At 44.7% G+C, this 72,089-nt stretch overlaps 1 long non-coding RNA gene across 1 annotated transcript; it reads right to left on the bottom strand.

The window, feature by feature from the left end:
• Nucleotides 1–20,537: 20,537 nt before the first annotated feature.
• Nucleotides 20,538–64,221, bottom strand: LOC115083237. The gene is made up of 3 exons (XR_003854331.1): nt 63,928–64,221; nt 28,521–28,611; nt 20,538–20,657 (listed from the first exon to the last, which is right to left on the bottom strand). It is a non-coding gene; the product is annotated as an uncharacterized LOC115083237 (long non-coding RNA).
• Between the last annotated feature and the right edge of the window lie 7,868 nt (nt 64,222–72,089).

The raw sequence follows: 72,089 nt of genomic DNA, 5'->3' as shown, positions 1-72,089 counted from the left end.
GGAACAATATCGTGACTTCATTACTAAGGATTTCAGAAGTATTAACCCCTGAAGCAGGACCTAAAGGGTCCGAAACGTGATCACGTCGGTACTGCATTTTTTTGAAGCTAAGTACTGCTATTATTCTTAATCAAAAGCCCTTGTGGCTTCCACATTTTCCCATGGCAATATTTTTTGAATACATGACAAAAGACTCTAAATAATTATTAAATAAAGTAATGTGACTCCTCCTATGTTGGGTCTGACTGATTAGCAGATCCAGTCGGTAGTAGTCCTACATATATTAACTTCCAATATTATATTATATATATCGGCATCTATTATTGATATTATTGACCTGGAAACCTTATTCGAGTTTGTATCGCTACTCCTGGTTTCTAGCAAATTGGGCTGTTTGTGTTGTGATTACATTTGTTAGTGGCAGGAAAGAAGATCCTAAGCAAGAAATTTCAGTCATACAGCATCAGACATTTAAACTAGAGGGTAGGGGTGGCAGAAAGTGGCCAACAAAATTGGAATGTCACCCCCCAAGCAATACAAGAAGATAGATAAAAAAATAACAGAATCAATCAACTCAATATTTCACACTTAAAGGATCAGAAAAGATAACTTGGAAGAGCAGCAAAGCAGGGGAGAAAACATGGAAAGTTATGACTACAAATGCTCGAAGTCTGGGCAATAAAATTCCAGACCTGCAGGCCCTAAGGTGGAGGTAGACTTGGACATTGTTGATATTACAGCGTCATGGTTCAATGAGTCTGATGTTTGCGATACGGCTATCCCAAGCTACAATTAGCTAAGGAAGAACAGGGAAGGCAAAAAAGGGTGAAGAGTAGCTCTTTATGTCAAGAACAATTTCAAGCAACTGAACTGCAAGGAACCAAGAGAGAGAGATCCAGGCTTTGAACTTAAAAATACAGACTTTCTCCAAATGGGGACTAGAGGATTAGGAGGAAAAGAGTGAGGTGGAACAATAGTGGGCCAAATTAAAAGAAGCTATTACAAAGGCAACAAATCTATATGTTTGAAAAATAAGCAACCTGGTTCTCAAAGAAGGTGGCTAAAAAAATAAAGGCAAAAAACCCTCATTTGAGAAGTACAAATGATCCCAAACAGAGGAACACAGGGAAGAATATCTGGTAAAGCTGAAGGAGACAAAGAAAGAAAGCAAGAAAGCAAAAGGTCAACTGGAAGAAAGGATTGCCAAAGAGGTAAAGCGAGGAGACAAAACATTTTTCAGATACATCAGAGAAAGGAGAAAGGTCCAAAGTGGTAAAGTGAAATTGAAAGGTGACAAGGAACAATGTGTGGAGAGAGACAAATAAATGGCAGAAATATTAAACAAATACTTTAGTTTGGTGTTCACTAAAGAAGATCCTGGAGAAGGACCGTTGCTAGTAGACAAGATTATAGATGGGGATGGGGTAGACAAAACTCTGTTTTAGTTAATTTGAAGTCTTCATGATTTTGTATATGCTTTTTTTTTTATGATTATGTATGTTATTTTGTTCATCGCCTGGACCTTTTTGTGTTGGGCAATTCACAAATCCTAATAAATGTATGGGAAAAGCAAGGCAAACAAAGAGGAGAAGGCCGTGGGGCCGGATGAGGTTCATCCCAGGATACTGAGGGAGCTCAGAGATGTGCTGGCGGGTCCGCTGAGTGACCTGTTCAATAGATCCCCGGAAATGGGAGTGGTGCTGTAGGATTGGAGAATAGTGGTGATGGTCACTTCACAAGAGTGGTAGCAGAGAAGGCTGGAAACTACAGGCGGGTTAGCCTCATGGTATGGTGGGAAAATTAATGAAGAAACTGCTGAAGGAAAGGATAATGAACTATCTACAATCTAGTGGGTTGCTAGACCCAAGGCAGCATGGATTCACCAAGGGACGTTCCTGTTAGTCAAATCTGAATTTTTTGATTGAGTGACTAGAGAATTGGATCGAGGAAGATCACTTGATGTGATATGCTTGGATGTCAGCAAAGTTTTTGATATACTGCCACATATCAGGCATGTGAATAAAAAGAGAAGCTTGGGAGCGACAAGGTAGTGGCATGGACTACAAATGAGTTGACCGATAGGAGACAGCATGTATTGGTAAATGGAACCTACTCTGAAGAGAGAGCTGCGTTAAGTGGAGTGCCGCAGGGATTGGTGTTGGGACTGGCTGTGCTCAATATCTTTGTGAGCGACATTGTGGAAAGGATAAAAGATTAAGTATGTCTATTTGCGGATGTTAATAAGATCTGCAACAGAGTGGACATGCCTGAAGGAGTAGAGAGAATGAAAAGTGATTTAAGAAAGATGGAAGAGTGGATGAAAATCTGGCAGCTGGGATTCAATGCTAAAAATTGCAGATTCATGAAACAGGAGAGTTAGGGCATCCTAACAGAGAGGTTCCAATAAAAGTAAACATAGTTCAAGTGCCTATATGTAAAAAATCACCTGAGCTAAAGATCTCCAAATTATCCCTAAGAACTGAAAAGCAGGTTTTTAATACAAACAAAAAAACACATTTTGAAATGTCTGCATGCCAATGCCAGAAGTCTAAGCAGTAAGATGGGAGAGTTAGAATGTATAGTAGTATATGATGAGATTGACATAATTGGCATCAGAAAGACCTGATGGAAGGAGGATAATCAATGGGACAGTGCTATATCATGGTACAAATTATACTGCAATGATAGGGAGGATCAACTTGGTGGGGGTGTGGCACTTTATGTCCGGGAGGGTATAAAGTCCAACAGGATAAAGATCATACAAGAGAGTAAATGCTCAGTAGAATCTATATGGGTAGAAATCCCATGTGTGTTGGATAAGAGTATAGTGATAGGAATATACTGCCATCCACCTGGACAAAATGGTCAGACAGATGATGAAGTATTAAGAGAAATCAGGAAAGCTAACCAATTTGGCAGTGCAATAGTAATGGGAGATTTCAATTACCCCAATATTGACTGGGTAAATATAACATCAGGACATGCTAGAGACAAAGTTCCTAGTTGTCATAAATGACTGCTTCATGGAGCAAATGGTTCAGGAACCAACAAGAGAGGGAGCTATTTTAGATTTCTTAGTGGAACGCAGAATTTGGTGAGAGTGGTAACGGTGGTGGGGCAACTTGGCAATAGTGATCATAACATGATCAAATTTAAACTAATAACTGGAAGGGGGACAATAAGTAAATCTGCAGCTCTAACACTAAATTTTCAAAAGGGAAACTTTGATAAAATGAGGAAAATAGTTAGAAAAAAACTGAGAAGTACAGCTGCAAAGGTTAAAAGTGTTCAACAGGCATGGATATTGTTTAAAAATACAATCCTAGACGTGCAGTCCAGAGGTATTTCACGCATTAAGAAAGGTGGAAGGAAGGCAAAACGATTATCATCATGGTTAAAAGGCGAGGTGAAAGAGTCTATTTTAGCCAAAACAAATCCTTCAAAAATTGGAAGAAGGATCCATCTGAAGAAAATAGGATAAAGCATAAGCACGGTCAAGTTAAGTGTAAAACATTGATAAGATAGGCAAAGAGAGAATTTGAAATTAAGTTGGCCATGGAGGCAAAAACTCATAAAAACTTTTAAAAATATATCCGAAGCAAGAAACCTGTGAGGGGGTCTGTTGGACCGCTAGATGACAAAGGGGTTAAAGGGGCTCTTAGGAAAGATAAAGCCATTGCAGAAAGACTAAATTAATTATTTGCTTCTGTGTTTACTAATGAGGATGTTGGGGAGGTATCAATTCCGGAGATGGTTTTCAGACGAACTGAACCAAATCATTGTGAACTTGAAATTTCTGATCTATTAGTTAAAATTTGTAACCTATCATTAAAATTATCCATTGTACCTGAAGACTGGAGGGTGGCCAATGTAACCCCAATATTTAAAAAGGGCTCCAGGGGCGATCTGGGAAACTATAGACTAGTGAGCCTGACTTCAGTGCCAGGAAAAATAATGAAAACTATTCTAAAGATCAAAATCGTAGAGCATATAGAAAGATATGGTTTAATGGAACACAATCAACATGGATTTACTCAAGAGAAGTCTTGTCTAAGAAATCTGCTTCATTTTTTGAAGGGGTTAATAAACATGTGGAAAAAGGTGAATCGGTAGATGTAGTGTATTTGGATTTTCAGAAGGCGCTTGACAAAGTCCTTCATCAGAGGCGTCTAAGAAAACGAAAAAGTCATGGGATAGGAGGCAATGTCCTTTCGTGATTACAAACTGGTTAAAAGATGGGAAACAGTAGAATTTTATTTATTTATTTATTTATTTATTTATTTAAAGTTTTTCTAGACTGAAAGTCATTGGGGACATCACATTAGTTTACAAATAACATGCAATACAGCATATAAGCTTAAATGGTTAATTTTCTCAGTGGAAAAGGGTAAACAGTTGGGTGGCTCAGGGATCTGTACTTGGACCGGTGCTCTTCAATATATTTATAAATGATCTGGATAGGAATATGACTAGTGTGGTTATCAAATTTGTGGATGATACAAAATTATTCAGAGCAGTTAAATCACAAGCAGATTGTGATACATTACAGGAGGACCTTGCGAGACTGGAAGTTGGGTATCTAAATGGCAGATGAAATTTAATGTGGACAAGTGCAAGGTGTTGCATATAGGGAAAAATAACCCTTGCTGTAGTTACACGATGTTAGGTTCCATATTAGGAGCTACCATCCAGGAAAAAGATCTAGGCATCATAGTGGATAATACTTTAAAATCGTCAGCTCAATGTGCTGCAGCAGTCAAAAAAGCAAACAGAATGTTAGGAATTATTAGGAAGGGAATGGTTAATAAAACAGAAAATGTCATAATGCCTCTGTATTGCTCCATGGTGAGACCGCATCTTGAATATTGTGTACAATTCTGGTCGCAGCATCTCAAAAAAGATATAATTGTGATGGAGAAGGTACAGAGAAGGGCTACCAAAATGATTAAGGGGATGGAACATCTCCCCTATGAGGAAAGGCTGAAGAGGTTAGGGCTGTTCAGCTTGGAGAAGAGACGGCTTAGGGGGGATATGATAGAGGTCTTTAAGATCATGAGAGGTCTTGAACAAGTAGATGTGAATCGGTTATTTACACTTTCAGATAATAGAAGGACTAGGGGGTCATTCCATGAAGTTAGCAAGTAACACATTTAAAACTAATTGGAGAAACTTCTTTTTCACTCAATGCACAATAAAGCTCTGGAATTTGTTGCCAGAGGATGTGGTTAGTACAGTTAGTGCAGCTGGGTTCAAAAAAGGATTGGATAAGTTCTTGGAGAAGAAGTCCATTAACTGCTATTAATCAAGTTTACTTAGGGAATAGCCACTGCTATTAATTGCATCAGTAGCATGGGATCTTCTTGGTGTTTGGGTACTTGCCAGGTTCTTATGGCCTGGATTGGCCACTGTTGGAAACAGGATGCTGGGCTTGATGGACCCTTGGTCTGACCCAGCTTGGCAATTTCTTATGTTCTTATGTTTTTAATGTGATGGGGGTGAAAAACTGATGTGTACGGACCAAGAGAGGGATCTTGGGGTAATAGTGTCTGGGGATCTGAAGATGGCGAAGCAATGTGACAAGGCGATAGCTATGTCAGAAGAATGCTGGGCTGTATAGAGAGAGGAATAACCAATAAGAAAAAGGAGGTGAGATTGCCCTTGTACAGGTCCTTGGTGAGACCTCACCTGGAGAATTGTTTTCAGTTCTGGAGCCCATATTTCAAAACGGATCGAGACCCTCCTTTAAGCCTACCCTACCATTCCCTCCACCTCTCCCTTTCACTGCCATCACTGGTCTGGTACCTACCAGCCCACCTATACATATTGTCTATTGTTAATTTTATTTTCTTCGAATGTTCCTATCAAATTTCTCTCTTTCCCTATCCTTCCTACTGCTGTCCTCTCTCCTCCTTCATTACTGCTCCCCCCTTCCCTTCCCTGTTTATTGTATTTCTCTCTCTTGTTATTTTGTTACAATGTAAACTGGCATGATGTTCCGACGAATGTCGCTATATAAAAATAGTAATACTTTACACGTTTTAAATCAAATCTGTACAACTGAGTGATGGAATCTTATAATACCAAATTTCTAAATACCATCAGCATAAACCGACAATGCTTGCCGTAGCCTGTATTTTTGTAAACAGTGAGACCTCATATATTGTGGTGGGCTAACAATGTGAATGCCCTCGAACGCCACTGTCAAAATTGTGCGGTGATAATTTTTCGAATACACCGTCAGGAAGTTCAAATCATCGGTCTCTCTGTTAAGGTTTGCACATTAAGGTAATGACAGCTTGTGTCAGTTTACTACAATTTAGAGGCAGTGAAAAACACTTATCGTAGCGGAGTATGCAGTAGGGATATAGAACGCTGGCGATGGCCCGACACGGCTCGTGTTTCTGTCAAAAGTTTCCTCAGGGGCCGCACTATGCCAATAGATTCCCAAACACTGCCACTTGACTCTGCTACTAGGCTGCAGCTTTTCTCGGGCAGCTGTCATTACCTTAATGTGCAAACCTTAACAGAGAGACCGATGATTTGAACTTCCTGACGGTGTATTCGAAAAATTATCACCGCACAATTTTGACAGTGGCGTTCGAGGGCATTCACATTGTTAGCCCGCCACAATATATGAGGTCTCACTGTTTACAAAAATACAGGCTACGGCAAGCATTGTCGGTTTATGCTGATGGTATTTAGAAATTTGGCTATATAAAAATAGACAAATAAATAAATAAATAAAATAAATAAACTCGTCCAACTTCCAACTGCTCCAACATAAAACAACCCTGGGCGTTCCTCCAAGCAAAAATGGATTACTGCGTCGTCAAACTTGCCTATGTTAAACATCATCAAGACATCTATGTGAGTCTTACTAAACATTAGCTCCATTGGTTTTTTTTTTTGTTTGTATTTATTTTTAATTTACCACTTGAACTTTACCAAGCTCTAATTCTTTTATTTTTGCTGGAGTGTGTGCGGTGTACTATCACCTGTAAAATTCCCAGCTTCTCCATAAACGCCTTCACCCCTGTACCCGATGTTGTTAAACTGGATTCCCCATTGTGGAAAATACGAAACCTCGCTGGAAACCGGAGTGACAACTTAATGCCCTTTTTATACAGCTGCGCACAGAAAAGAGTAAGTTACCATCAAGAAGCCTGGCGGAGTAATCTGGAAAAAGCCATATCTTCTTTTCCCCATATTTAAACTCTTTCCTTTGACGATACTCTTTTAGGATCCACATTTTATTAATATAATTCAGGTACTTGACAATGATTTGTCGAGACCTTTCAGGGTTTTGACCAGCCAATCCAATTTGGTGCGCTCTCTTAGCGATTACGGGTCATTCTGCCAAGCTAACCCCAAGCTCCTCCAGCAACCAGGATTCACAAAATTTTAACAGCTTATCTGCTGACAGCAGTTCAGGAATCCCGATTATACATGCATTGTTCCTTCTGCTTCTGTTTTCAAGCTCATCAAGCTTCTCTCCAACACTTTGTTTTTGGCCTGTATTCCCGCCATTGAAGAATTAACATTGCTTAGACGAGTTTCAAGTAATGCCACTTGCCCAACTCCATGAGTTTCGTGGCATAACTCTCAAATGTATCTTTCAACTTGTCCACAGAGGAATGCAGATTTTACAATTGATTGATTACAGCAGTGGTAATGGCCCTCATCAACTCTTATCGCGTCTGATAATCCCTCAGGAATTGGGCCTACCTCAGGCACCCTCTTGTCCTCAGCAGTGGCTACGCATTTATCCACTCCCATCCGCTTTGGGGAACTTGCCATATCTTTAGGTTTCTTTATAACAAAATTATCCATGAAATGTCTTTTCTGGGAAAGCTCTTATTAATTGGTGAGACACCTAGGCTTTGCAGATTTGTCACTTTTATCGCTGGCCCCTAGGGAGAGAATCATTAGGTCTTCCTCTCAGTGTGACGTCATCACCAGCATTTCCGTTAATGAAACCATTTTGTACCAGATAAATCATATTTATTTAATAATTACTTTTGTCACTTGTATAAAACCTTTAAATCACTGCTTTACTTTTACCACAGCTCAAGTAAAATCAAGCTGGCAATTTAGCATGTAAGGATTATTCAAAGAGCTGGTGCTACCAAGAATTTAGAGCTGGCCAAAGAGACTGTTGTGAAGTGGAGCCTATCCCAGGAACACACAACATAGCGCTGATACTTTTTCCAGATAAAATGGAAAATTACCTAATTAGCAAGAGCACTGACTGGAGAAAGGATTCATAAATGCCAAAGGAAAATACTAGTAGGAAGCAGTACAACTGCCTTCATGAGTTTATTCTGATAAAAGTCCTTTTGTAACCATGATCCCATTAAGAAAAGGCTTTTCTATGACTTCCAGTTCACAACTCCTCAATCTACCAAGAACATTACTTTTACTGCACATTCGGTTGCTGCACAGGAACAAGATTATTAGGTTTTAGGGCAAAGGCAGAAATCGACATCAGCAGATCATTACCAAGTGAGCGTTTCATGATATCTGAATGGATCTTCCCAAGTTTTGCTTTCCACAGCTGCTACTTCTGTCCCTGAAAGGAGAAACCTTAAAATGAAGGTGAGCCACAAGCAGAATGTACAACTTTTCACCACTGGAATGGAGCTGTGGGTTGGAAGGAATTGCAACGGAAAGACATTTCAGCAATCGTTTTGAAGAACAAGACCTTTTGCAGCAGGGTTTTTCCTGCTGGCTACCTCAGGGCTGAATTTGCACAGTGGGCACCTGTCACAGTAAAAGGCCCAGCTGCTGCCTTTGCAGGTGGCAGGTAAAAACCACCTTCTAGACGATGCAAAAAAAAAAAAAAAGTATAAAACCACCCACTGGCAAAGCAGGAAACCAATATGCTTCCTGTTTTCTAATCAACTTAAAAAAAAAGAGAGATTTTCTTTTTCTCTTTCATCTTTATACCTCTTTAGTTTTCTATCCTGTCATGTAAAATCATGTCCATGAATGCATAAAATTCGAAATTTGTAGGCAAACGTCTAGTGCATAACTCAAGTGACATGGCTTATATGAAGGGAGGGGAAAAAGTGCTTCATGCGTAGTAAAGTGAAGGGAAGGGGGCTGTGGGCTACTGTAACCCAGAGGGATTTCACCTAATCCATTCAGTGCTTACGAGGCTTCAAAGAAATTCCAGAGAGTCATCGGAGAGGAAAAAGGTGACACCACTTGCTGTACAGGTGCAGCACTTGCACACATTTGTAATTTCTAAACTTTTTAACTTCACGCCTCCATGGGGGGTTTTTTTTTGGTTTTTTTTCCAGAATTTAAAAAGAGTATAAATTGCCCTTGTGCTTCCAGAATAACTCCTTACTGCTGTGGTCACTATTCAGATAAGGCTCTCACATTAAATGAAGGCCACTGTGACCATGTGCCAGCACTTGCTCCGCTGCTGTCTGCTGGCGACCCTCGCACTTTCTTCACAAGGGCATCCCTTGCCTCGCTCATCACAGCAGGACTTGTTAAAAGCAGCACTGGACGATGTGCAAGAATTTCAGAAAGATGTTGCTGTAAGTTCAACTTTTTCGTTTTGCTGCTATTCCGTTTTCAATACTTACAATCCACTTTTTCCCTCCGAAAATGTAATCTTTATTTTAGATTTTTTTTTTTTTTTTTTTAAATATTCCAGGAAGTCTCTGAATCCTTGTATACACCAGAAAACATCACAGTAAGTAAAACTCTAAAAGTGAACTTTTCAAGTCTCTTATAGATTTTTCGTGTAAATTATTAAACTGGCTTTCTGCACAGCTAGGAGGTTTTCAGAGATCATGACTTTGGACTTTTTTTGGGTGGCATGATAAAATGCCACTGCTTTTCTCCTGTTTTGCCTTCCCGTCTCCCATTAGTCTCTGCTGCTGCTGCTGCTACAGCTACTAATCACTTCTCTGGTGCTTCTTAACCTGTGCAAAGCTGTACAAAAAGCACAAGAGTCAGCTCCTGCTCAGTAGGGCTCATCATCTAATCAAGATATTATTATAGGGCAACCGAGAGTTTGGGAATGTGATTTATTAATAAATAAATAATGACTACATCAATAAGGCTGTAAGCGGGATAATCAGGGGGCTCAGATTTAAAAGCAGTCAGATAGAGAGCGTTACACACCGACTCAGGTGACAGCACAGAGTCAGGAGCTGTCAGCCTCTCTTCTGCAGGTTGCAGTAAGTCCATGTTATCTGCTGCCGGGGGGTCCCTTTTGGTTTAGAGTGTTCAGATGATTTAAATAGTAAAGAATCCCAAGACCAGCCATGTTTAGGGCAACTAGCGGAATGCAGACTGCGAGCAGGACGGAGGACAGAAGGGTCCTTAATCACAGGCAGCTTATTTATAAAGAGAAAAAGCCAGAATGCCCTTGGAAAGGAAAAACAAAACAGGATGGTATTTAAAAGTGAAAACATTTTTCCCCCTTACAGTTTTAAGGCCAGTCAAATGTTAAGTTAATGAGACAGGGAATAACCTCTTAACCTGAGCTTTTCCTCTGCTAAAAGTCACCGTGCAGAAATGCTTTCCAGGTCATCCACTGCTGAGCTGTGAAACAGCCCGGGCTCCCTGCTTGGAGCAGACTGGTCACCCAATCAGCCCCTTTTCATAGGCAGTGAATGGGAGAGGAAAAGGAAATCCGATCTCCCCCACGCCCCTTCCCATTAGCTCATTCTCACAAAGTCACTTTTAGCACCCAAGGCATGCTTTAAATATCAATTTAAGCTGAATTTTAATGCACATAATAGAATAAAAACATACCCCAGGATAATCGTAACTTACTATTAGAAGGTACGACAGAAATGAAGAGCATCACACAATATAATTACATGAATTTAATCAACCTACATCTAAAATGATCAGAGCTCAAGTCATCTTACACGCACACACCTAGGAATAAACTGCGCTCTGCCGAGTCTGGAAATCGAATGGTGCCCAAGCACTGCACCTCACACCCTTCAGCCCCCAGAGGCTGAGCGCACATGACAAACCCCCTGCTGCCCTCCTTCCAAGTTACAGACAGGAAAGGATTTCAAACTCTCACACTTCCTGCTTCTTTCTAAGAATAAAATTGTCAGGTGACAGCATTCAGCCGAAAAAGACCCAGGCAGGAACTGCATTCTCTAGGCCAGGGGTGGCCAACTCAGGTCTTCGAAAGCCGCAAAGAGGCCAGGTTTTCAGGATATCCACAATGAAGATGCATGAGATAGATCTGCATGCACTGCCTCCATTGTATGCAAATCTCTCTCATGCATATTCAGCCTGTTTGTGGCTCTGGAGGACTGGAGTTGGCCACCCCTGCTCTAGTCCAAAGGCCTTATGTCTGCTGCTTCAAAAGTATAAGGGCTCATCTGGTACAGAAAGAGCAGTTTTTTACATTAAAGAGATGCCTAATTAGCTCTTTCCCTTTCAGCCTGCTTGCAGGAGAGAGGCCTTTAAGTGCTACACAAAGGAAATGTATAGCCTTGTAGAAATGCTGGAGGTCGAATATCCAAAAATCAATTCTACAAAGATGAAAATTCACCTCAAATTCTTTGAGATAAACATCAAAGCAGCTCTGGTAAGGACATTTCTTTTAATTGGTGAAAAGGAAAGCTATGAGAACATTACAAGCTGAAATGTTTTTTTTTAATTTCATGTGCGCAATGAATATTTGGCCGTCTGAGTGACTTAACAGATCTGGCCTGCTAGGTTGGATCATTAGTCTCCCTGACTGCTCACCTAGTATTCCCTAGTGCAGTGGTCCCCAACCCTGTCCTGGGGCCCACCAGCCAGTCGGGTTTTCAGGATATCCACAATGAATATGCATGAGAGAAAATTTGCACGCACTGCCTCCATAACATGCAAATTTTCTCTCATGCATATTCATTGTGGATATCCTGAAAACCCGACTGGCTGGTGGGCCCCCAGGACAGGGCTGGGGAATCCAATACATGTACCTAAACTGTGGAACACGATGCCCAATGAATTGCGAATGCAGAGAGATTTTAAAATCTTTAAAAAAAAAAAAGAACTGAAAACCTGGCTTTTTAGAGCAGCATTTGAGATTAAACTCTCTGAATAAGTCAGTCATGACTCTGCAAAAAATGTCCCTGAAGCAGAGATGCCTATGGAATTATATTGTATTCGCAATTATTTTATTTGAATGTTTTTATTATCTATGTTTTTGGGATATTTTGTCTTGCATTTTTATCTTGTAAACCACCATGACAGTATATAAATTGATAATTAATAATAATTAATGCAAGGCCCTGCTCAGCCAGGTACTCACAGGGAGCACATCATGAATGCTGATACAGAGACATGACCTCAACTTTCTATTTGGTCATAGCTGTATTTTAAATAAAGATGTGTGAGGGGCAGAGAGAATATTGTCTTTCCCAGCAGATAACATAGCTCTTTTCTGTTCAATAATTTCAGCATTATATCTCATGGCATGATTTGCAATAGCATAACTGGCAAATAGTATCCTATTTCTGCAATCTAAAAAGCTTCCTTAAGGAATCAATGCTAAGAATATTGCCTGCAAATGAAGCTGTGTAGCATGACATTTCATGCTGTACCCACTGCACAGAAGAGACATGGAGATCATGCCCAACACAACCTGACTTGAGAGTGAGGTTCATGCTCTTTGTGGTAACCACAAAGCAAACCCATTCGGAGACACTTCCGTGAGGAGAGTGTGCCCTGAAAGCAAGGTTTTATATAGACTATAACACTTTTTCCTCAACCAGCATGAACAGAGCACGCTCACCGATTCCACCAGTCACTTTACTAGCTCGCTGATTACCAAGGAGGCAACGCAGTAAACGATGGCAGATGAAGTCCTTGCTGGGCAGACCGAGATTCATCCCCTAAGTCCGGCCATTAGGTGTCACCGTGGAGCAAGGGCAGAGACTCCCTCCCTCACCACTGGGGCTGCAAACATTACCCGGGCAGCCTAGAGAGCAGAGTCTGGGGGCAGGAATCAAACCCAAGTTCTTCTGCAGGGCAGGCCTCAGAACTGCCACTGAGCCACTGTGTATCTTATCTTTTAATTTTTAATTTTTTTTTTTAAATAACTTGTGCCTGTATGGGTTCTATAAATATCAGTCCAATGATGCCTTTTAGTGGTGAGAATGACCAAGTAGCAGGTGCTTTTCAAGACTTTAACCACTAATATTGCCTTAAGAAATATAAAGCAGAACACAAAAGGGGAATATTAAATTTGCTGTTAACTGCCTGTTCAATTAGCTACAACAAAACTGCAAGGACTGCTGACTGAATTTGCCCTGAAAAGATAAATAAGGTTCAGTGATTAAATTAATTTGATATAGTGCCTCAGCACATAAAATTGAGGTGGTTCACAGTTAAAAATAATAGGACATTTAATCAAATGTCAATATACAATACAGAAACAACAAAGACAATAAAACGCAAAAGTAAAACTCCAGAACTAAGAAAGCAAATGTTGCTTACCTGATGTAACAGGTGTTCTCACAGGACAGCAGGATGTTAGTCCTCACAAATGGGTGACATCGAGGATGGAGCCCACCACGGAAAACTTCTGTCAAAGTTTAAACAGAACTTTGACTGGCCCCTACTGGGCATGCCCAGCAAGGCACTGACCCTGCAGCCAGCAGGGGTCTCCCTTCAGTCTGATTTTCAAAGCTACAGGCAGTGCCTAGAAAGTAAAAATAAAACGAACCCAACACCGCGGGGAGGCGGGCGGGTTTCGTGAGGACTAACATCCTGCTGTCCTGTGAGAACACCTGTTACATCAGGTAAGCAACATTTGCTTTCTCACAGGACAAGCAGGATGGTTGTCCTCACAAATGGGTGAGTACCGAGCTGAGGATGTCCCGACTTGCACCAAATGTACCCAACGGTGTGCAGCAAGCACAATAAGTGAGGAGAAATTTGGGAAAGGGCATCCGCACCCAACCGGGTAGGTGGAAGGGTGTTGGTACATCAGGTTGGAAAAAGGTTACGCAAGACAGACTGGCCGAAGATGGAGTCCTGTCTTCCAGCTTTGTCCAAACAATAATGGGCTGCAAAGGTATGGAGAGAACTCCAGGTTGCAGCTTTGCAGATGTCAGGAAGCGGCACCGATCGAAGGTGTGCCACTGACGTCGCCATGGCCCTCACAGAGTGTGCTTTAACACGGTCTTGAAAAGGAATGCCAGCTTGCTGATAGCAAAAAGAAATGCAGTCCGCCAACCAGGAAGAAAGAGCCTGCTTACCCACAGGTTGTCCCAGCTTATTAGGATGGAAAGAGACGAATAATTGAGTGCTCTTCCTATGGGAAACTGTACGGTCTAGGTAAAAAGCTAGAGCTCGTTTACAGTCTAGGGTATGCAGGGTCTGCTCTCCAGAGTTGGAGTGGGGCCTGGGAAAAAAAGATAGGTAGTATGATGGATTGATTGATATGAAACTCAGAAACTACCTTAGGTAAAAATTTAGGATGAGTGCGGAGTACCGCCCGGTCCTGCAGGAGCTTAGTGTAAGGCGGATAGGTAACTAGGGCCTGCAATTCACTAACCCTGCAAGCTGAAGTGATAGCCAAGAGGAATAACACTTTCCATGTGAGATACTTTAACTCACAGGAGTGCAGAGGTTCGAAAGGAGGTTTCATTAGACGACCAAGAACCAGGTTAAGGTCCCAAGATGGGGCCGGAGGACGTAAGGGTGGCTTCAGATGGAGCAAGCCTTTAAGAAAACGGGTTACTAGGGGTTGTACTGAAATAGGGACACCCTGTACACCTTTATGGAAGGCGGCTACCGCACTGACATGCATTCTGATAGAAGAGGTTTTAAGACCTGATTCAGAGAGATGCCATAAATAGTCCAAGAATTTGGAGATTGGACAGGAAAGGGGATCAAGGGACTGAGAAGTGCACCATGATGTGTACCTTTTCCATTTGTATGAGTAAGACTTTCTTGTGGAAGGCTTTCGTGAAGCTATCAGGACCCGAGAAACGGAATCTGAAAGGTTGAAAGGCTGAAGGACTAACCTTTCAACATCCATGCCGTCAGGGACAAGGCTTGGAGGTTGGGATGGAGGAGGCATCCGTCGTTTTGAGTGAGCAGATGCGGGTCCTTTCCCAGAGGAATGTGCCTGCGGATGGAGAGATCCTGGAGTATTGGAAACCATACTTGGCGTGGCCAGTAGGGTGCTATTAGGATCATGGTTCCCCCGTCGTGGCGTAGCTTCACGAGAGTCTTTGACACAAGAGGAAGTGGAGGGAATGCATAGAGCAGACCGGTTGTCCACTTGAGGGAGAATGCATCCCTCGGCCGAGAGTGCTGGCTCCGAATGAGAGAGCAGTAATCGTCCACTTTGTGGTTCTGAGGGGACGCAAAGAGGTCTATGCGGGGAGAACCCCACTTGTGAAACAGAGAGGTCGTTACCAGAGGATCGAGTGACCACTCGTGTGGTTGGAAGACACGGCTCAGTTGGTCTGCCAATACATTGTCTACTCCCGGCAGGTAAGTGGCCCTGAGGTACATGGAGTGGGAGAGGGCTTCCGCCCAGATCTGCGCAGCTTCCTGACACAGAAGGAAGGAGCCTGTGCCTCCCTGCTTGTTTATGTACCACATGGCCACTTGGTTGTCCGTCTGGATTAAGATTATCTGATGAAAGAGATGATCTTTGAAAGTGCGGAGCGCATAGCGGATTGCTCGAAGTTCCAGGAAATTGATCTGGTGTTCGGCTTCCTCTTTGGACCATAACCCTTGGGTTTGAAAGTCGTCCACATGGGCTCCCCAACCGATGTGAGAAGCGTCGGTGGTTAGGATTACTTGCGGTTCCGGTGGAAGAAAGGGTAAGCCCTGAAGGAGGTTGACCTGAGTCGTCCACCAGGTTAAGGATAGGCGCAGCGCTTGTGTGACTGTGACTATGGAGGACAGAGGCTGAAAAGCTTGAATCCATTGGTGTCGTAGAGTCCATTGTGTTACTCTCATGGCTAGTCGGGTCATGGGAGTGACTTGAACCGAGGATGCCATGTGCCCTAGGAGAATGAGGAACTGGCGAGCCGTGGCAGTGTTCTGAGACTGGAGCTGGCGAGCCAGGGACATTAGGGTGTGGACCCTCTGAAGAGGAAGGTAAGCCTTTGCCTGTAAGGTGTCCAAGTCTGCCCCAATGAAGGATAAGGTTTGAGACGGGACTAAGCAAGATTTCTCGTAATTGACGAGAAACCCTAAGGAAAGGAGTGTTTGAATTGTCAATTTTAGGGAGGATTGAGCTATCTGCTGGGTGGAGGCCCTGATTAGCCAATCGTCCAGGTATGGGTAGACGTGGACACCTTCCTTCCTTAGGAATGCTGCTACCACTACGAGACATTTGGTAAAGACTCGTGGGGCAGAAGCTAGACCGAAAGGTAGGACACGGTATTGATAATGGTCGTGGCCTACTAGAAACCGCAGATATTTGCGATGGGATTGTGTGATCGCAATGTGGGTATAAGCGTCCTTGAGGTCGAGAGAGCACAGCCAATCCCCTCTTTGTAGCAGAGGGAGCAGCGCGCCTAGGGTTACCATTTTGAATTTCTCTTTTTGAAGGTATTTGTTGAGGGCTCGAAGGTCCAAAATGGGACGTAGTCCCCCTGATTTCTTTGGTATTAGGAAGTATCTGGAATAGAATCCCGTGCCTCGTTGAGAGGGAGGAACGGGTTCTATAGCATTTGATTGCAGAAGAAGGGATACTTCCTGTTGTAATTGAGCCAAATGGGTGGATAGACTCCACGCTTGAAGAGGCGGGGAGTCTGCCGGAAGAGATATGAAGTTGAGGTGGTAACCCTGTGCGATAATTGTTAGCACCCACTGATCTGAGGTGATCTGCAACCAAGGTTGTAAAAAATGGTACAGTCGACCTCCTACAGGGATGTCCGGAAGAGGGGTTTGGCATGTGTTCCCTACAGGGGAGTCAAAGTCCAGCCGCAGGCCCAGGAGGAGGGGCTACAGTAGGCCTTTGTTTCCTAGGCTGACGCGGCTGAGGCCTAGTAGAGGATCGAGCTGGACGAGGCCTGGCCGATGGAGGATAATAACGGCGTGGTCGAAAGAATGACTTCTTAGAGTCTTTCTTTTGCGGTTGCTTGGAGGTCAGCTCAGGTGGGACAGATGAGAGTTGTTTCAACGTCTCATGGTGGTCTTTCAACTCCGCCACAATCTGCTGAATTTGCTCTCCAAACAAATTATCGCCTAAGCAGGGTAAATCAGCAAGACGATCCTGAACCTCTGGGCGAAGGTTGGATGATTTTAACCAAGCCCAACGTCTGGCTGAGATGGCTGTGGCTGAAACTTTTGTGGAAGCATCGAATATGTCGTAGGCAGTCCTAATCTCGTGCTTCCCTGCCTCAAATCCCTTGTGAAGAAGGGCTTGAAGCTGCGGTTGGTATTGGTCTGGTAACGTGTCAGCATAGTCTTGCATCTGCTTAAGGATGGCTCTGTTGTACTGAGTCATATAAAGTTGATATGAAGCTATGCGTGAAATCAACATAGCTCCATGATAGACTTTCCGTCCAACACTATCTAGGAACTTGTTGTCCCTGGTAGGCGGGGTAGTAGAGTGTGGCTTAAGACGCTTGGCCTTCTTCTGCGCGGACTCAACCACAACAGAGCGATGATCCAGTTGAGGTTTTTGGAAACCTGGTGCTGACTGGACAAGGTAGGTGGAGTCAGCTTTTTTGTTAACTGGGGACACTGATGAAGGAGATTCCCAGTTTTTCTTGAGCAGATCCAAAAACACCTGGTGTATAGGGATGGAAGCGATGATTTTTGGAGCATCCAGAAATTGAAGGAGTTCCATCATCTGGTGTCTGTCATCAGCTTCAGATTGTAGTTGAAAAGGTACAACTTCTGACATCTCTTTCACAAAATTAATGAAAGAGAGATCCTCAGGAGGAGATCTTTTTCTACTCTCTGTAGGAGATGGAGGCGAAGGCAAATCCGTGTCAGAAGATGTATCATCATCATCACCCCAGGTATCGTAGGGATCAAGTGGGGTTTGTAACCCTGATGGACCTGGCTGAGGCTCTAAAGGCATCGATGGAAACCGAGGTGGAATCGGTGCCGTAGGTGGAACCAGAAATGGCATCGATGGCTTCGGTGCTGTCGATGGAATCGGTGCCTGGCGTGGAATGGATGGAACCAAAGGATATATCGGTGGAGATATACCAGAAGGCACCGATGGAACCACCCCGGAAGGAGGAATCCGGAACGGTGTTTCTCCTGCCGATGAAAATCCAGTCGGAGACGGTGGTGTTGTCGAAGGCACTGGAATCACCGATGGAAGGGCCGTCATGAGCGCCTCCATGCGGCTCAGTAGCGGTGCTAGCGCTTGTATCAACGGCTCGGTGGTCGGTTCCCTCCTCGGTGGCGAAGCCGGTGCCGGTGTCGGTGCCGGGGGCGGCACTGGAACCGGTGCCGGAGACGGTGCCGATGGAGGTTGCAATTTCTTCATCGCTTTCTCGATGGCCTCCTGGACCAGCCGGTCCAGTTCTGCCCGGAGACCAGGGGTAACCATACCCGGCTCGACGGGAGAGGGAGGCTGAGGCAGGGCCGGAGGGACCACCGTAACCGGTGGGATCACGGCCCCCGCACCCCGGGAGGGTGAGGGTTTCCTCGATGCCTGCGAACGAGACGTGGAGGGTGTCCGGTCTGTTCGCGGCTTCTTTGTCGGTGGCTCGGCTTGAGCAGAGGTCGATGGCTGTGGATCCTCGACAGGCCGAGATTTGTGCCGTCGATAGCGGTGCTTTTCCTTCCGATCCCCTCGCCCATCCGGGGAAGGGACGGGAGTCGACGGCCGAGAAGCGATCGATGGCGGACGGTCACCGGAGGGTTGACGATGATGGTACAACTTCGACGGTGCCGGTTCCGATGACGTCGATGCTATCGATGGCGTTGGGGTGGGTGCATGGAAGAGGAGCCCCATCTTCTCCATCCTGGCTTTGCGACCCTTGGGTGTCATTAAGGCACATGTGGTGCAAGTCAGGACATCATGCTCACTACCCAAACACATCACACAAACCCTGTGGGGGTCTGTGATGGACATAGTCCGGGTACAATCCGGACAACGGCGGAACCCCGTTGCCATGGCCTGAAGCCAAAATTTAGGCTGGGGATCGGTAAGTGCCAACAGGCCTCAAGGGCCAAATTCGACGGTAGTCGATGGAAAAAGGCAAAAAACTTACCGGGTTCCGTAAGATGACTAAAAATTTGTCGAAGGGAGACCCCTGAGGGGCAAATTTTCTTAGGAAATTAATTTCCAAATTCCTGTCAGGAACGTGGTTAAGAGAGCTCCTTTCACCGCGTGGCAACTGCTGCGCGGAAAAAAGAAGACTGAAGGGAGACCCCTGCTGGCTGCAGGGTCAGTGCCTTGCTGGGCATGCCCAGTAGGGGCCAGTCAAAGTTCTGTTTAAACTTTGACAGAAGTTTTCCGTGGTGGGCTCCATCCTCGATGTCACCCATTTGTGAGGACAACCATCCTGCTTGTCCTGTGAGAATATGTCCAACAGAAGTCCCGATATTCTGATTTGCATCAGTCCTTACAGTATAAAATTCAGTCACTAAAAACTTGTAAAAAAAACTCCCCAAAAAACCAATTCTTAACCCCCGATCCTGAACTGAAGATGATTCATTTGAAGGCATAACTTAAGGGCCAGGTGTTGCACAATACAGGAGCCTGGTTATCTCTTGCACGATTTCTACATGATAAGGCACGCTCAACAACTCTTGCTAGGAAGAAATAAGAACTCTCCCGACTTACAAGCCCACCAAGTACTGAGCTTGGCTTAGATTGTGTTTTACAAGTGAGGCACAGCTTTTTGAATAAAATAGCAATGTTGATTAAACTTAAGAGCTACAGTTCCAAATTATTTCTTGGCCCAGCAGTTTCCTTCTGCTGGTTTGGTCTTATAGCTCAATTGGAAGCAGCCTCTGTTGGGCGTCAGTGTCCTGTGCTTTCATGCATATTACTAGGGGGGTTCTTCCTACATTACAGCTCCTTCTCACCTCCCCTTAAACTCAGCCACTGCAGCCAGGATCCTCAGCTAGAGATCACACAGCTGGGTTCCCTCTAGGATTCTGCAATCGAGGGCTCTAAGCCTGGCCACTAGGCTCCACTCCCTTCGAGGGCAGTGACCGCTGTCTCTGCTGCATCCCCAGCTGGCCCAAACCTAGTCTCCTCCACATGGCAGCACTGCCACAGAGCCACTGGGCTGGTCTTTGGTATAACCATTTGCACTATTTGACAAAGTTCACTCAATGTGTTTGGCCTGGACTGGGCAAAAACAACCCTTTTGCTTTATAGTGCTCCAGACCTGAGCTCTCTGCAGCAGCACAAGGCACAACCCAAGAGCCAGGAGCAGCAGTAGCAGAAGGGCCCAACTAGAGGGGAGAACATCCTGTGTTTAGTTGGGAATCTGGAAATGAAGCAGGACTTATTACAGCAGATCTAGGGAACTCTCAGACCAGCCAAAGAGGAGGAAAAAAAAGGAAGCAATTAAGTTCAAATGCCCAGTTTATTTTTTATCGAACTCTTGAGTAGACAAAGCAGCCTGAACCACAGCTTTGTGTTTACCTAGCCAAGTCTAAAGATAAAATAGGGCAGCCACCTCGACTCTTTTCCCTCACATTTTTCTGTTTCTAAATGAAGGCCTCACCTTCTGGAAAAAAAAAAAAAGAAGAAATCAGTATATTTTATTTTCTTTCTCCAGCTTGACGATGCTTATTACTAGGTAGCTGAAGGAAAGCAGTGACTAATTTTCTTTCTCCTCCATTTAAAATGAGCCCTGACATTTATTCAGAAAATGATAGTTGAAAACGAGTGTAAAAGTTGGCCATGGACAGCTGTCAATAGACTTCTCTCCACCCATGGAGTTTTCTTTCCAACTGCTGAATTCACATTAACAGATATTTTGTTAGCGTGACTTCGTTTTCTAGGATTTCATAATAAAAATAATAAAACCTGTGCGTCATCCAAAAAGATTGCAACAACACGGGATTAATGCAACAGAAGGCATGGGGGTAACTTGCACGGAGCGGCAGTTACAACCCTAAACACCTTGCTGGGCAGACTACATGGATCATTCTGGTCTTTATCAGTCGTCATCTACTGTACAGCTCCCTCCATGGTGGAATGTATGACCACCACTTTCACTGCCGGTGTTGTTCGACATAATTCTAAATGACAGTAGGAATATCATCATTCTTCAGTTTTAGTTGAATAAATTAAAACAAAGCGACAACATGACTTGCTCATGGTCACACTGAGCCACGAATGGAAGTGAGACAGGAAAAGGAACAACCTTTCCAGTGTGTCCTAGCACTTCCAAATCATGGGGACATAAATTGTCAACAAACCAAGTAAAGTATATATGTTCATTTGCTTCTCCATGAAGTCAGCAAGTAGCACATTTAAAACTAATCAGAGAAAATTCTTTTTCACTCAACACACAGTTGAGCTCTAGAATTCATTGCCAGAGGATGTGGTTAGGGAAGTTAGTACAGCAGGGTTTAAAAAAGGTTTGGATAAGTTCTTGGAGGAGAAGTCCATTAATGGCTATTAATCAAGTTTACTTAGGGAATAGCCACTGCTATTAATTGCATCAGTAGCATGGGATCTTCTTAGTGTTTGGGTACTTGCCAGGTTCTTGTGGCCTGGTTTTGGCCTCTGTTGGAAACAGGATGCTGGGCTTGATGGTCCCTTGGTCTGACCCAGTATGGCAATTTCTTATGTTTCTTATGTTCCCTATTTTCATTGCAGGGAAATGACACTTCTCAGGTGGCCCAATGTCGGCAATGTGAAAGACAACCACGAAAAACGACAAAAGGGTTTATCAGTGGAGTAATTCAGCTTCTTCAGTCAGTCATTGCCTCTTAAATAGTTCTTTCGCTATCAAATAACTACTGCTGTAATTGTGAGATTATTTATTTTATTAATATTTAAATGTTATATTAATATTTATTTATTTGAGGTTGTTTTTGCTCTTGTGGCTTAATTTTGTTACAATTTTTAACTGATCATACCATGCTCTTTGTGCACTAAGCAAAGATCCTATCTGTATAAGCCCTGAGGGCTGGAAATGTTTAACAGCTGCTGAAGTTAATGCCGACCTGTGCAGGGGTGGATTTATCAATAGGCAGAGTTTGGCAAATGCCTCTGGGCGGCGGCCCTGCTGGGCGAGCCACACCATCTTGTGTGTGTGTGCGCGTTTGTGGAGTAGGGAGGAGCAGCCGGCTGTCCACGTGTCTGAGGGCACCTGGGGCTACAAGTCCACTCCTTCTCATTTCTGGGTCCATTTTCTCTTACAATAAAGGAAGAAGACGGGCACCGGGTTCTGGACGGCAGCTGTTGTCAGAATCGACGTGGCGGAAGGCCCAGCGTGCACGTTACAGAATTGTTCCTCTGGGATAATTTTCTGTAGGACTTAAGTGAGAATTTGTTCCAAATGTTATGGGGCCTACTCTGTTGTGTGTCATGGCTACTTTTTTTTTTTTTTTTACAGTTTCTGAACAATCCTGCAAAGGCAAAATTGGATAACACTCAGGGCACTGTACCCCACCACCAAAAGTGTGTCCTTAATTTCTTCCCCAGATCTCAGGCCTCCTCCCCTCCCCCACCCTTCTCTTTTTTAAAGGCGGAAGAGCTTTCACTAATGAGGAGGAAAACAGTTTAATATTGTGATAACTAATATTTATTATGTAACCTTTTCTAAAAATATAGAGCCATGCTCATGGAATATAATGATGACAATAAGTTATTTAATAAACTTTTGTGATAAACAGAATATTGACTATCTGTACACTTTCTCTGTGCAATAAAAAAACTCAATCAAAAAACTAAGCTTTCCAAATCTTTCTGTGCTGTTGCACTTTGTGCAGTACCTACGAGACCCAAGAAATAAGGGGCACTCAATAGAGTGCACGGTGCTACCCGCAGTTATGTGCACATATTTTTTGGGTGCCAGTGTTACTCCCGACGCAGCAAGGAGTTTTGTGCACAAAACATGTGCGTGTAAGGCTGCGCGCCCGGCTTAGCGCCTTCGCGTGGAAATCCCAGGCAAATGAAGGCATTAGCTGTTTCTCCTCAATGAAGAGGGGTGCGTTGGCTTAATTCAGGTTTTCCTAACACTGGAAATGTTACTCCAGGACAGAGGTGCACTAAAGTTTCCAGCTCTTGTGTCAGTCTATGGGCAGAAGCTGAAGTTCGGACACCGGGACCTGTAATCAGGATTTACAAAACAGTTTTGTGCACATAAATCACATCTAAGAGACTCCCAAGTTTAAAATGTGCATTTCAGCCTGTGCTGAGGGTGCATTTTAACTGGGGTGTCTGCGCACACTGTTTTATCTGCTGAACCTGACTCCTCCCTCCAGGTAAGAGAGGTCCATGACTTTCGGAGTCGTCAAGGAAAATGGAAATACCTCTTAGCCTGGGAGGGTTATGGGGCCGAGGAGAATTCATGGGAACCTTCCCATAATATCCTTGATAAAGAGCTCCTGAAAGCCTTTCAAAGGGCTCATCTATACCCCAGAGAGGTTACATAAGATGGCACTTCTTGAATCCGATCGCTGTTGGAGAGGTTGCGGTGTGACGGGTTCCTTTTTGCATATGTGGTGGTCTGGGGCTTGTATTATGACGTTGTGGACTGATTTACAAAACTTGATTTCCAGAATTCTGGATGATGAAGTGGACATTTCAATGGACTATGCCTTACTGCATAACGTGGAGGGAGCAACTGGGGCATCGGCACACCCTTTCTGTCTTCAAGCTTGTATTGCTACTAGAATAGAGATTGCTCACGCATGGAAGTCGACTAAGAGACCGCAAATCATGGATGTGGTGCACAGGTTGGACTCTGTATGTACCACGTATAAGATTACAGTGGCCAAAAGACAAAACCTACAGGCTTTCCATAACACATGGGATGCTTTTCTACGTTGGCGAGAGTCACACGATGGGACATTCTAATAAAGGGAAAGGAACTTTAGGAGAGACATGCACTCAGTGGAATCCCAGAGGAGAGATATATATCATACAGTATTCTTTCCTTGCATAAATATTTCTGGTTGACTCCGGGGAGGGGGTGGGTGGGTTACTTTTTGGAACGATAATTGTACCTTTTTGGTATTGTATTATGTTAGACTGGTTGTTTAGATTATGCTGTTGTGTTTAATACCAATAAAAATATAAATTAAAAAAAAAAAACTTTAATGAACTACCTATACAAAGCGCTAAGATAGCTTGCAGTAATTCTAAAATCATCATTGCCACGCCTCTTTTTGTTATCGCAAGCGCCATCCATGTCAAAATTATAGCATTTTGATGAATCTAGGAGCAAGTTAGATCTGAGCTCAGTTGAGGCAGTGGTAAATGATAGAGTTGTTATCAATGTTCTTGATCAGGCATCTCCAGTTAAAATGAATGTAGTGAAGAGGACAAAGAGGTCTAACTGGTATAGTTCTGATTTGATACTTTTATGCCTGTCCTTGCATCAATTGGAAAGGTAGTGGCAACATTCACAAAGTCAGACATATTTAAAGTGATATAGAGAACATCTTGAATTATATTACACTGCATATGATGATTCAAAAAGATCTATCTTACTCGGGAACTGCAGAAAGCCAATCATAAACCATGGGAGTTATTACAAATAATGAAGAACTTAGTGATCCTTCCCAACCAAAAATTATGATCTTTTGTTTTACAATGTAAACCATTTATGAGTCATTTTCTGAAGAAAGGTTTTGATGTAAGTGCTACTCTTCCACCATTTTCTGATTCCATTGTTAAATTCTCAGACTCAGGTCAGATGAAGTGGACTAATTTTCAACCTATGGCATCTACTGAAAATTTGCAAATTATTAGTACCATGAACCCTGCTGTTTATCCACTTAATCCCTTCTGTGTTGAAGAGTCTGAAAGATATAATTGTATCAACAATGACTAAGATTGTCAATCTTTCTTTATCTGAAGGAAAATTACCATCCCAGCTGAAATGTGCTTCTATTTGTCCATTGCTAAAGAAAGTTGATTTGGATTCAAATGACATGATGACCTACACACCTAGTTTATTAATGCCTTTCATTTCTAAAACCATTGAATCTTCAGTACTGCATTAACTTGATATCTTCAGAAAAAAACAAAAACTAGATCTATTCCAGTTTAGATTTAGGAAGTCTCAATACTAAAATTAAGAACATAGAACATAAGAACTTGCCATGCTGGGTCAGACCAAGAGTCCATCAAGCCCAGCATCCTGTTTCCAACAGAGGCCAAACCAGGCCACAAGAACCTGGCAATTACCCAAACACTAAGAAGATCCCTAAGTAAATTTGATTAATAGCTGTTAATAGACTTCTCCTCCAAGAACTTATCCAAACCTTTTTTTAACCCAGCTACACTAAGGGGCGGATTTTAAAAGGCCTGCGCGCGTAAATCCTTCCGGATTTATGCGCGCAGGGCCCTCGTGCACCGGCGCGCCTATTTTGCATAGGCCGCAGGCGCGCGTAAAGCCCCGGGACGTGCGTAAGTCCTGGGGCTTTCGAAAAGGGGCGGGAGAGGGCGTGTCCGGGGGCATTCCTGAAACGACGCGGCGTTTCAGGGGCGTGCCATGGCGTTTCAGGGGCGGGCCCGAGGGCGTGGTGCCGGCCTGGGGGTGTGGTCGAGGCCTCCGGACCAGCCCCCGGGACCGGAGGACGGAGCGGGGCTGGTCCTTTGCCGACAAAGGTGTGGGGGGGTTTAGATAGGGCCGGGGGGGGGGGTGGGTTATGTAGGGGAAGGGAGGGCGAAGGAAAGTTCTCTCCGAGGCCGCTCCGAAATCGGAGCGGCCTCGGAGGGAACATCAGCGCCGCTGGGCTCGGCGCGCGCAGGTTGCACAATATTGCACGTATCTTATAAAATCCAGCGTACTTTTGTTCGCGCCTGGTGCGCGAACAAAAGTACGCAATCGCGTATTTTTTTAAGATCTACCCCTAACTGCACTAACCACATCCTCTGGCAACAAGTTCCAGAGCTTTATTGTGCATTGATTGAAAAAGAATTTTCTCCGATTAGTCTTAAATGTGTTACTTGCTAACTTCATGGAATGCCCCTAGTCCTTCTATTATTTGAAAGTGTAAATAACCGGTTCACATCTACTCATTCAAGACCTCTCATGATCTTAAAGACCTCTATCATATCGCTCCTCAGCCGTCTCTTCTCCAAGCTGAACAGCCCTAACCTCTTCAGCCTTTCCTCATAGAGGAGTTGTTCCATCCCCTTTATCATTTTGGTTGCCCTTCTCTGTACCTTCTCCATCGCAACTATATCTTTTTTGAGATGTGGCGACCAGAATTGTACACAGTATTCAAGGTGCGGTCTCACCATGGAGCGATACAGAGGCATTATGACATTTTCCGTTCTATTAACCATTCCCTTCCTAATAATTCCTAACATTCTGTTTGCATTTTTGACTGCTGTAGCACACAGGGCTGACGATTTAAAAGTATTATCCACTATGATGCCTAGATCTTTTTCCTGGATGGAAGCTCCTAATATGGAACCTAACATCGTGTAACTACAGCAAGGGTTATTTTTTCTATTGCTTTCTTATATAGATGTAATCTGACATGGCTTTGACAATGGCCAAAGCTTTGTATTAGTGTTTTTGGATGTTTCAGCAGCATCTGACACCGTTAATCATACCATCTAGTTAGATCAGTTAAAGTACTATGGTATTAATAGCGTGGTCCTTGACTGGTTTTCTTCCTATTTAATAGACAAGACTCAGTCTGTTTAATATCTGAGCACTCTTCTTGGCAAATGCTGAAGTCTGGTGTCCCTCAGGGATCTGCATTATCTGCCACTCTGTTTAATAAATACTGTATCTGGCCCACTTGTGCAGGCTTCTTGCCGGGTTCTGTGTGGGATATCATTACCTTCGCAGATGATATTCAATTTTTCATCCCTGTTTCCGTAACTTGGTCTGAAATTTTCGAAATGATATCTATTTGCTTATCTGTGGTGAAGTACTTTTGACATTTAACATGCTAGCATTTACTTTGAAGAAAGCTGAGGTGATGGTTTTACAAAGATCTGATAAGTTAACTGTTCCATGCTCTTTTTCATTTCAAGATCAAATTATTCTGATTGTTAACAATATGGAGTTTAGGGGTCATGCTAGACTAATTTGAACATGCTAACTCAAATTAGAAATATTGTTAAATCAGGTTATTATAAAGTGTGACTGTTAAAACCATTGCATTCTCTTCTTGGACTATTGTAACAATCTGATCATAGGTTTTCCTAAATACACTTTATCGGTCGGATTTTAAATGCCCTGTGCGCCGGCGGCCTATTTTGCATAGGCCGCCGGCACGCACAGAGCCCCAGGTCGCGCATAAGTCCCGAGGCTTTCTAAAAGGGGCATGTCGGGGGCGCGTCTAAAATGACGCGGTGTTTCGGGGGCATGACGCGGCATTGCGGGGGCGGGGCGTGGTCGAGGCCTCCGGACCAGTCCCCGGGTCGGGTAGATTTACGTCTGCTTTTAGCAGGCGTAAATTGGGGAACAAAGGTAAGGGGAGGGTGGGTTAGGTAGGGGAAGGGAGGGGAAGGTGGGGGGAGGGCGAAGGAAAGTTCCCTCCGAGGCCGCTCCGAAATCGGAGCGGCCTCGGAGGGAACAGGCAGTGCGTGCTGGGCTCGGCGCGCGCAGGTTGCACAAATGTGCACCCCCTTGCACGCGCCGACCCCGGATTTTATAAGATACGCGCGGATCTTATAAAATCCAGCGTACATTTCTTTGCGCCTGCTGCGCGAACAAAAGTACGCGATCGCGCAAATTTAGAAAATCTACTCCTATGTGTCCTACAAATTCTCCAGAACTCAGCTGCAAGATTTTTCCAGTCTTACAAGACTTGCACTGTCTACCAGTTTCAGAGCGGATTCAATTTAAAATTGTATTGCTCATCCACAAAATGTTGAAAATTGACTCTCTGCCCTAGCTAAATCAACAATTACACATTTCCAATCCTACTAGTGTCCTACGATCAGCATAAAGAGGCCTCTTGAATGTACTTTCTATCTGGCAGATCCGACTAGAAGAATTAAGAGAAACAATTTTTTTTCGCCAGTCCCATATTATATGCTTCACTACCTTTGCCTTTGCAGATGATTGAAGGTACACAATCTTTTACAAAGTTGTTGAAGAAACATTAATTTTGTCAGGCAGATATGAATATTTCTGTTTTATTTTGTTCAAGTTTTATGGTTTTAATCTTGCATATGTGAATGATGTAAACCATCTAGGGCTATGAATTCGTGAAATATACACCTCGAAATAAATAAATAAAAACACAGGAAGCCTCCACCACTATATTCTTCCCCATTACACATGGAAGCCTAAGGACAAAAACAAAAAGCTACCTACTTTTAATTTCTAAAGGTAAGATGACACAGGAATTACCAATTTATCCCCAAAAATCTCTTCTCTCCCAAGCTTTAACCCACAATTACTCAGCAAAGCAATACTCACAGAACCTGTACTCACCAGCATAGGTGGCTCTCAGTACTCCCTCCAGATTCGTTGTCAATACCACTTGATGTTGTGGTTGTTGATGAGGGAGAGCCCTTGTTATGTTCTTAAATATAAAGAGAAAGATCTAAAAAAACCCTGCAATATTATCAAGCATAGCACTCCATCACCAAACAAACAGAAATAGGGCACACCCCAAATTGAACTCATCCTTTGTCAGTCTACTACTGGTAAAGTTTGGAGAAAGGGCACCCAGACACCATGAAAGGACTGTTTTTGTTTAGAGGAAGTAATGATAGCAATGAGAAATTCCATGCCTAGCATTTCATAAGAACATTAGAATATAAGAAGTTGCCATACTGGATCAGACTGAGGGTCCATCAAGCCCAGCTTCACGTTTCCAACCGTGGCGAATCCAGGTTACAAGTACCTGGCAAGTACCCAAACACTAAGAAGATCCCATGCTACTGATGCAATTAATAGCAGTGACTATTCCCTAAGTCAACTTGATTAATAGCAGGTAATGGCCTTTTCCTCCAGAAACGTATCCAAACCTTTTTTGAACCCAGTGCTAACTGCACTAACCACATCCTCTGGCAACAAATTCCACTGCTTAATTGAGCATGAAGTGACAAATAATTTTCTCTGATTAGTTTTGAATGTGCTATTTGCTAACTTCATGGAATGCCCCCTAGTCCTTCATTATCAGAAGGAGTAAATAACCAATTCACATTTACCTGTTCTAGACCTCTCATGATCTTAAAGACCTCTATCATATCCCCCCTCAGCCATCTATTCTCCAAGCTGAACAGCCCTAACCTCTTCAACCTTTCCTCATAAGGGTTCCATCCCCTTTATCATTTTGGTTACCCTTCTCTGTACCTTCTCCAGTGCAAATATATCTTTTTTGAGATACAGCAACTACAAATGCACACAGTACGCAAGGTGTAGTCTCACCATAGAGCGATACAGAGGCATTATGACAGTTTTTGTTTTATTCACCATTTCCTTCCTAATAATTCCTAACATTCTGTTTGCTTTTTAGATTGCCGCAGCATACTGAGCATTCGATTTCAATGTATTATCCACTATGACACCTAGATCTTTTTCCTGGGTAGTAGTGTCTAATATGGACCCTAACATTGTGTAACTACAGCATCAATTTGCACTTATCCTCATTAAATTTAATCTGCCATTTGGATGCCCAGTCTTCCAGTCTCACAAGAGACTCTTGCAATTTATCATAATCCACATGTGATTTAACTACACTGAATAATTTTGTGTTATCTGCAAATTTGATCACCTCACTCATCATATCCCTTTCCAGATCATTTATAAATATATTGAAAAGCATCGGTCCAATTACAGATCCCTAAGGCACTCCACTGTTAACCCTTTTCCACTGAGAAAATTGACCATTTAACCCTACTCTCTGTTTCCTGTCTTTGAACCAGCTTGCAATCCACAAAAGGCAATCACCTCCTATCCCATGACTTTTTAGTTCTCTCAGAAGCCTCTCCTGCCAGACTTTGTCAAACCCCTTCTGAAAATCCAAAACACCACATCTACTGGTTCACCTTTGTCCACATGTTTATTTACCTCTTCAAAAAAATGTAGGAGATTTGTGAGGCAAGACTTCCCTTGGGTAACTCCATGTTGACTGTGTCCCATTAAATCATGTCTATCTAAATGTTTTCTGATTTTATTCTTTATAACAGTTTCCATGATTTTTCCTGGCACTGAAGTCAGGCTCACCGGTCTATAGTTTCCCCTGGATTCCTTTTTAAATATAGGGGTTATATTGGCCATCTTCCAATCTTCAGGTACATCGGAAGATTTTAATGATAGGTTACAAATTAATTGAAATAGGTCTGAAATTTCATATTTTAGTTCTCTCAGAACCCTGGGGTGTATACCATCTGGTCCAGGTAATTTACTACTCATCAATTTGTCAATCAGGCCTACCACATCTTCCAGGTTTACCGTGATTTGGTTAAGTTGATCTGAATCATCACCTTTGAAAACCTTCTCTGAAACAGGTATCTCTCCAACATCCTCTTCAGTAAACACCAAAGTAAAGAAATCATTTAATCTTTTCACGATGGCCTTATCTTCTTTAAGTGCCCCTTTAACCCCTTGATCATCCAACTGTCCAACCGACTTCCTTGCCAAATATCCACATCTGTTGTACAGTTTTAACCTTTGCAGTTGCACCTTTTACTTTTTTTCTAGTTATTTTCCTTATTTTATCAAAGTTTCCCTTTTGAAAATTTAGTGTCCCCCCTTCCAGTCATTAATACAAATTTGATTATGTTATGATCATTATTGCCAAGTGGCCCCACCACCGTTACCTCTCATATCAAATCCTGTGTTCCACCAAGAATTAGATCTAATATAGTTCCCCTCTCTCATTGGTTCTAGGACCAAACTGCTCCATGAAGCAGTCATTTATTTCATCCAGGAACTTTATGTCTCTAACATTGTAGGGAGATATCTCATGTTTTACCACTGATTCACCAATTATGAATTATAATAGCCATGTACAGGCCACATTCTGACAGGCCCCAAAAGGCACTGTCACAGCAAGAAAGAAGAAGTAACTTTGCCCATGTGAACTTTAAAACCTGGTCTCTGTGGAAAATGAAGAGGTCTTGTCCTGATACACTGAAGGATACCTTGTCAGATATGCCTGTTTTTAGGGGCCTGTTTAAATAAAGAAACCAGACAGAAGGATAATAAGACTAAAGCATAAGCAGGAGTCATGGTTCAGCCAAAGCAGAGTGCAGAGGTCATAAAGTCCCCCACCCTTGGAAAGAAGAGGGGGGGGCAGCCTGAGATGGAGAAAAATACTCTGACACACACATTGGCATACAGACGTGGCAGTCCTCCCCCCCCGCCCCCCGAAGGAATGGGAGGTGGGAAAAGACCTGCAAAGCGGCAAAAGTCCCTCTACACACCATGTGGCTATGCATGAGCATATGCATATTTATCAGCTGGAAAGTATAAGACGGGGGGAAAGAAAGAGAAAAGGAAAGCACAAACCCTGACTGCAAAGCTCGGGAGAAAACCCTGACAGTGACCTTGAAACCTGTGCCGAAGCGTCCCTGAAAGTGAAAGGGGGGCCAGAAGCAGAGCAGCCCTCCCTGCTATCGAGAAGGGAGAAGACTAGGTGTGGCCAAGTGATCAGAGAAAGGAAACCCCGGCTCAGGTGTGGAGAGTGACAGATTCATAGAAGGTGAAGGGTAAGAACAAGGCCAGATACCTGGCAAGCACCAGAGCCAGAAGCTAGTCTCCCTCCTGGACAGCCTGCCTGCTCTGCCAGTACCAAGCCTCTCCCCTGCCCACATTCTCCAGCTCAAGGCGGAGCCTGCTTCAGAGGTGAACAGCGATATCGCTTGAAGTCGGGACCCAGGATGAGTAAGCAGGCTAAGGTTTATAGCATGTTTTGTTACCACCCATGATACAGAACTTTCTTTAGGAAAAACTGGTGCTTAGTAGCCAGGATATTAGAGATAGGAATTGATATTTTCTAAATACTATGTCCTGCCTAATCTGATAAATAAAAGTCTATTTCTAAGGACAATACACATTGTCTTTTCCCTGACTTAGGATTGCAAGTAAGGTGGGAGGGCAGCTGGCAGTGTCCTATAGCAAACAGATCCCTGCACCCCTAAACCTGCTTACAGCAAGTCCTGATATTATATTTATCCAGGCAATATTGGAGTAATTGAAATCTCCCATTATTACTGCACTGCTAAATTGATTTCTCTTAGCATTTCATCATCTGTCTGACCATTTTGTCCAGGTGGATGGTAGTATACTCCTATCACTATACTCTTACCCAACACACATGGGATTTCTACCCATATAGATTCTACTGAGCATTTACTCTCTTGTATGATCTTTATCCTGTTGTACTCTATACCCTCCCGGACATAAAGTGCCACACACCCACCAAGTTGATCCTCCCTATCATAGCGATATAATTTGTACCCTGATATAGCACTGTCCTATTAGTTATCCTCCTTCCACCAGGTCTCTGAGATACCAATTATGTCATCATTCACTGCTATACACTAACTCTCCCAATCTTACTTCTTAGACTTCTGGTACTGGCATACAGACATTTCAAAGTGTGTTTTTTGTTTGTATTAACCTGCTTTTCAGTTGATAGAGATAATTTGGAAATCTGTAGCTCAGGTGGTTTTACACATATAGGCACATGGACTACATTTGTTTTTATTGGAACCTCTCTGTTGAGATGCCCTAACTGTTGCATTCAGAAGTGGACCCTTGTCCTGGGGCAGTGGAGACACACCTCCTGATAGGGAACAGAAGGCAACTGCCCCCAGGGGGTGGAGCACTGGAGGAGACAGAGGCTCGGATGAGCTTCACCACTGGAAGCCCGAGGTCCCCCCAAGAAGAGCCCGTAGGGACCCTGGCCGCTTGGAGTTAGGTGGGCCTGGGGAAATGTACAGACGAACACAGGAACAAGACGAGCAGGAACTAGGATGCAGGAACAAGGCAGGAACAGGAATGGAACAGAAGGATCCTGGAACGAAACTTGGAACAAGACAAGAGCAGGAACAAACGCAGAGGCAATCTAGCATACAAGCCGACCCAATTGCCAAGGCAAGAAAGCACAGACAGGAACTTCCTTATATTGGGGGATCAATCAGGGCGCACCGCGGAGCTAAGGTCCGCCCTTGGCCCTACAAGAGGCCGGGCGGACCGCGCGCACGCAAGTATAGGGGCATGGCCGACATCGCTGAGGACGCCAAGCCTCGGCGTGAGGCCTGGCGCACAGTGGAAGGCCTGGCGATCGCCGCTGCGGGAAGCCGGGGCCTAGAGGAGCTGACAACTACCGCTAGGGAGGCCGACCCGGGACCTGCCATGGGACCGTGAAGGTGAGCAGGCCTGTGCGTGGGACGGCCATGGACGGGGCGCGTAACACTAACTCTCCTGTTTTATTAGTATCCTTCAAGGATACATTCCTCTGAACCATGCACTGCTGAGTGACTGTCGGTTTTCCTCCTTGTTCTAGTTTAAAAGTTGCTTAATCTCCTTTTTACAAGTTAGTACTAGCAGCCTGGATCCACAATTTGGTCCTCCAGAAAGATAAATCAGGAGGAAGAGTATCAAATCATTTAACCAGAATGCATCTCTTAGATACTTACTCCTAAGAACATTAGCTGATAAATGACCCAGTATAAAAAAAACTCCAGTCATGCCAGCACTGTTCAATGTGAGGACATTCCCACAAACAATGCAATAATGTGGCATTGGCTTGATGACATTTCAAGAAAGTATACAAATTCATACAACCTGCCTTGTTTATTTATTTATTTTTTAAAATATTATCTGTTGAGGCCTAGGCTTCCTGGATTAGCAGAATATAAATTGCAAAACATATGTAACCCCATCCCCAGGTGCAGACTGCAACCCTCTGGGGCCATAAAAGATTTCTCTCTCGTCAGGGCTGGAATCTCACCAGGCCAGCTTGAACACTGTCTCTTCTTTCCAGGGCATGGATTCTTGGTTGGATGGGGGGGGAGTTTTCTCTTTCAGGACCCGGAGTGTGTGGCTTTACTTCTAAATCTTTTTCGCCTGGAAGCGGGGTGCATTCTCTTTTCTGTATGTGCTATATCTGCCAATAACCACAATGGAGTTACTGGGTTAGTGTCCAAAATTAATAGTCTTTACTGTTGCAAAAGTCAAATGAGAACAGCACAATTAAACTTAGTCCTCAACATCACAGAATTTCTCAGTTTTACATTCTCTTGTTTCCTCTATCTGGGCAGGAATCTATTACATCAGGGCAGGAGAAACGTCTACCCTCCAGGGCTTGGAAAAAAAAGTAGAGTTTCCAAGTGGGCAGATAGTCCTTTGGATGGGCAGGACCACCCCTTTCCCCAAATTTGTAAAAAGAAAGTCACAGCCTCAGCACAGAGAATCCAAACCTCTCTCTTCCCAGGGTGAAGACTCCAGAGGGTGTCCTCAATGATCTTAATAGTTTCTTACTCACAGTTAGTAGATCTTCCTTTAATCTCTTTTCTCTCTTACACAAATCTCAGATAGGTGTGATCCAAACAGGAACAAACAGCTTCAGATGTTTCTTCCAAGGGAAGGAAGAGGAGCAGCTAAACACTTCCTCCAGTTATTTTTACAAAAATCTTCTTCCCAAAAATGAGATAAACACTGGAAGCTCCTAGCATCGGGTAACCACCTTCCTCCGTACTCACTGAGGATGTAAAGGAGCAGGTCTTCCCTGACCTGAGCAGCCCCGGAAACAGGGTTTCCCATTCCCTAAGTCTAGGTGGTGCACAGAGTTTCGCCAGGCTTCCTACAAATCAAAGTCTCTTTAAGCCCAAAATGAACCCAGCTTACATACCCTACTCACCAGGGAATGGATAAGCAGGGCAGATCCCTGACCTAACTTACAGATGCCCAGCAGAGTTTGCTGGCGTCCTACAGAGCAGGCCCAAAAATCCAACTCAGGCATAACTCCTCCAAACACCTCCTCTTACTTCAAAACAACTCACACTGCCCCCTCAGGAAAGAGCTGCTTAAAAAAAACTCTGTGGGTTAATAAAAGGTTTGGGGAGGTGGAGGAGCAAGGAAGCGCCTGACATTGGACTGCCATTTCTTGCTGTTGGGGAGAAAGGGGTGAGGAGGGCTCTCCCGGCCCCCAATGGACCTACAGCGATCAGTTTTCCTAACACTGATGTCATCAAGGGGCGACTGGCTAGTTCTTTAAAAGCTGTGAGTAATCAATTTATTTATTTATTTATTTATAATTTTTATATACCGACATTCTTACATTAAAATGCAAATCATACCGGCTTACTTTATTTCTTAGCCCCCTCCTTCCAAACCTCCACCCAGGAAGGAAGTAGAGTGTATTAAGAGATTGTTGTGAAGAGAAAGTCTTGAATCTGAGGGGTTTTTTTTTTCTTAATAGATAACGATGCCTCATACCAAAAGGAAGGCCAAAATCAGGGAGGTGATTACATCATCTCCCTTAACAGAGCCTTCCCAGTTGCAGATTTCTGCCGCCTTTACACCCACACATGGTAACAAACCGGAGGAAAGGGCCATTGAAGAATTAGGCATAGAGCGGATGCCTGCTCTCCCGGCCGAAACATCTTTAAGCCCCAGTGCCCCGAGTACTCCTCCCCCACCCCAGTTAATGCCTCTAGATTTTCCAAAATTACCAGTGGTTCAAGAGGGAAAGAGAGGAGGAGACCTGGCTAAAGAGGGGATTTGGGAACCGAGAGTGGAAAGTAATAAGGACATAAGAAATTGCCATGCTGGGTCAGACCAAGGGTCCATCAAGCCCAGCATCCTGTTTCCAACAGTGGCCAATCCAGGCCATAAGAACCTGGCAATTACCCAAACACTAAGAAGATCCCATGCTACTGATGCAATTAATAGCAGTGGCTATTCCCTAAGTATTCCCTTGTACAGGTCCTTGGTGAGGCCTCACCTGGAGTACTGTGTTCAGTTCTGGAGACCGTATCTACAAAAAGACAAAGACAAGATGGAAGCGGTACAGAGAAGGGCGACCAGGAAGGTGGAGGATCTTCATCGGATGACGTACGAGGAGAGATTGAAGAATCTAAATATGTACACCCTGGAGGAAAGGAGGAGCAGAGGCGATATGATACAGACTTTCAGATATTTGAAAGGTTTTAATGATCCAAAGACAACGACAAACCTTTTCCATAGGAAAAAAATCAGCAGAACCAGGGGTCACGATTTGAAGCTCCAGGGAGGAAGATTCAGAACCAATGTTAGGAAGTATTTCTTCACGGAGAGGGTGGTGGATGCCTGGAATGCCCTTCCGGAGGATGTGGTGAAGACCAGAACTGTGAAGGACTTCAAAGGGGCGTGGGATAAACACTGTGGATCCATAAAGTCAAGAGGCCGCCAATGAAGAGTGGGTGACTCACCAGAATGATGGCTACTGCCTGGAGACAATACCCTTATTCAATAAATGTACACATGCTTACTGTGACTCCAACATCGTTCTAGCTTCAACAGCAAGAGGAAATGTGGAATAAAGGATCTGCACTCACAAAGGGGGGAGTAGCTGGCTTGTTACGGCGGTTACTACCCCAAACCAAATGTGCCTGATACTTCACTTTCGATGCATATCCAGCATGGCTCTCTGCTTCAACAGCATGGGAGAAGAATAAACTGATACTTCAAGCATATCCAGCATAGCTCCCTGCTTCAATGGCAGGGGAGAAGAAATACAACCAATAAGGGCTGTATAACATAGTCTGAGTAAAACAAGCATGGGTGTAGCTTGCTTATTGCAGGGGTTACTACCCCTACTACCCCTAACTAATCAAGCTAGATATTTCACTTGGATGCAGCTCCATCACTGCTTTCTACATTAATGGTGGGGGTGGAAGGGAAATAGAACCAAGAGCTAAGAGAAACAGATAAGTATGAGAGAAAAAAGTGTGTGAAGCTTGCTGGGCAGACTGGATGGGCCGTTTGGTCTTCTTCTGCCGTCATTTCTATGTTTCTATGTAAACTTGATTAATAGCAGGTAATGGACTTCTCCTCCAAGAACTTATCCAATCCTTTTTTAAACCCAGTTACACTAACTGCACTAACCACATCCTCTGGCAACAAATTCCAGAGCTTTATTGTGCGCTGAGTGAAAAAGAATTTTCTCCGATTAGTCTTAAATGTGCTACATGCTAACTTCATGGAATGCCCCCTAGTCCTTCTATTATTCGAAAGAGTAAATAACCAATTCACATTTACCTGTTCTAGACCTCTCATGATCTTAAACACCTCTATCTTATCCCCCCTCAGTCGTCTCTTCTCCAAGCTGAACAGCCCTAACCTCTTTAGTCTTTCCTCATAGGGGAGCTGTTCCATCCCCTTTATCATTTTGGTTGCCCTTCTCTGTATCTTCTCCATCGCAATTATATCTTTTTTGAGATGCGGCGACCAGAATTGTACACAGTATCAAGGTGCGGTCTCACCATGGAGCAATATAGAGGCATTATGACATTTTCCGTTTTATTCACCATTCCCTTCCTAATAATTCCTAATATACTGTTTGCTTTTTTGACTGCCGCAGCACACTGAGCCGACGATTTCAATGTGTTATCTACTATGGCGCCTAGATCTCTTTCTTGGGTGGTAGCTCCTAATATGGAACCTAACATCGTGTAACTACAGCAAGGGTTATTTTTCCCTATATGCAACACCTTGCACTTGTCCACATTAAATTCCTTGCACTTTGTCCACATTAAATTCCTCGTTATTGGAAAAATTGACACAGATTACGCTAGAATCCCTCTGGTCTGCTGTTAAATCTTTAGAGACTGCGATGTTAATCTAACAAAGATAACAACGGATTCAAATCAGCATTTCACTGATATTGAAACCTCTATCTTAAAGTCTGACAAAGAAAGAGAGCAGATGGAAACGAGAATGATTAACTTGGAAAGCTGCCAAAGACTTACAAAATCTGAGATATTATACGATAAGAGGTTGAAGCAATCGAAAATTCATTGAAATATTTAAACCTTAGAGTATTGAACTTTCCTAGACATACCTTAATAACACCTCAAGATATGTTCAAGGAATATCTAAGTCAAATCCTAAAAATGCCACAGCAAGCCATGCCAGCTATCTCTAAGATTTACTATACTGCAGCTAAAGGCTCTATACTATCAGACAGCAAACCAGGAGAAATTTCATTAAATGTAACAGCTGTTATTGAAGCTACTGTAGAAACAACTATTACTTCTAGATCTACCTTGCATGCCTCTTTCGTTTTCGCTTCTGAAATAGATGCAGTGTTTCACCTTTACATGCGAAATAGAGCGGAACTTTTCCATGGGGGAAAAATTTGGATTTACCCCGACTTTTCCAGATTTACGCAAGTGAGGAGGAGGAAATTTCTCGCAGTAAAACAAGAGGTGGAATGTAAGGGGGGTAAGGTACGAAATACCATATCAAAATCAGAAATATATATTTTATGAAATATCACAATTACAATCCTCTCTCGACTCTCATACCTGAGAGACTTTAGCTATAGGATCTGAGGCAAAGTAAATATATACCACGTCTATCTCTTTTTTTCAATTGCTTAAGGGGATTTTTCCCTAGTTTACCTTTAACTGCTTATTAATGCATTTTTTCTTTCTGGGGATTACCTCTTAATATAAAGATTTGAAACATGATTTCCATTTGATATTATAACGGTTTTTTCTTTTGAGTACAAACATATCTGTATTCCTTAAACTTATCTTATTGTATTTTTGAAAGGCATAAATAAAAAATTAAAAAAAAAAAAAGGTTTGGATAAGTTCCTGTTTATCCAGTTATTCCTGTTCACAATGCAAGGTTGTATCTCAGCTGCTAACATAAAATATGGCCACTGTAAGATCTCGCCTTACCTAAGAGAGCTTTTGTCATCTTTGTTGCGGAGCGCTCGGAGAGCGATCCCACTCCTGGGAGAGGTGTGTGCCCTTGGGCCACGGCTCGACGCCAGAGAGGTCTGAAGAGGTGCCGCGGGAGGCGTGACATGCCCGAGCATGGGCTGGATGGAAGCAAGCTGGAGTGAAGACTGGAAGACAGGCCCTCCTCCGGGCCTGCATGCTTCGGAAGACCCAACAACGCTATGTTGGTCTTGTGAACAGTCCTCCGACCGTTCCCAGCCCTTTCGGACCTGCCGCAGGGTACGGCATGAAGCGGCAGGCCGGATGGAGGCCAGGGCAGCGAGGACTGGAACATGGAAGCAGACGAGACTCAGAGACAAGGTACTGGACGTGCTGACGTAGACTCAGAAGCAAGGTACTGGAAGTGCAGATGTGGACTCAGAGACAAGGTACTGGACGAAGAGACGTGGAGTCAGGAACGAGGTATGATGCATACAGGAGACTCAAGGGCGAGGTACGAGACTGGCAACATAGAGCGCCCTACACAGCCCACTCGTGGGGCTGGTCACGGACCATGATAGGGGTTGCCGCAGGATACCAGGCTTTCAGAGAGTTCAGGAACAAGGTAAGGCTTTCTCAGTGAGTCAGGAACGAGGTGCATGGCTTGCATCACGAAGCGCCCTACTCAGCCCACCCATGGGGCTGGTCACGGACCACGACATGGCTTGCCGCGAGACACCAGGACATCTTGAAGAACAGGAACGAGGTGCTAGCTTTCAGGAAATTCAGGAACAGGGTAGAAGCAGGTTGCTGCACACCGGCAGCCTGAAGCAGGGTTTGCTGCACACCGGCAGCCTGAAGCAGGGATTGCTGCACACCGGCAGCCTGAAGCAGGGATTGCTGCACACCGGCAGCCTGAAGCAAGGCAAGGCATCAACTGGACTGGAACATGGGATCGGATTGGAAGACAGGCCAAGGGCAGGAACATGGACAGGCAAACATCCGGGCTGGAACATCAAGCAGACATCAGGACTGGAACAGCAGGTAAACATCAGACAGGACGAGGAGCTCCGACAGAAAACAAGTAACACTGGACCTTGCAGAAGGCTGGAACACAAGGCAGCTCCTGGAATGAGGATCTCAGGAGTGACCAACTCCTTGCGAAGGCGACGTTAGACTGGAAGCTGAGCCCTTGAAGAGGAGTAGAGGGGCGCGCGCCCATGCCCTAAGAAGCTGAAGAGACAAGCTGGAAGCTGACGGCGTCCTCCCGACCACGTGGAGAATCCAAGGGAGTCAGGCAGGCCGCGGAGCAGGGCTGCTCTGAAGGTGGAAAGGTGGCAGGCTGCTAGCGGCTCCCAGCCGCGAAGACTGAAGCAGGAAGGCAGAAAGGTAAGCTGGCTGCAGGGAGCTGAAGAGACTGCAGGCACCGGCAGGGACGGCCTCCCTGCCAAGGACCCGGGCTGAGGCAGGCACCGGCAGGGATGCCCTCCCTGCCGGCTGAGGACCCCGGGAAGCCTGCAGCGTGTCGGGGAACACCGGAGCGGTGGCAGCTGGTCCAGCCGCCCGAAGGAGCTCCCGGTGGCCCGACCCTGCCGCGCAGGGCTGGAGGCAGCCAGGAAGGGACCCGGCGGCGGCGGCAGGTCTGCCGCGAAGAAAACAGCGTCAGCGGCCTGACTGGCCGCGTGGGGTAAGAGCCTGCCCCGCACTCCTCGCGGGCAGGATCGCAACAATCTTCCCCATTTGTATTCCATCTTGGGTAGATGATCATACAAGATCCAACACTTAGTTCACATCCAGCATCCCTCTCCTCCCTTGTCTAGCCACAAAGAATCTGTGAGAATATAAATAACTATGAATATCAGTGAGGCCATTGACTGATCCAGCCTCCTGAGTTCCCTGCATAGCTGCAGATAACCTAGCTATGTAAACACCTGCAATTTTCATAAGGACGTACCTGGAGGAAGAACTAGACGAGTAGGAGAATATGAGAGAGGTGGAACAACAATGGGCCAAAATAAAAGGAGCAATTACAAAGGCAACAAATCTATATGTTAGAAGAGTAAACAAAAGTAAAAGAAATAAGAAACCAATCTGGTTCTTAAAGGATGTGGCTGCTAAAATAAAGGCAAAAAAAGCCATGTTCAAGAAATATAAAGGATCCCAAAAAGAAGAATATCTGATGAAACTGAGGGAGACGAAGAAAGAAATCAAGAAAGCAAAAAGTCAGGTGGAAGAAAGGATTGCCAAAGAGGTAAAGCGAGGTGACAAAACATTTTTCAGATACATCAGAGAAAGGAAAAAGGTCCAAAGGGATATAGTGAAACTGAAAGGTGACAAAGATGTGTGGAGGGAGACAAGGCAATGACTGAAATACTAAGCAAATACTTCAGTTCGGTGTTCACTAAAGAAGAGCCTGGAGAAGGACCGTCACTAGTTGACAAGACTGTGGATGGGGGTGGAGTAGGCGATACTCAGTTTACAAAAGAGAATGTATGTGAAGAGCTAGGAAAGCTCAGAGATGTGCTGGCAGGTCCGCTAAAGGACTTGTTTAATAGATCCTTGGTGACGGGAGTGGTGCCCCAAGAGTGAAGAAGAGCGGTGGTGGTCCCGCTTCACAAGAGTGGGAGCAGAGAGGAGGCTGGAAACTACAGGTCAGTTAGCCTCATCTCAGTGATGGGAAAGCCAATGGAGACTCTGCTGAAGGAAAGGATAGTGAACTATCTACAATCTGGTGGGTTGCTCGACCTGAGGCAGCATGAATTCACCAGGGGAAGGTCCTGTCAGACAAATATGATTGATTTTTTTGATTAGGTGACTAGAGAATTGGATCAGGGAGAAGCACTTGATGTGATTTACTTGGATTTTAGTAAAGCTTTTGATACAGTCCCACATAGGAGACTCGTGAACAAAATGAGAAGCTTGGGAGTAGGTGCCAAGGTGGTGGCCTGGATAGCAAACTGGTTGACTGAAAGGAGACAGTGTGTAATGGTAAATGAAACCTACTCTGAGGAAAGAACGGTGTTAAGTGGAGTGCCACAGGGATTGGTTTTGGGACCGGTTCTGTTCAATATCTTTGTGAGCAACCTGGCAGAAGGGATAGAAGGTAAAGTTTGTCTATTTGCAGTTGATACTAAAATCTGCAACAGAGTGGACACACTTGAAGGAGTAGAGAGAATGAAAAGTGATTTAAGAAAGCTTGAAGAGTAGTCGAAGATTTGGCAGCTGGGATTCAATGCCAAGAAATACAGAGTTATGCATCTGGGGTGCGGTAATCCAAAAATGCTTTATGTGATGGGCGGTAAAAGACTAATCAGAACAGACTGGGAGAGGGACCTTGGGGTGATAGTGTCTGATGATCAGAAGATGGCGAAGCAATGTGGCAAGGCGACAGCTAAAGCCAGAAGAATGCCGAGCTGCATAGAGAGGAATAACCAGTAAGAAAAAAGAGGTGATAATGCCCTTGTACAGGTCCTTGGTGAGACCTCACCTGGAGTACTGTCTTCAAAAACAATAAAGACAGGATAGAGGCGGTCCAAAGAAAAGCGACCAAATTGGTGAGTGGGTCAGAATTGTAAGACTTATGAGTAGAGGCTGAAGGATATGAATATGTATACCGTGGAGGAGAGGAGGTGCAAGGGAGCTATGATACAGACTTTTCAGAAAGGTTTTAATGATGCGCAATTGTCAAACCTTTCCCGTTGGAAAGAAATTAATAGAACTAGACATCATGAAATGAAACTCCAGGGAGGACGGCTCAGAACCAATGTCAGGAAATATTTCTTCATGGAGAAGGTGGTGGATGCCTGGAATGCTCTTCTGGAGGAGGTGGTGAAGACTAAAACAATGAAGGAATTCAAAGGGGCATGGGATAAACACTGTGGATATCTAAAGGCTAGAGAATGAAATTAAAGAAAAGAGTGCATGGGGGTAACTGGGGGTAACTTGCTGGTGTGGCAGTTGCTACTCTTAACAGATAACAGTATCAAGGCTTAATGCAACTTCATCATTGCTCTCTGCTTTAACGGCAGTGGGAAAAGAGGAATTGGATTCAGACAGCAACCAACAAGGGCCCCAACTTATACGGTTTTCGGGAACAAATAAACAGGGGGGTAACTTGCTGATGAGGGTTTTACTTCCCTTAATCATTAAGCCTGATACTTTTGTTGTGGCTTCATCATTGCTCCCTGCTTCAAGGGCAGGGGTTAGGGAAAATTGGATTCGGCAAGCATCTGAGGGTCCTGACTTTTATGATCTGGGAAACTGATACGCATGAGGGTAACCTGCACAGTGCAGCAGATATTGGCATAAGCTTGCTGGGCAGACTGAGTAAGAACATAAGAAATTGCCATGCTGGATCAGACCAAGGGTCCATCAAGCCCAGCATCCTGTTTCCAACAGAGGCCAAAACCAGGCCATAAGAACCTGGCAATTACCCAAACACTAAGAAGATCCCATGCTACTGATGCAATTAATAGCAGTGGCTATTCCCTAAGTAAACTTGATTAATAGCAGTTAATGGACTTCTCCTCCAAGAACTTATCCAAACCTTTTTTGAACCCAGCTACACCAACTGCACTAACCACATCCTCTGGCAACAAATTCCAGAGCTTTATTGTGCGTTGAGTGAAAAAGAAGTTTCTCAGATTAGTCTTAAATGTGCTACTTGCTAACTTCATGGAATGCCCCCTAGTCCAAAAGTAGATCATTTGGTCCTTTTCTGCCATCATTTCTATGACATCTAGTTATTCTAGCTGCAAATTTAATTCTATTAATCATCACAACCTAATCTAAACAGCTACCAGTATTGTTACTAGCATCTTGTCTCATAGGTCCCTTGTTAAGGCTGCCAGAATTATACAACTATAGGTAGGGGCTTACTACGTCTACGCTAATTTGCTCAAACAGTGTATTCACTGGTGGTAATAGGACCAAGGAAGTTGGTGTCTGACTTTTCTGACTAATGAACTTTCGCTCAGGACAGGGAATACAAAATCTTGCAATGACTGCATGGATTCTGGGTCAATAAAATCATGCGAGAACACAATTTCTGATTTGATCCCTCCCCAGGTGACCAGCCCTAGAAAGGGAATGAGCTAGCTGAAGTATCTTGACCTTAAACACTGTGTATCAGTGATCACTATTTTTCAGGGAAGGGCTATTTTGGGAAAAAAAAAAACCTTCAATGTGAGAACCACATTAATTATTAAATTGCTTATTTCTCCCTAATAAAATAATTTTACAACTGAAATAAGTCTGCTTAAATACTACAAAGATATTCCTTTTATTAAAAAGTAACTAGGAAAATACATGGAATTAAAGCATCACCCTATGCAAATAAATTTGTTAAGAGCAAACTAATGTAAAACTTGCTTTAAAAACTAGATAAGTGAAAGTGTGCCTTTTGCTACTTGACTCTGTATACTATGTATCCTCTGGAGGAGAGGAAGTGCAGAGGAGATATAATACAGATCTTCAGATACCTGACAGGTATTAATGATGCAAAACTTCAAACCTTTGCTGTTGTAAAGGAAACTGTAGAACATGAGGTCACGAAATGAAACTCCAGGGGGGACGACTCAGAACCATCGTCAGGAAATATCTCTTCACAGAGAGGGTGATGGATGCCTGGAATGCACTTCCAGAAGAGGTGGTGAAGACAAAAACGGTGAAAGATTTCAAAGGGGCATGGAGCAATTGGTTCAGGAACCAACAAGAGAGGGAGCTATTTTAGATTTAATTCTTAGGGGACCGCAGGATTTGGTGAGAGGGGTAACAGTGGTGGGGCCACTTGGCAACAGTGATCATAACATGATCAAATTTAAACTAATAACTGGAAGGGGGACAATAAGTAAATCTGCAGCTCTAACACTAAATTTTAAAAAGGGAAACTTTGATAAAATGAGGAAAATAGTTAGAAAAAAACTGAAAGGTGCAGCTGCAAAGGTTAAAAGTGTTCAACAGGACCAGTTGAAATCTGCATATTAGGAGGGACAAGATGGCATCCTGACTGGGTTTAAGGACAGAGCTGCTCTTTTCCCCTTCAGAAATTTCTTAAAAAATTGCTACTATTCTGCCAAAACGGAAGGGAAAGGCGAGGGTCTTCCCCTCTATACCTACTTACCTTTCAGAGTAGGCTCTAATAACCAACTTCCTAGTCCAGGGAGCTGTAAATATCGGGGAGGTTAATCCCGTTGCGGACATACCTGGAGGAGAGGTAATTTCACCAGGGACCGAGGTTTCCCTCAGCCCCCCTCCCCGACGTGCGACCGCTGGCAGCTGGAGGAACATCTACTCCAGATGCCCAGCAGATGGCGCAGACTGATGAGGTCAGAGGCGCGGGTGAGCTGGGAGAAGAGTCGACAAGTCAGGCAATACCAGGAAGCTGTGAGGTTTCAGCAGAGGAAGAAAATTTGACCTGCGCTGACTCAACGGGACCGTCTACCTCCGAAACGACCCCCCAACATCGGGTGTTCGACCTGAGATATTGGTAAGACCTGCAGTCATCACACTTGAAAACTTGTGGGAATTATCTGCAGGACTAACATTGGCTGTTCGGGACTGTAATACAAAATTGCACTCTTTTGCGTTGCAAATGAATCAAAAGATTTTGGATCAAGAAAACACACTGACTCAAGTTCAATCCACTGTTGCAAGGATAGAGGTGGATATAAAGCAATTAAAGAACTTTAATATTGCAACAATAAAGGATAGAGCAGCCTTATCTCACCGTTTGGAATTGCTGGAGAATTGGAATAGGCGTCTCAACTAGAATAATGGGGGAATTACCTTTAACTACTTTTTTTTTTTTTTTTTTTTGAAACCATGTTTTATTGGGTTTTCGTGAAATAAAAATACAATAACAGTGAGAACACGGAAGGTAAACAATGTACAATTCCGATGGTACAAGATCCAGGATAACGGATGACAACACAACAAGATACAGACATAGGATGAGATCATCAATACTGTCCCGTTATAGTAAACAGCTATGGTAGGGTTACCATCATAAAACAGAATAAATCATATCAAACAAGTCCCTCCTTGTAGTCCTTGTAGCCTTTGCTGCTCTTTACTTAGTTATGTATTCACTTAGTTATTCCCCTCCCCCCTCCCCCCCCCCTTTCCTAGTTCCATTTCAGTTAGTTAGTTGCAGATAACAATATGCACATGAATGTCTGCTATATCAACATCAAGATCTAAATCAAAATCATAGCATATAGACGATAATGTTAGAATTGGCAAAGTGAATAATAAAGTTAAACATGTCTGCTGTTATTATTACAGTATGGTATGAGTGGCCTGGATTGTAGGTGACAGGTAATCCGTTAACGGGGACCAAGTAAGCGCTATTAGAGCCGAATTCTTTGCAGATGAGGTTCTTGCTACTGCCAATTCAATCGCACAGAGATGCACCAGCTGTTTGAACCACATGTCCTTGGTCGGCGCAAGATGGGTGGTCCACGTCTGCAGTATAGATTTTTTTCCCAACAGGCCCGCCTTTTTTAAGAATAGCTGGTTGTGAGCACTCAAGGAGCCGGCCGTATTTGGCAGCGTTCCAAAAAGCCAAAGAGAAGGATCCAGGGGTAAAGTTATATGTAGCAATTGCGAGCAGAAACGAGAAAGCTGTGCCCAGAAAGATAGGATTTCCCGGCAGTCCCAGAAACAATGGTAATAATCTCCATCTTCAATCGTGCATTTGGGACATTTGTTGGTGGGAACAAGCCGCATGTGGTAGGCTCGGTTAGGTGGAATGTAAAATTGCCACATAAATTTGTAATGAGTTTCCCGAAGTAGTACATTGACAGATATTTCAGGCGTAGTTACGACACTGCGTTTAAAGTCTTCTAGTGTAATTGTACATTTAGCCCACTGCGCCCACTTATGATAGAGCTTATCTAGGGATAGCAAGGATGCTGATGCTAGTAAGGACTTCATAATTTTGGAGACGGACAGTTTTTTTGCTGGTCCCGGTTGTAGTTGGTCCTGTATCCGCTGGACAGTTTGTAAGACCTGTGTTGAGAAGTTTAAACTATGAATAAAATGTCTTACTTGCTGATAAGCAAAGTGATCTGAGTTTGGGAACTTATAAACCGCCTGCAGTTCTGGAAACGTGAGGAAGTGACCCGTAGTCGCCTCGAAAAGTTGGTAGACGTAGGTGAGCCCCGCGCTTTGCCATTTGTGAAAGGTACCCCTACAAAATCCAGGTTCAAAAAGCGGGTTGCCCACTATCTGTATTAAAGGGGTCATGCGTGTGGACAGATGATGCTTGGTGCAAAGCATAATCCAGGCTTTCCGACAAGAGCGTAGTAGTATGTAGTTTTTGAGGTGGTGTGGGAGCATTGTAGTTGGCAAATGCAGTAATGGGTTCAAAGACGTAACTCCATACCACTCCAGGAGGTGGGTATAAGGGACAAACCTGGACGTTGAGAATAGCCAATCATTTACATAGCGAAGAGTACACGCTAAGTTGTAGGTTAGGAGGTCTGGGCAACCCATGCCTCCCGCCTCCACTGGAGCAGTCAGAACCGCCATGGGCAAACGCGCTTTTTTGCCCCTCCAAAGGAAAATTCGCAGTGCCTTTGAAAAAGTTTTGTAGTCCTTTTTGGTGAGCCACAAAGGGGCCATTTGCAGAAGATAAAGCCACTTGGGGAGCAATATCATTTTGACCAGTTGAATTCGGCCAGAGAGTGAGAGAGGCAAGGACGCCCACTGATGTAGCTTGATGGTGGTTTGATTTAATAGTGGTTGTATGTTCACTTGATATAGCAGATTGATGTGAGTGGGAATGCGAATTCCCAAGTACTTGAGTTCCTTAGAGACCCAGCGCAAAGGGAAGTCGCCAGTCCAATTGTTATGTACTGAACCCGTAACGTCAATGACCTCGGACTTATCCAGGTTTATTTTTAGACCTGCAAATTGACCGTACTGATACTGCAACCGTAGTACTTCAGGCAAAGATTGTGTGGGTTGGGTAATAAAAACCAATACGTCATCGGCGAAGGCCGCTATCTTGAAGTCGTGACGCGGCCCCCCAAACCCGTGAATAGTCGACGTTTGGTCTAATTTGCGTAGCAAGGGGTCGATAGCCAGGATATAAAGTAGTGGGGATAAAGGGCATCCCTGTCGGACTCCACGCCCTAGGTGAACATCGTTGGACAGATATCCATTGGCAAGAATCCGGGAGAGGGGACGGTGGTACAAAAGTTGGAGGTATTGCAAAAACTCCCCGCAAATTCCAAAACGTTGGAGGGTGGAAAAAAGATATGACCAGGCTACCCTGTCGAACGCCTTTTCAGAGTCAAATCCGATGGCAAGTGCAGGGATTTGTTGAGATTGGCAGAGTTCCATGGCAGACACAAGCTTTAAGATGTTGGCATGCGGGGACCATCCCTTTACAAACCCTACCTGGTGGTGTGAGATTAAGAAGGGCAGTAGAACGTTCAAGCGTTCTGTGAGTACCTTCGCTAGGAGCTTTAAGTCGCAGTTGAGTAGAGATATTGGGCGGTAAGACGAGGGTTGTAGAGGGTCCTTGCCAGGCTTCGGTAAGACCGTGATGTGAGCTGTGTTAAAGGAGGAAGGAAAGTGCCCCACAGCCAGTCCAGCTGTATAAAAACTGGTAAGGGGGACAGCCACATGGGGTTGAAGTATTTTATAGAAGTCGTATGACAGCCCGTCTGGTCCGGGCGACTTCCCTGCATGAGTGGACGATATGGCTTGAGAGACCTCATAAGGTTGGATCGGTCTGTTGAGAAAGTCCTGTTGAGGGGCATTGAGCCGTGGCAGCGTCAAAGTTTGAAAAAAGTCCTTTTCCTCTGCTTCCCCCTTCCCATGGTCTGGGGTATAGAGGTGTTCATAAAAGGTACGGAATGATTCGCAGATGTCCGTGGATTTGTGGTGATGGTCCCAGTGGTGGAATACATGCTATTTATAAAGGTTTTTCGTCTGGTAGCCCGGACCAAGTTCGCCATTAATTTGCCAGATTTGTTTCCAAATCGGAATAGGTTCTGTTCTCCTTTCTGAATAAAGGCTTGTGCTCTCATATGTAGGAGTGCATTCAGGCTCCCTAGTATGCTATAGTATTCTTTTCTGTGTTGGTGTGAGGGAGACATGTTAAGTTCACGCTTACTTCTAGCAAGCTGTTGTTCATGATGCAAAATGTTCTTATTAAGTTGTTTATTTCGCCGGTGGACATAGGCTATGATGTCTCCTCTTAGGACCGCCTTCCCTGCCTCCCAGAGAAGCTGGGGGTCTGAAGCATGTTGTTGGTTGTTTTCCATATAGTCTTTCCATTTAAGCTGTAGGTAGTCCTTAAATTTATGATCATCTTTAAGATAACTGGGGAATCTCCATATGCGGTCACCTTGCTGAGCATGAAGAGGAGATAAGCAAAGAGATATTGGAGCATGATCCGAAATCACTTGTGTTTCAATGGACGCCTTCTGTATCTGGAAGAAGAGAGCCTGCGAGATGAGAATATAATCGATCCGAGACAAAGACAAATGGGAACGTGACACATGAGTATAGTCTAATTCGCCTGGATGGAGCACACGCCACACATCCAGAAGTTGCAGTTGGTGACAGAGGAATGCGATGCCTTTCTTAGTCTTGGTGGAATGTCTCAGTTGCGGCGGGCTCTTATCAATGGAGATATCGTGCACACAATTGAAGTCTCCTAAGAGGAATATTTGCCCCTGTGCATGAATGTGAATTAAGTTACTGATGGATGTGAAAAATGAGTGTGAGTACTCGTTGGGAGCATAGACGTTACAGAGCGTGACTAATAAGTTGTTCCAATGGCCAATCAGCAAAATGAATCGGCCTTCCGGGTCCGCGATGCTTTTAACCGTGTGGAAGTTCGCCGTTTTGTTGATTAGTATTGCGACCCCCGCCTTTCTGTTGACTGCTGCTGAAAAGACACAGGAGCCAACCCAATCTCTTTGCAGTTTTTGGCTTTCCTCTGTAGTGAGGTGTGTTTCTTGCAATCCGGCAATGTCTGTATGAAGGCGCTTGAGGTGATCGAGCACTTTACGACGTTTGACTGGCGAGCCCAACCCGTTGACGTTCCAGGATATCAGGTTAGGCATGTAACAGGTTAAGCAATTGCTGAGACAGTTGTGAAAATGACCAAGTGGAGGCAGAGGTGGGGGCTCCCAGCCTGGCCCCCACTCCATTCAAAGAGAACTGGATTCCCAACCGGGCCTGTACTGTTTGTCTGTGGTGTTGTTGCATAGCAACTAATTGCAGATGGTGATAAGAGTGCAGATTTGAGAAATAATTGAGTACAGAAATGGAACTAGTGCTAACTAACATATCCCTCCCCTCCCCCCCATACTGTTCCCCCCCCTGTTGAGTCCAGATAACAGAAAGCCTCAATCCTGGAGGCATAGAGGTCATTTGATTTGTGTACGAGCGCTGCAGCTCTATATCATGGCCAGCAGGACCCCAAGAAGGAATACACCGAGTAAAGCCAGTGTTCATGGAGACATATGATTGAAATTGTTGTGGCAATTAATTAGAGATCTCTAGATGGTTGGAGAACTGGTAAAAGCAGAAAGGCGTGAACGCAGAGGATGGTCTGATCCCTTCTGAACTGAACAAGGCGGAATGGGGTGAAGCCTCCCCCAAATCCACCAAGATGGTGTCACAGGAAACATAGAGAACGAAGAGAAGCGGCGACGTCCGCAGAGTTGTAATCTCAGCCCTGCTCCACTGATGCTGAAGTGGTCGGGACTGATTTCAAAAAGTCCGCCGCTGATTCAGGTGTTTGGAAAAGGAGTTGTTGATCCTTGTGCCAAATCCGGAGTTTCGCTGGATACTGAAGGGCAAACTTAATTTTTTGCTGGAAAAGCTGGGAACAGATAGGTGAAAATCCCTTATGTAATTCAGACACCCTTGCAGAGTAGTCCTGGAAAATCCTGATATTATGCTTCCCATAAGAAATGGTTGGTTTGCGCCGGTAAGCTTTCCAAATTTCGTTTTTATGAGTGAAGCTAAGAAACTTTGCTATGACTAGCCGTGGCCTAGTGAGGTTTGTTTTTTTTACTCCCAAGCGGTGCGCTCGTTCCACTTTAAGGTATCCCTTGAACTGCTTTAAATCTAAAACCTCAGGGAGCCATTGCTCTAATAACTCTCCCATAGCTGCGTCCTCCAGTTCTTCAGGAAACCCCAAAAAACGAAGATTAGTTCTCCTTTCCCTATTTTCTAAATCGTCGACCTTGTCGAGGAGCTGGGTTAACAATTTTCCCCTGCTTTTCAACTTTAGTCTCAGCACTGTGGGCATCATCCTCCAATACAGAAATTCTGCCTTCAGCATGGTCAATACGAGGGGAGAGCTCAGCTATTGCCACGTGCACCTCTTCTATCTGTGCCTTCAGCCCTGCTAGTTTTTCATCCAGAGCAGCTTTTATAACTTGCTCAATAGCAGGCAGCGTGAGCCCTGCTGAAACGGGATCCCCAGTGGTTTCGCCCGCGGCGGCCATTTTGGCTTCGGAGCCCCGCGATTTTTCTTTGTCTTTTTTAGTCGTTCTGGATGCCATCGGGGGTGGCGTTTTATTCATATATTTGGCGATGGACATAAGAACTCACAGTTTCTCCAGTAGGATGAAGTTTGGAGCAGTAATTGCGGTTTGAAATCGCGCTGAGAGAGCTTGGCACTCGGAGCTCAAGGGTTTTCAGTCTTCCCCGGCTCACCACATCACGTGACCTCCCTTTAACTACTTTTAAAAGATACCTGGGAGAAATTTTACAGTTACCAGAGACACAATTTCCTGCTATAAATAAGGTATATTTTCTTCCAGCAAATGTACAGGATCGTACAAACGCACAGGCGGCTCCCCCCCATTGACTTTCAAAATGTAACCAACTTTTTGGAATCATCTGCCGTAGAGATTATTGATTTTTCTACATTGTTAGTCTCTCTGATAATGGAACAAGATATTAGTAAATTGATGATGTTACTTTAAAAATTTGAATACTATGTTCCATGGCAGAAAGGTTCGCATGTTTCCTGATATATTATCTAAGATTACTCAGGAGAGATGCAATGGATTTCTTAATATGAGGCAGGAGGTGATATCCTTAGGTGCCACCTTTATGCTACGATTTCCCTGTAGGTGTGTTATAAGAAAAGAAACAGATACAAAAGAAGCAGATCTGTTCTTTGTAAAGGCAATGCCTATATATATACTTTGGTTAGTAAGTTACATGAAAACCGACACGATGTGCAAACGGTTGTCGGTATATAAAACCTTTTAAATAAATAAATAAATTTACATTTTTTTCTCTTGAGCAGTTGAGAACATATTTAGACTAATTTCCCCCTCATAACCCCTAGATTATCAAGATAATGTTTAAAATAAGACAGCATCCATTATCAGGTTAAGCCTTGATTGTGAAACTATTTCCTTTATTGTCCTCAATAATATAGTCCCCCATTGGCTATGATTTATTTTGAGATTTGGTTATGGCATTAGAAAAAATATGTTTTGTTCATAATTATTGATAAAAGGAAAATTTGTTTCTATCTAATATATTGTAACATGTTTTCCTGAAATATTTGAATACAATGTATATTTGAAAAGCAATAAATAAAGAATTTTAAAAAAAAGTGTTCAACAGGCATGGACATTGTTTAAAAATACAATCCTGGAGGCGCAGCCCATATGTATTCCGCGCATTAAGAAAGGTGGAAGGAAGGCAAAACGATTACCGTCATGGTTAAAAGGTGAGGTGAAAAGCTATTTTATCCAAAAAAAAACCCTTAAAAAATTGGAAGAAGGATCCATCTGAAGAAAATAGGATAAAGCATAAGCTATGTCAAGTTAAGTGTAAAACATTGCTAAGACAGGCAAAGAGAGAATTTGAATGAAGTTGGCTGTAGAGGCAAAAACTCATAATAAAAACTTTTAAAAATATATCCGAAGCAAGAATCCTGTGAGGGAGTTGGTTGGACTGTTAGATGACCGAGGGGTTAAAGGGGCTCTTGGAGAAGAGAAGACAATCATGGAAAGATTAAACGATTTCTTTGTTTCGGTGTTCACTGAAGAGGATGTTGGGGAGATACCAGTTTCAGAGATGGTTTTCAAGGGTGATAAGTCAGACGAATTGAACCAAATCACTGTGAACGTGGAAGATGGAGTAGGCCAGATTGACAAACTAAAGAGCAGCAAATCACCTGGACTGGATGGTATGCATCCTAGGGTACTGAAGGAACTAAAAAATGAAATTTCTGATTTGTTAAAATTTGTAACTTATTATTAAAATCATCCATTGTACCTGAAGACTGGAGAGTGGCCAATGTAACCCCAATATTTAAAAAGGGCTCTAAGGGCGATCCAGGAAACTATAGACCAGTGAGCCTGACTTTAGTGCCAGGAAAAATAGTGGAAACTATTCTAAAGATCAAAATCATAGAGCATATAGAAAGAACTGGTTTAATGGAACCAGTCAACATGGATTTACCCAAGGGAACTCCTGCCTAACAAATATGCTTCATTTTTTTGAAGGGGTTAATAAACACGTGGATAAAGGTGAAGCGGTAGATGTAGTGTATTTGGATTTTCAGAAGGCATTTGACAAAGTCCCTCATGAGAGGCTTCTAAGAAAACTAAAAAGTCAATGTCCTTTTGTGGATTACAAACTGGTTAAAAGACAGGAAACAGAGAGTAGGATTAAATGGTCGATTTTCTCAGTGGAAAAGGGTAAACAGTGGAGCGCCTCAGGGATCTGTAGTTGGACCGATGCTTTTCAATATATTTATAAATGATCTGGAAAGGAATACGACGAGTGAGGTTATCAAATTTGTGGATGATACAAAATTATTCAGAGTAGTTAAATCACAAGCAGATTGTGATACATTACAGGAGGACCTTGTGAGACTGGAAGATTGGGCATCCAAATGGCAGATGAAATTTAATGTGGACAAGTGCAAGGTGTTGCATATAGGGGAAAATAACCCTTGCTGTAGTTACACGATATTAGGTTCCATATTAGAAGCTACCACCCAGGAAAAGGATCTAAGCATCATAGTGGATAATACTTTAAAATTGTCAGCTCAGTGTGCTGCAGCAGTCAAAAAAGCAAACAGAATGTTAGGAATTATTAAGAAGGGAATGGTTAACAAAACAGAAAATGTCATTATGCCTCTGTATCGCTCCATGGTGAGACCTCACCTTGAATACTGTGTACAATTCTGGTCGCCGCTTCTCAAAAAAGATATAATTGTGATGGAGAAGGTACAGAGAAGGGCAACCAAAATGATAAATGGGATGGAACAACTCCCCTATGAGGAAAGGCTGAAGAGGTTAGGGCTGTTCAGCTTGGAGAAGAGACGGCTGAGGGGGGATATGATAGAGGTCTTTAAAATCATGAGAGTTCTAGAACGAGTAGATGTGACTTGGTTATTTACACTTTTGGATAAAGCAAAATTGCTTACCTTGTAATAGGTGTTATCCCAGGATGTAGTTCTCACATATGGGTGACATCATCAGATGGAGCCCTGGTACGGAAAACGTCTGTCAAGAGTTTCTAGAAACGTTTGGCTGGCACTGTGGGCCTACTGAGCATGCCATGACATTCTCAGCCACAGGTGTCTCCCTTCAGTCTCGTTTGTAGCAATATGCGTGAGCTAAAAAAATAAAATAATAAAACGTATCGGACCCAACTCCGCAGGGAGGTGGGTGGGTTCTGTGAGGACTACATCCTGCTGTCCTGGGATAACACCTATTACAAGGTAAGCAATTTTGCTTTATCCCAGGACAAGCAGGATGATAGTCTTCACATATGGGTGATTAGCAAGATACAGGCTGAGTCATTCTTATATTATACCAACAGCATACAACTTGTGCAACAAGCACAACAACTGGTGAACTGCTGGAAAAAATGAGGCAGCCTGAAATCACAGCAGGATGGATGTAGAAGGAGTTGGAGTTATACTGGAAATAAGTTCTTGAAGACAGATTGCCCAAAGGCTGAATCTTGTCATCCTTCTTTGTCCAGACAATAATGAGCTGCAAAGGTGTGAAGGGAACTCCATGTTACAGCTTTACATGTGTCTAGAATGGGCACTGAACGATAGTGTGCTACTGATGTGTACATAGCCCTTACTGAATGTGCTTTTACTCACACCTGGAGAGGAACTTTTGCTTTTTCATAACAGAATTCAATACAGTCTGCTAGCCAGTTGGAGAGAGTCTGTTTTCCTACCGCAAGTCCTGATTTATTTTTATTGAAAGAAACAAAGAGTTGGGTGGATTTCCTATGGACTGCCATGTGGTTCAGATAAAAAGCTAGTGCACGTTTACAGTCCAAGGTGTGTAAGACTCTCTCTCCCTGGTGAGAATGAGGTCTTGGAAAGAAAGTAGTTGCATCCCCTATTCCTTTGTGGTATGCCGCTATGGCGCTTATGTGTACCCTTACAGAGGATGTCTGGAGACCAGAATCCGACAGGTGGTATAGGTAATCTAGTAAAGAAGAAGTGGGGCAGGAGAAAGGTTCTATACCCTTTTGTGTGCACCATGTTGTAAATCTAGTCCACTTAAAGTGGTAGGATTTACGTGTGGAAGGCTTTCGTGAAGCTACTAGAACTTGAGAGACTCGTGTTGAAAGATTAAGTGGTTGTAGAATTAAGCTTTCAACATCCAAGCTGTTAGGGCAAGAGTTGTCAGGTTGGGATGACGCAACTTGCCCTGATTCTGAGTGATGAGAGTGGGCTCTGTGCCCAGGCGGATTGGTTGTGAGATTGAGAGGTCGAGGAGTATGGGAAACCATACTTGTCGAGGCCAGTACGGGGCTATGAGGATCATTGTCCCTCTATCCTGCTGTAGCTTCACGAGAGTTTTCGCTATGAGCGGAATTGAAGGATACGCATAAAGAAGACCTGTGTTCCAGGGGCGAGCAAATGCGTCCCTGGGGACTGTTTGTCGACGTCTGTGGAGGGAGCAGAACCTTTCCACTTTGTGGTTCAGTGTGGACGCAAAGAGGTCTATGGTTGGGCGACCCCAGCGTTGAAAGATTTTGCTCGCTACACGTGGGTCCAGCGACCATTTGTGGGGATTGAAATGTCGACTGAGATCGTCCGCTAGGATTTTCTTGATGCCTGCCAGGTAAGATGCTCGGAGATGTATGGAATGCTCCAGAGCCCAAGCCCAAATCTGCACCGCTTCCTGGCAGAGCAGATAAGGGCCTGTGCCTCCCTATTTGTTTATATACCACATTGCTACTGTGTTGTCTGTTTGTAACAGCACAGTCTTGTTTGAGAGGCAGTCTTTGAAGACATAAAGGGCATATCTCATCGCTCGAAGTTCCAAGAAGTTTATCTGATACTGTTTTTTGAGCATAGTCCACGTCCCTTGTGTTTGAAGGTTGTTGACGTGAGCTCCCCATCCCAGGTTGGAAGCATCTGTAGTTAGGATGACTTGTGGATTTGCCTGTTGGAATGGGAGACCAGCTTTCAACGCTTTTTGATTTGTCCACCAGTGGAGCGACAAGACGTAACTGGTCGGTGATTTGAATTGTGTACAACAGTGGTTGGAAAGCTTGTAGCCATTGAGATTTCAAAGTCCATTGAGTTCTTCTCATGGCTAACTTCACCATGGGAGTGACATATACTGTCGAGGCCATGTGTCCTAGTAGCACTAGAATTTGATGGGCGGATGCGAACTGGTGATGAATCATTATGTTTGTCAGTCATGCCAAATTGTCTGCACGGTCGCTTGGAAGGGAAGCTTTCGCCACTGTGGTGTCGAGGTCTGCTCCAATGAACGTGAGGAGTTGAGACGGCTCGACGTGGGATTTTGGATAATTGATGAGAAATCCCAGAAGGTGCAAAAGTGTTATTGTGGTTTTCAAGGCAGAGAGAGCTCCCTGCCTGGATGGACTTCTGATTAGCCAATCGTCTAGGTATGGAAAAACATGAATACTGTTTTTTCTTAAATGTGCATCCACTACTGCTAGGCATTTCGTAAACACTCGAGGAGCAGAGGCCAGTCCGAATGGCAGGACTCTGTACTGGTAATGATTCTTTCCCACTACGAATTGTAGATATTTGCGATGTTGTGTGGAAATTGGTATGTGCGCATAAGCGTCTTGAAGGTCCAGAGAACAGAGCCAATCTCCCTTTTGAAGTAATGGAAGGATGGTTCCCAGAGATACCATCCAAAATTTTTGTGTAGAAATTTGTTGAGATTTCAAAGGTCTAAGATAGGGCAAAGGCCGCATGTTTTCTTTGGAATGAGGAAATAGCAGGAGTAGAACCCTTTGCCTTGTTGAGACCGGGGAACTGGTTTGATGGCCCTGGCAGTTAGCAAAGTAGAGAGTTCTACTTGAAGTTGAGATGTGATGAGAATGTTTGACCAAAGTGGAATGGGAGGAGAATGCGGGGGTATCGTATCCCCGATGTAGTATGGCTAATACCCATTGATCTTTTGTGATGAGACTCCAATGGTGTTGGAAGTAATGAAGTCAACCTCCAACTGGTAGGGAGGGCACAGGGTTGAGAAAGAGGCTGCTGTTCTCTTGGCATGGTTCAAAAACCCGGCGCTGGTCCAGTTTGGGGTGGTGGCTGGGTCTTTTGTTGCTTCGGCTGATGTGGACGTCCTCTCTGTGAGGGACGCTATGGACGTGCTGAAGAGGCAGGAGGATAATACCTTCTTGGTCAGTAGAAGGGTCTCCTCGAGTCTCTAGGTGATGGATGTCTTAGGGAAGATGTCTGATCTGCTGGTAATTTTGATAGCTGACGGAGAGTCTCATAATGGTCTTTCAGCTGAGATACCGTAGCTTGGATCTTTTCTCCGAAAAGATTATCTCCAACACAAGGGAGATCTGCAAGCCATTCTTGAACTTTCTGCCTAAGGTCAGAAGCCTTAAGCCAGGCCCATCTTCTCACATTTATTGCAGAGGCAGAAAGACAAGTTGATGTTTCGAAGACATCATAGGCTGCTCTCACCTCATGTTTGCCAGATTCTAATCCCTTGTCAACTAATGTAGCTAAAGGTAGTTGATGCTGTTGTGGGAGGTTGTCCACAATACCCTGTACTTGTTTCCATAAGTTCTGTTGGTACTGTGTCATGTACAGCTGGTATTCTGCAATACGTGCTACCAGCATGGACCCTTGATAGACCTTCTTTCCTAAGGTGTCCAAGAATTGTTGCTCCTTTCCTGGTGGGACAGAAGAATGAGGTTTTTGTTTCCGAGTCTTCTTCTGAGCGGATTCTACCACTACTGAATGGTGAGATAGTTGGGGCTTCTGGTATCCTGGAGCATGTTGCACTAGATAAGTGGCATCTGTTCTTCGATTCACTGCAGGGACTGAGCAGGGGTGTTCCCACATTCGTTGTTGCAATTCCAAGAGGACTTGATGGATTGGGATAGCCATGATTTCCTTCGGCGCATCCACAAACTGCAGTACTTCTAGAACCTTATGTCTAGTATCCTCCTCTGTGACTAATTCAAATGGAATTGTATCTGCCATTTCTTTGATAAATTTGTAAATGACAAATCTTCTGGAGGGGATTTCTTTCTCTCCTCTGGTGGAGAGGGCTCTGATTGCAGTTCCTCTGACTCAGTGTCCGTGTCAACATCCTTCCAAGGTGTATATTGAGGATGATAAGGGGAGTCAATGTCTTCTGGCTGGACATGATGCTTCAATTTAAACACAGCCTTTGTTGGGATGTGTTGTGGCATCGTTGGAAGTGAGGGCATCGATGGGGAGTCGATGGGACTCAATGGCATCGATGGAAATCGATGCCTTATATCCCTCGATGGACCTGGATGGATTGGCATCGATGTGTCCTTGAAAGGCATTGAGGGTGTCTTCAGGACTCAATGTCGATGGAGCCCCGATGGTCCTGGGGCAGAATCGGAGTCTCCACCGTCATCCTCCGATAATCTGGGAGCCGGAATGGCTGGAGTCATCGGTGGGGGTATCGGAATCGATGGCTGCGTCGATGGAGTCGGTGCCGTCGGAAAAACTTGTAATAAGGCATCAAGTCTATTCAGCAAAGGCTGAAAAATCGACTGCTCCAGTGCCGATGTCGGTGCCAGCACCGATGGCACTGTCGGGGGCTGTAGGTTCTTCAGAGCCTCAATGACGGCCTGTTGGACTAAAATAGTCACTTCTTCCCTTGAAATCGGGGCAGTATCCACTGCCACTGGGGAAGGCATCGCTGGCGCTATTGGCACTTCCACGATTATTCGTGGTGGCACTTCCTCTGACACCGAGCCCGGTGGAGAGCGCCGCGGTTCTTTGTATACAGCCGGTGGAATTGGCTCCAGTACACGGACTTTCTTGGGCATCGGCTCGATGGATTTAGATCCTGACGTCGATGGTTTACCATCCGCTGGGTTGATGGATCGATGGCGATGCCGCTTTTTCTCCCGATGACCTTTCGATGTTGAAGACAATACTATCGATGATATCGATGGTGCCGGTGACGGAGGGTCGTCGGCCCGTGTTTCACCTCGATGTTTGGTTACTGAGCGAGGAGTTACTCTCGGGGACGACGTTAACAATGGAATCTTTTTGAATAATTCTTCCATCTTATCCAACCGGGCACGCCTGCCCTTCAGTGTCATCTGGGCACAGGTTGAGCAAGCCCAGACGTTGTGGCCTGATCCCAGGCAGAGAACACATACATAATATGGGTCTGTTATGGACATAGTCCGGTTGCAATCTGGACATTTTTTAAACCCCGATGCCATGATAAAGTTATGGCCTAATAACGGTCGATGACCGGCGGGAATCGACAGTAGGATGATAGGAATCTATCAAAAACTATCTGAAAAATGTACACACCGAGACTATGTCGAAGGGAGACCCAATTATGAGAAAATTATGACTGAAAATGTGAAAAGAAAAAGTTTTCTTCTCTGAGAAAATGTGAGGAAATTCTTTTTCCAGAGCTCCTGAACTGCTTTGCTGAAGGGAGACCCCTGTGGCTGAGAATGTCATGGCATGCTGGGCATGCTCAGTAGGCCCACAGTGCCAGCCAAAAGTTTCTAGAAACTCTTGTCAGAAGTTTTCCATACCAGGGCTTCATCTGATGTCACCTATATGTGAGGACTATCATCCTGCTTGTCCTGGGATATTAGAAGGACTAGGGGACCCTCCATGAAGTTAGCAAGTAGCACATTTAAGTCTAATCAGAGAAAATTCTTTTTCATTCAACGCACAATTAAGCTCTGGAATTTGTTGCTAGTAGGAAGTGGTTAGTGCAGTTAGTAGAGCTGGGTTCAAAAAAAGGTTTGGATAAGTTCTTGGAGGAGAAGTCCATTAACTGCTATTAATAAAGCTGACTTAGGGAATGGCCTCTGCTATTACTGGCATCAGTAGCATGGGATCTTCTTAGTGTTTGGGTACTTGCCAGGTTCTTGTGGCCTGGTTTGGCCTCTGTTGGAAATAGGATGCTGGGCTTGATGGACCCTTGGTCTAACCCAGCATGGCAATTTCTTATGTTCTTATGTTAAACACTGTGGATCCCTAAAGGCTTAAAGAAAAGGATGGTACAGGGTGACCCATGGAAAAGTAGCCTGCCTCCAATACCAGTGTCACACAGGCAGGCTACTTTTCCATGGACCACCCTGTATAACATTTCTGCAAGGGGGTAACCTCCATGGAGCGGCAGTTACTACCTTAACAGAAGGTTTGGGGGTAACCTGCATGGAACGGCAGTTACTACCCTTAACAGAAGGCTTGGGGGTAACCTGCATGGAGCGGCAGTTACTACCCTTAACATAAGGGGAGGCTGTTGGCTATAATAGGGAGGAAGAGATGGGGGAGGGGCACATGTCTGGTATTTCTGTTTTTAAAAGTTGGCAACCCTACTTAATACACATTCTCTACTGTTACAAATAAAATAAATTGAAGTAGAAACAATTAAGGATCCACTCTTAGGGTCAATGGGAACCACTGCTGGCTCATGGGCCTTGTAATGAAGATGTTTCAGAAGCTTCTGCTGATGCTAAGAACATAAGAACTTGCCATACTGGGTCAGACCAAGGGTCCATCAAGCCCAGCATCCTGTTTCCAACAGTGGCCAATCCAGGTCACGAGTGCCTGGCAAGTACCCAAAAACTAAGAATATATCATGTTACCATTGCTAATGGCAGTGGCTATTCTCTAAGTGAACTTAATAGCAGGTAATGGACTTCTCAGCAGTAGCTGCATCTAAACAATTCTTGGAATGCCCAGCAGGAACCACGTCTTAAGTCATATACGCATGAGTCTATGATATCCTTCCATCCGCTTTCTGAATCGCACTAAGCTCTTCTTTTATGCTGCTTCGAATCACATTCTCTGCCCAGCATATCATCCGGGGGAGAGCAGTTCCCCATTAAAAGTGTTGCAGGCATTTCACATTGCAACCGTATATCTTCCTTTTCCCACTAGAAATCGTGGCTACTCTACAAAGGTCTGCAATCTGTTCTTTCAAACAGATTGTGGCACGGCTCCAAATGCTGTCCTGAATAAATCGCAAGCACTGTATCGCCCCTTTTTCAACCTTCTGAAACATCTTACGTTGGTAATCTCTCTGAAACTAGCTGACAATTCACCTTAAGTGCGGTTATATACTGCTTTATTGCTTCTCTCATTTTTTTGCACACACACCATCTCACACAGATTATTTTCTTGCATGACTTCAACTATATATCAGAACACACTTTACACCTTTAGAGTCAGCCTTCGTCCCTCCCGATGCAGCTCTACGAACACGGTCCCGTGTCGGGAGACTTAACTTTTAACATCTATTTAAGCCACTTCTTTTGTAAATTTGTTTAGATTTGTTGAAAACTGTTTCCTGATTAAAAATATTTCTGTACAAGATGTTATTTGTTGGAATATATTTAAACTGTTAAAATATTTTCCCCACATTTTTTTTTATTCTCACAAATAATCCACTTTAAATGTGACTGCAGCACACAACTGTTTTATGTGTCTCCTTGTGGTGTGTTTTCCGCGCATTGATCCACTATTTCAGGGAAGCCAAATTTCAAACTCTTTTGTGCTCCTTGTGACCTTCAGCCAGCCACTCCATCCCCCATTGCCTCAGGTACAAATCGAGGACCTAATTTAATAAGTATTTTTCCCATAGGCACAGAATAGAGAAAAGCCATAGTAAATCAGCTCTTACACTGTAAGCCCTCCAGGGACAGGGAAATACCTGGATATAATCTGCTTTGAAGTGCCAGAAAGGTGGAATATAAATGAAATAAATAACGAAGCAGCAGTTACAACCTTAAACACTTTGCTGGGCAGACTGGAGAGACAATTTGGGGGTGAGGGGGAGGTGGTTTGCTATCATTCACTATGTTACTACGCGTACCAGTCTGGTAAGTTTAATTCATTCAACCAACACCAAAGTATGGGGTGACCAGAGCCAATCAGTCATTGGATGTTCATCCCCTTTACACTGCTGCTGGTAATATTGAGCCTTTAGACTGTTGAAATATTAATTAATAAGTGCTGAATATATGTCAGTTGCCCTCTTGGGGTTAAAGAAACTTTCCTTGGGGTTCATGACTGACTGAGGCTCTGCAGGATCTTTGGTTTCCTCTGCATTACCACAAATGTCCAATTTAGAGGAATTCTAAGAAGGGTTGTGTTTTCAATCAAAGTATGTAATCAGTCTCATTATTAAAGTAGTTTAAGCTGGGCCGTTAAGCAGAAAAAGAAATTGCAAGGCTACAGAAAACTATTAGTCTGCCTATTTCCCCCTAAGGATAACATGAGTGGGGCAAGTTAAAATACCTCTTTAAAGATGCAAGTCAATAAAAAGTTATTTTTGACAATTTCCAGTTCAGTAAGGGTGAGGTAGCTTAGGAACCAACCCTCCATTTCCTGAAAATGCCATACTAATGTGCAGAGGACAGAAGCCTTTTCAGCTAACAGTCCCCGCCTTTCAAACCCTCTGCCCCAAACAGATGCATCAAGTCAAAGGAATGGTACTTTCTAAATTAGTCATAAGGCCCTTGGCAAATGACAGCAACGTGTCAGGATTACATCATTCCTTCCCACTCTGAAGCCTAACACATCTGTTTTACCATAATGTGCTCATGGACAGAACTGGAATTCCATAAGAGCTTCACCTACTTGGGGATGGGTTACATAGCTTGAACTGTGCAAAGCGCAATAGCAAGAAATATCAAAGAATGTCGGGATGGGCAAAAGCCATGAACAGTCAAGTCATGTTTGAATTGCTTCCTATACAGGTATCTAATACTGTGAAAACAGCAACCAAAAAGTGGCTGACCAGTCACGAAAGGTGGAATTCAAATGAATAAAAAGGGGCAAAGCCAATCAGGCTTGGAACTTAAAATATGAATGTGGCGAAGAGCAATGATGCAAAACCTCCTTCTACATAGTCTCTTAAAGGAACCATGCACGCCTGATAACTTAGGCTGTTTTATTAACTGGGCAAGGACATATGCTCTAAACTGGTCAGCAGCAAAAATCTGACAATGTTCATAGCAAGTGAACATAAAACCTACTTGCTTCAATGTGTTTTTTGATGTAACAATGCAGTATTACTATCATTACAAATACTTTGATAACTCTAGTACCCTTAAACACTATGGTATACATTTTGCATCAGACGGACAACGTCTGCAAACTTTAGCCATATGCTATATAAATCCTATATTATTGAAAAGATAGAACTCTAACTTCAGAAACTTTTCACTTATCACAAATTTTAATCATCCATTTCTATATCCTAGAAGAAAAATGACTATACATTTTTATAAAAGTACATATATTGATGAGTTTACAATCATTAATATCAAATGATTCTAATGATTTTCAAAATTCATACTGGATAATATTTTTTGCATGCTGAACTGTGAACACAATTCTTAAACACCGAAGCAAAACAACCAGTTACAGTATCTGTTTCTAAATGCAGAGATCTGCATGAAAGCTTTGGTATGTGAACGTACATACTAATTCCAGATGGTCACATAAGAATTTTTTAAAAAATGAAGATTTAGCAAAGGTTAAAATAAAAGTTTGCACTAACCTGCAAGGTTACAAAGAGAGATTTCGGACTTCTCTTGTGTATTCCTCTCAAAATGGTTTTTATAAAACCTTAAAAGTAATGAAAGCCAACAACAGAGTGAGATGTAGGAGAGAGTGTGGAAAAAGAACTGTGCTTCACCACAACCTTCCGAAAACAGCAAAGTGTGGCAGGACCCAACTGAAAATGTCAAACCAGGAGCAAAAAAGTCCCAAACTAGGCTAATTCAAGTTGGACAAAATATAAAAGCTGTAAGCACAGCACCACAGTCCAATCAATTCTTTTGACCTGCTTGGTTGAAAGGATTTTTTTTTTTTTTTTGCATGAAACCTTTACTAAAAAGGAAGTGGTTACACTTCCTGTTTATTTAACAGTACACCTTCTGTCACACCAACGTTTATGTTTACAACTTTTGTCTTTCTTGGCCCCATGAAATGTAGCACAGTGGTTTTTAATACTTCTATCTTTATAGTTTTTTTTTTAAACCAGAAAACATGTAAATAGTACAAAATCAGAGATAAGAGAAGAATAAGTTCATGGCTGTGCTCACAGCCGATTCTGCAGCCACTGCATCCGACTGGCCAAAGGCTTGAAGATCAAACGTCAAATTAAGAAATGGTCATAATTTCTATTGAAGACTGCAGTGCTACGACTTGACGTAAGACCGCTGTAAATATTTGTACATAATTTAGAAATGTTCATTTTCTTCCCTCTCCTGCGTCCAAAATACCTTTGCCTCGTTGTACTCCCTCCCTCGTCCCACTGACACTCTTGTTATTCTATAAGTTATTTGTAAAGCCTGTTGCTGAATTATTGCTGTCACAATGTAAACCGATCAGATGTTCCAAATGATGAGCAGTATATAAAAACCACAATAAAATAAATAAATAATGGTTCCTGGAAGGTAATTTACTGGGTGCCCAAATCAAATCACATGAAAGATGGGAATATGACAGCTGCTACGGACTGGGAGGCACATTTAGTCTGCCCAATCTCTGTTCACTTTCCCTTGATTTCCCTGTCATTCCAGATCCCCTGTGCTTTAATTAAGGTTGCCGATTGTTAACCATGAAAAATCTGAACACTGACGGATGCTGTGTAATGTTGAGATTACTTACCTGATAATCTCCTTTTCCTTAGTGTATGCAGATGGACTCAAAACAAGTGGGTATAGTGTGCTCGTGCTAGCAGTTGGAGACGGATCTGACGTCAGCATAGGTACATATACCCCCACAGGAAGTGTAGCAATTCAGTAATCTTCCTTGCAAAAGCTTTTATGGATATATGTGTGACTGACCGATCGTTTAAATGAACAGGATTACCCTGACCAATTTGATGGTAGCTGGAGACCGCCAGTGTTCTCAACCGGAAGGCGTCGACACCCTGTAGGGTGGGAGCCCTATAGAAGCAAACATGGCTTACGTGAGTCGGCGATTCCCCATGTATACCGGCAGCCGGGCGGGATGCTGAGTCCATCTGCATACACTAAGGAAAAGGAGATTATCAGGTAAGTAATCTCAACATTTCCTAGCGTGTAGCAGATGGACTCAAAACAAGTGGGATGTACAAAAGCTACTTCTGGACTGGGCGGGAGGCTGCCAGAGGTCCGTTTAGGATTGCCCTCGCAAATGCTGTGTCCTCCCTGGCCTGAACGTCCAGACGGTAGAGCCTGGAGAAGGTATGGAGGGAGGACCACGTCGCCGCTTTACATATCTCTGCAGGCGACAGCATCCTAGTTTCTGCCCAAGAGGCTGCTTGCGCTTTGGTAGAATGAGCCTTGACCTGTAGAGGTGGTGGTTTTCCTGCCTCTACGTAGGCCGCCTTGATTACTTCTTTGATCCAGTGGGCGATGGTTGGCCGTGAGGCCGCTTCTCCTTGCTTCTTCCCACTATGAAGGACGAACAGATGGTCCGTCTTTCGTACTGCTTCTGACATTTCCAAGTATCTGGCCAGTATTCTGCCGATGTCGAGATGACGCAGTATTTGACCTTCTTCCGACTTCTTCAAACCTTCCGTGGTTGGCAAGGATATGGTTTGGTTGAGGTGAAATTGTGAGACTACTTTGGGTAAGAAGGAAGGAACCGTGTGAAGATGGATAGCCTCCGGAGTGATTCTGAGAAACGGATCCTGGCAGGACAGTGCTTGTAGCTCTGAGATGCGGCGGGCTGAACACTCAGCCAGCAAGAACATCATCTTCAAGGTTAACACACGGAGAGACAAGCCTCGAAGGGGTCTGAAGGCGGATCCCGCTAGAAATTCCAACACTAGGTTGAGGTTCCACAGGGGCACTGGCCACTTCAGTGGCGGACGAATGTGTTTGACTCCTTTCAGGAAACTGGAGACGTCTGGGTGTTTGGCAATGGTGTTGCCGTCACTCCTGGGACCGTAAAAAGACAGCGCTGCCACCTGAATCTTGATGGAGCTGAGGGACAGCCCCGTCCGAAGTCCATCTTGCAAGAAATCCAAAATGATAGGGATTTTAGCGGCATGTGGATTGGTCCTGTGAGAGTCGCACCAGGCTTCAAAAACTCTCCAGACCCTTATATATGTGAGTGATGTGGAGAACTTGCGTGCTCGGAGAAGTGTATCTATTACCGGCTCCGAATATCCCCTTTTCTTCAGTCTAGCCCTCTCAATGGCCAGACCGTAAGAGAGAATTGAGCTGGATCCTCGTGTAGGATGGGACCTTGCCTCAGCAGGTCCCTGTGTGGAGGCAGGGGTAGAGGATTCCCCGCCAGTAGTCTTCTCATGTCGGCGGACCAGGGTCTTCTTGGCCAATCCGGGGCCACAAGAAGAACTAGGCCTCTGTGCCGCCGAATCTTGTGTAGAATGGCGCCCAGCAGAGGCCATGGAGGAAAGGCATATAGCAGGATCCCCTGAGGCCAAGGCTGTACCAGGGCATCGTTCCCCTGGGATAGCAGATCCCGCCTGCGGCTGAAATATCTGGGTACTTGAGCATTGGACCTGTCTGCTAGTAGGTCCATGCCCGGCGTCCCCCACTGATCCACAATCATCTGGAAAGCTGTGGGCGACAGCTGCCATTCCCCTGGATTTAGGCTTTCCCTGCTGAGGAAGTCTGCCGTGGTGTTGTCCTTCCCGGCGATGTGAACGGCGGAGATGTCCTGGAGATTTGCTTCCGCCCATGTCATCAGGGGGGCTATTTCTAGGGATACCTGTTGGCTTCTGGTTCTGCCCTATCGGTTGATGTATGCCACCATGGTGGCATTGTCTGACATCACTATGACCGCTCTGTTGCGAAGTCTGTGGGCAAATCGCAGGCACGCTAGCCTGACTGCCCGTGCCTCTAGTCGGTTGATGTTCCACCCCGACTCTTTTCTGTTCCACCGCCCTTGGGCGGTGAGTTCTTCGCAGTGTGCTCCCCATCCGTTCAGGCTGACATCTGTAGTGAGCAGGATCCAGGTTGGGGAGGACATTCTTGACCCCCCGGCTCATGTGGCCGGGCTGCAACCACCACATCTGATTCCGCACTCTGGCTGGTAGAGGTAGGTGTGTGGTGTAGTTCTGTGATCGTGGGCTCCACCGAGATAGGAGGACGCGTTGTAATGGCCTCATATGAGCCCGCGCCCATGGTATCACCTCCAAAGTGGATGCCATAAGGCCGAGGACCTGTAAATAATCCCAAGCCGTGGGCCGGGTGGCGCTCAACAGGGCTTGCAGATGAGTCCGGAGCTTTGATCTTCTCTTGGAGGTCAAGCTGACCTTGTCTTCCTGGGTGTCGAATTGGACTCCTAGGTATTCCAGCGACGAAGAAGGCTGTAGGGAACTCTTGTTCAGGTTTACTACCCATCCTAGGCTCTCCAGAAGAGATATAACTCTGTTGGTTGCCTGGTGGCTCTCCTCCGGGGACTTTGCCCTGATCAGCCAATCGTCCAGGTAGGGATGGATGAGAATTCCTTCCTTCCTGAGTGCTGCCGCCACTACTACTATGACCTTGGTAAAGGTTCGCGGTGCGGTGGCTAACCCATAGGGTAAAGCTCGGAACTGGAAGTGTTGATTCAGGACTTGGAAGCGTAAATAGCGCTGGTGATCCCGATGAATTGGGATATGCAAGTAGGCTTCCGACAGATCTAGGGATGTGAGAAACTCCCCTGGCTGTAGTAAATTTTTGACAGACCGCAGAGTTTCCATGCGAAAGCTGGGGACTCGTAAGTGTCGGTTGACCGACTTGAGGTCCAGGACGGGCCTGAAAGTGCCCTCCTTCTTGGGCACTATGAAATAAATGGAATAATGCCCAGAATGTATCTCCCCTGCAGGCACTGGGAGTATGGCCTTTAGGGACAGGAGCCCTTGCAAGGTAACTTCTAGTGCCATCCTCTTGAGGGGTGAACAAGGAGATTCCACAAACTTGTCCGGTGGGAGCCGAAGAAAGTCCAGGTAGTACCCTTCTCGGATGATGGCGAGGACCCACTGGTCCGAGGTAATCTCGACCCACCTGTGGTAGAAGAGGGTTAGCCTGCCCCCTATGGCTGCTACCCCCGGATGGGTCGGCTGATTGTCATTGTGGGGTGCGGCCGGGACCCGAACCCGCGCCGGTTCCCCTCTTGTTGTGCTTAGTCCGAAAGGACTGATTCCTGGCCTGTGGACGAGGTGCTTGGTAGCGAGTCCTGTATGGGTTGAAGCGCTGCGAGTTTCTACCTCTGGATGGTCTAGGAAACGGGCGCTGGCTCCTCCTTGGCCTATCTTCTGGTAGACGGGGTAATGGAGAAGCGCCCCATTTATTGGCCAGTTTCTCGAGGTCGCTGTCGAACAGGAGAGATCCCTTAAAGGGCATTTTCGTGAGACGTGTCTTGGAAGAGGAGACGGCCGACCAATTACGTAGCCAGAGTTGCTTCCTGGCGGCCACTGTGGATGATACTCCCTTGGCTGCCGTACGGACTAGATCGGAGGCTGCGTCAGTGAAGAACGAGAGAGCTGATTCCATCTCTCCTCCCGGGGTGTTGTTCCTGGCCTGTGATAAACAGGAACGCGTCACCACGGTGCAGGTCGCAATTTGTAGGGACATGGCCGCCACCTCAAAGGCTTGTTTCAAAATGGCGTCCATGCGCCGGTCATGTGTATCCTTGAGGGCTGTCCCCCTTTCCACTGGAATGGTGGTGCACTTTACAATTGGCTTACTATGGCGTCTACCTGAGGGCACGCCAGCATTTCTTTAGCTGCCGGGTCTAAGGGGTACATGCCAGCCAAGGCCCGACCCCTTTGAATGGGGCCTCCGGGGCATTCCATTCCAGATCGATTAGCTGCTGTGCTGCTTGTAGGAGGGGAAAATGGTGAGTCATTTGACGCAGGCCCTCTAACAGGGGGTTCATTCTCGGTTCCCCCGGGGTGTCATGGCCCGGAAGGGCCAGTTCCGACAGGCATTGAGAAATCAGGCCTGGAAGATCCTTTTTCAGAAAGAAGCACCTCATGGTTCGGTATGGTTCAATCCCTGAGGGAAATTCTCCCTCCTCGGGGGGCTCTTCGTCTTCCTCAGGGCAATCTGAATCCCCATAAGTGGGGCTTCCGGGTGGCGAACGGCCGTGCCTAGGCCTTGAGGGTCCAGGGGCCGGGTCATCCTGTACATATGGACCCGTTCGGGGCGCAGCCTGCATTGTGACAAAGGCATGAATCCCCTTAAATAATTCCACCCAGGAAAGCGAGGCCGAATCTGGCCATAGGGGCACCAGGTCTCTCGGGTTCCCTGGCAGCTCCCCGCTGCCTGCTAGGTCCGGGGTGTTCCCTGAGGAACTGGCATGTACGCTGGGTTGCGACCAGTGCTGGCCTGGATCTCCCAGGGCCTCTTCACATTGGGCACATAGGGAGTCTGCTTCCTCACTCTGTGTGGCTCTGAGGTTGCATGCAGAGCAGAGGTTTATGCCCGATACTGGAGGTGCTAGCTCCGCTGACGCATGGGCTCTCTTACGCTCCATCTCATCTATTAACCCAGCTAGTCTGCGCTTTGTAATATGCGCGAAAGATGTGCGCCGAACAACGTGTGCTTATCCACTGGCGCCTATAAACGGGCGCTTATTATGAATGGGCGCTTATCAACGTGCGCGTAGCAACGAGCGCCTAGCAACTTGTGCGTATCAACGGGCGCCTATCAACGTGCGCCTATCAACGTGCGTTTAGCAACTGGCGCCTATGCGCATAGCAGCGGGCGCCTAACAGTATACGCTTAGCAACTGGCGACTAATAGTATGCGCCTATCCACGTGTGCGTATTGCAAACCAAAACAGGCAAATGGCGACCTCTGTGGCGGGCTGCCACGTAGGCAGACTCTGCTACTCCTTGGTTCCTCAGAGACCAACAAGTAAAGATGTACGCCTTACCTTGTCTTTGGTGCTTCCTGGCTGCGACCCGGGCGGTCTCCGGCTGCGGGGTGAGAGGGTGATTACCGTCACCGCCGCGCTCGAGGAGGTGCACCCACTGCCTCTAGGCCACGCCCGAACTCGTCTTGCTCGGGGGCCAAGTCCACGCCGGGACCGAGGCTGCCTCTAGGCCGCGCCCGAACTCGTCTCGCTCGGGGGCCAAGCCGCGCCCGAGCCCTTCTCACTCGGGGGCTAGGTCCCTGCCATGAACCGGCCACCGGACTGAGGCACTCACCTCCGAGGGACCACGGAAATCACCTCGGGAAACTCAACTGGGGGAGTGACCGAATGGTATCACCGCAGGAGTGCGGGGCTCGTCTTCAGGTAGGTTTCTGCTAAGAATTTAGTTGTTAGAATTTGGAAAAACGCTCAGCGAGCGTGTGGTAGCTCCAAACTGCTTTGGAGACTGAAATTACTGAATTGCTGCACTTCCTGCGGGGGTATATGTACCCGTGCTGACGTCAGATTCGTCTCCAACTGCTAGCACGAGCACACTATACCCACTTGTTTGAGTCCATCTGCTACACGCTAGGAAATGTTGGAATTGCATTAACCGTATGAAGCCTCATTGAGTAAGGGTAGTAATCACCAGGTAGTAGCCACCATTCCAGCAAGCCACCCCCATGGCTCTTCTCTTCATTCCCATCTGCTAGCTTTTATGGATCTACAGTGTTTATCCCATGCCCCTTTGAAATCCTTCACAGTTTTAGTCTTCACCACTCTTTCCATGAAGAAATAGTTCCTGACATTGGTTCTGAGTCTTCCTCCCTGGAGTTTCAAATCATGACCCCTAGTTCTACTGATTTTTTTTCAGCGGAAAAGGTTTGTTGTTGACCATGGATCATTAAAACCTTTCAAGTATTTGAAAGTCTGTATCACATCACCCCTGCTCCTCTTCTCCTCCAGGATATCATATTTAGGATATTGAACAGAACCAGTCCCAACACTGATCCCTGCGGCACTCCGCTTAACACCGCTCTCTCTTCAGAGTAAGTTCCATTTACCATCATACATTGTCTTCTGTCCGTCAACCAGTTTGCAATCCAGGCCACGACCTTGGCACTCAATCCTAAGCTTCTCATTTTATTCACAAGCCTCCTGTGCGGGACCGTATCAAAAGCTTTGCTGAAATACAAGTAGATGACATCGAGTGCTCTTCCTCGATCCAATTCCCTAGTCACCCAATCAAAAAAGTCAGATTTGTCTGATAGGACCTTTACCTGGTGAATGCATGCTGCCTCTGGTCCAGCAATTCTTCTGACTGTAGATAGTTCACCATTCTTTCTTTCAGCAGTGACTCCATTACTTTTCCTACCACCGAGGTGAGGCTAACCAGCCTGTAGTTTCCAGCCTCCTCTCTGCTCCCACTCTTGTGAAGCGGGACCACCACCGCTCTTCTCCAATCACTCGGCATCACTCCCATTTCTAGGGATCTATTGAACAGGTCAAGCAGCAGACCCACCAGCACATTTCTGAGCTTCCTCAGTATCCTGGGATGAACCTCATCAGGCCCCATGGCTTTCTCCACTTTCAGTTTTCCTAGCTCTTCCCATACATTCTCTTCTGTAAACAGAGTTTCATCAATCCACTCCCCTCCAGTTTCTTGTTAAACTAGCGACTGACCTTTTCCAAGGTCCTCTTTAGTGAACACCTTACTGAAGTATTCATTTAATATTTCTGCCATCTCTTCGTTTCTCTCCACACATTGATCCTTTTCACCTTTCAACTTCACTATACCACTTTGGACTTCCTTTCTCAGATGTATCTGAAATATGTTTTGTCACCTCGCTTTACCTC

The sequence above is a fragment of the Rhinatrema bivittatum genome, chromosome 1 (genome assembly GCF_901001135.1).
Source record: "Rhinatrema bivittatum chromosome 1, aRhiBiv1.1, whole genome shotgun sequence".
In the NCBI taxonomy this organism is placed as follows: domain Eukaryota; kingdom Metazoa; phylum Chordata; class Amphibia; order Gymnophiona; family Rhinatrematidae; genus Rhinatrema; species Rhinatrema bivittatum.
This window is presented reverse-complemented; position numbering and strand designations above follow the sequence as displayed.